We start from the raw sequence: 72,089 nt of genomic DNA, 5'->3' as shown, positions 1-72,089 counted from the left end.
CTGCACTCTAGCCCAGGCGAGAGAGCGAGACTCCATCTCAAAACAAAACAAAAAGACCTCATCATTGAATTGTAGAATGTTGCATATGCAAGGATTCTTAAGGTCAGTCATTCCAACCCCCAAATTTTTATTTTTATTTTTATTTTTATTTTTAGACAGGGTCGCCCTGTCACCTAGGCTGGAGTGCAGTGGTGCAAACTCGGCTCACTGCAAACTCTGCCTCCTGCCAACCTCCAATTTTATAGGTAGAGAAACCGAGGCCCAAGTAAGTTAAATGAGTTGCCCAGTGTTAAACAATAAGAAGTGGCACAGGCAGGGCAGGAAGCTCCCTCCACCAACAGGAACTGGTACACAGTATGTACCCCTCAGCCCATCTTGGTTTGCTGTAGCAAGCACTAGTGAGGCTCACAGAGGCATCATCTATGGAACAGGAGTTACCCTTTACCATGCTTCCTTTAAATATGGTTTCTTCATCCTCATGCTAAGCCCATTTTTCATACCTTGCTCCACTTCCTGGTTTATTGCTGCCTGGTTTGGGGCCCTGAAGTCAATGTCCCTGGTAAATAGTTCAAAGTCTCTCTCGCTGATCGCGATGCCCTTTCCCTCCCATTCAAGGTCTCGGCCCAGCCCCTCTGGGCGAGCAGTTAAGATTTTCAGTGGCTATGAGCCCCCTTCCGGACCTCTCCACTCTTTTTCAAGCCTAAACATCAGTGCTGCGTTCACATGCACATGTCACGCGAATTTTTCTACTCTTTCCACTTCCAACATAGCTTCTATTTCCAAGGAGTCAAAGGGCTTTTCAGAGTCCATAAAAGTCTATGTACACAATGGCATTTTATACTCAGCAGTCTTCCCTGGGACTTTTTCATTTTCTGCAGGTGATCCCGAGTTGAGAAATGACTTCTAAATCCTGTCTACTCTCATGGCTGATTAAAGTCCAGAAGTCCCTGTAGTCCGCCTACCAGTACTTTTGTGAAGATTTTGCATAACTACTGAAAACAGTTTAAAAGATCATGTCTGTGATCTATTAAACAAGATTTTTTTTAAGGGCGATAAAGGGTTTAAAAGGAACATATGAGACAGAAATGTCTGCGCTCTGCTTATTATACATTAGAAATTATAAGAATAACACGTTTACTACTAATTACACAAGTCATTTATCACGAAGCTCTTGCCGGAAAACGTATTTGAATTTCCCCAAATTCAAATAAAGAATTAATGGGTAAATAATTTATACTCAAGTAATTATTTGCAAGACTTTATTCAAACTAGAATTTAGTCAAAGTTAATTCAAAGGTTTTATTCCTTGCATTCTGTAATAAAGTTGTTGTTTAATTAGAATGACAACTTGCTCCTCTAGGTAGAAGGAAGGGAAAATGTAAATTTCAGAGATGATTTTCTCTGGCTGCTCAGAATAACCACCGCCAAAATGGCCCATGATTTTGAGGAAGGACAGGACCTTGGATGATTCCAGTGACATTGGAGAGAAGCATAGAATTTTCAGATGAATCAAAGTCCTGGGGCTTAGGGGGATTTCTTCAGAGGACCGACACAAAACAAAAATAGTAATGAAACCCTCAAAAAGCTCACACTCATCCACTAACACAAACTCAGTGACACCTACATCCGAAACATACACCCTCGCATGCAGACACCTTCACACACACCTCTTCCTGGCTAAAATAAGTAACAGTCCCAATCCCCACCCCTAATGACAAAACACATCCCAGATGCTGTCAAATTGCTTTCACAGAGTTTAATGAGTTGAACATCCAGAGACACACTTGTAGTTGCCACTGGTCCTGAGGCTTCTAACTTTTCCAGTGTGAAGAATTAGAGACACCTGGGCCTGGGGACTTAAATTTGTGGGGTGGTGGTGGTGGGGCGTGGGGGTGGGGTGGTTCCAAAGTCTCCAGATCCATTTTCTTTAAGAGAGAGAAATTGTCAGACTGCTTTTCACCTTCTACTTTCTCACCAGTTGGGTAGCTATTCACTCCCTAGCTCTTTGGCTGAATTGTGCTGTGTTTTATGAAACATTGCTCTCAGGTCAGGAAATTTGGGTGAGATGGATCAGATAGGCAAAGACTAACCGCATTGTACCCCCATTGACCCCTAGGTCAATGAGCATGCTGTGGCAAATGGTCCTCAGGAAATGGATCTTTGTGGAGGCAATATGGAAGAGCCTCTTGATAGTGTCCTGTCCACGAGAGATTCCTTCAGGGGTGACCCCCAAGAGTCTTAGCAGATCAGGATGTGGAAACTCCCTGGGGTCCTGTCGCCTTCCAGTTCAACTCTTGCTAGCTAGAAAACCGAGCTACCACCAAATGAACTGGATTGCTGAAGAAAAATGAAAGCATAAAGTATAGGTTCTGCTAAGGACAGGTGCACAAGATTATCTGTGTTCAAAGAACAAAATGAGGTGGTACATGATAAAATTCTCCTTCTGTGCCTCAGGCCATGCCTCTGAATATGTCTTTGGTTTAGAAATTTACAAAGAGGGCTTCACAGACTCCCATCTCTGACATTCCTATCATGTATGATTTCCCTACACAATACAAGAAAATGTAACTGGAAATTTTTAGTTAACCCTTCAGACTATTAATGATTGTGCAAACTTTGGACTCAGATGACTCACAAAGCTATTGAAGAAAGTTATGCTGCTAAAATAAACGCTATGTTATTGCACACGAGATTGACGGGATCTGCAAAAATCAAAGCTACATAGTATGTGCACTCTCGGGATGAGAATGGGGATGGAATGCAGCATGCACGGGGTAAATTGGGATGCAGCAGATTTGCCAGATCCTCCAGCCCTTCTGTGGGTCCATCAACGTAGAGGCAAGAAAAGCAGTTAGCAGAGAAAATGAGGGAGCCGGCGACGGGAAAAATGTGAAGCAAAAGAGAGCAGGTAGGTTATTTCTTAAAGAATGACTTGTTTGGATTTTTTAAACATATATACAAACATATATAATTGTATAGTATAGGATATTATACAAATTATGACTTAGATTTTTTTCATTATAGAAAATAACAAGCCTCCATGTATTCATCACTTAGCTTCAACAATGATCAAGGCCAGTCTGGTCATCGGCCATTCGAGGCCAGTCTTGGTTCATCTATTCCTCCCACTCTCCTTTACTTTATTATTTTGAAGCAAATCTCAGACTTAAAATTTCATCTGTAACTATTTCAGCATGCATCTCTAAAACACAGTGATACAGTTTAAAAACAACCATCACACCATGATCACACGTAAAAAGATTCCCTTAATGTCATCAAACATCCAGGCAGTATTCAAATTTCTCTGATTGTCCTGTACATTTTACTTTTGACGCCTGAATTAGGGTCCAATAAGGCCCATACATTTTGATGGTTGATAGGTCTTTTCAAAGCTCTTTAATCAATGTGGTGAACTTTCAAACTCTTTTTGTCCTGGATTTTTTAAAAAAACTGTTGTTGTCAAAGAAATTGGGTCATGAGAGCTATAGAGTTGCACACAGTCTGATTTTGCAGATTGCATTCTTACGGTGGTGTTTACATGTTCTGCTGTCTCCTTTCTCTCTGGTAAATTGGTGGTTAGATCCAACGGCTTGACCAGGTTAACTTCTTTGGCAAGATTATGTCATAGGTGATGGTATGGATCTCTATCAGGGGATTTCATTGCCTGCTTGCATCTCTTCTCTTGATGTGAACAGTTATTTACAATCATTGCTTATACCCGTTAATTATTTAAGGTTCACAAAATGGGCATCTTTTAATTCTATCATTCTTTGTCTTCCTCCTCCTTTTCTTCTTCCCCCTTTTTAATAAAGCTAGAATGCTTCTATAAAGAGAAATTTTCCCCTATTTGGTTACCTTGAGATTTTGGTTTTCATTTATTCATTTTGAATCATTATAAACTCATGATTTAAACATAGTTGATCTGTGTGTTTCAATCCATTGAAATTCATGGTAGTTATTACTTTGGTAATCATTTTGTGTCGTCTTTGGCTAATGGCACTTCAAGTTGACTCACGCACCCTTGCTTTTTGACGTGACAAAATGTTCCAGGCTCATCTTGTGTACTTCCTCCTGAGATTTGAAACTAGCCATTTCTCCAAAAAGCCCTGGGTCCTTTTAGTGAGAAGTAGCATTTAGAAACCATAATTTGGATGTTAGGGTTGGTCACTACTAATGGGTTAGTGACCAACCCTAACATTGCCTTTCCAAGCCTTTTCAGTGAACACAGCAAAAATTGTAGACACACACACACTCTATATAATACATAAAATTATATAACTATATAGGCATTTATAGATATTTAAGATAAAATACATTGTAAGTTTATACTGATACTTCCCATTCAAATTCAAATTCAGAGTTACAAGTTTTTATTTAACTTTATTGATCCTTTAGCTGTATCTCCTTTTCTTGATGCTAAAGTAATCTCAATTATCCATGACAAGAATCTAAATACTTATTTGATTTATCCCATACTAGACACCCAATAGTCCCAGAAAAACAGAAATCCAACCATCGGTGGTATCATTACTGAAAACAGCTTACTATTTTTTTATAGGTCTTTTTGTCCTTAAGGATGTACATCAAATTACTATGCTTTAAAATAATGTAGATGGGTCCTTCTCTGTGATCATGCCATCCACTGGATATACTGTTGGGTTCATTTATTTCATGTTGATTTTGATTTGAAGGATGGCTTTCTAAATTTTACTTTTGGTTTATACCTCTGTAAATACCTACATATGTCTGAAGTCAAATGTACAAAACAAGGTATATTCAGAGAAGTCTATCTCCTTGCCATCATGGCTATCCTATCCCTCCTCCTTCCCACTACAGGTAACTTTGAGATAAGTTATGGCTTATTCTTCAATTGGTTTCTTTTAAACAATATAGACCGCTGCCTTTTTATGTTAGATTTTATATATTTTTTTGTCATAGAATCAACAGTTTTATATCTTACAGAATTAAGTTTTCTAAACTGTTGCTGGATCATAATTGCTGAAGTACAGTTTTAAATCCTAGAACAGTTCAAATTTAAGAAGGTCATTACTGACTTGTTACAATTATTTAACATTGTAGAAAATGCTTGAAAAAATTTTTTAGGTTCTGGACCATTTTCACTCTCTGACCTTTACTTAGCTCGTCCATAGAATTTTTCAGCCACGTCAGCAAGGCTTCTACCAACTACTTGCTGAACTTTAATTCATTTCATTTTCATGAAAGGAAGGTAATCCCTTGAAATCACTTATTAGTTCTTCTAAAAAGGCACAGCCATCTGGGACTCTTTCATGTTTGTTGTGTGAGCAGCCATGTCGTGCTTTTTGCATCACTGGCTGGAGTCAATGTTGAAATCTTAATTCATGGTGTTTACAAGGGCAACAACTGTAGGAGAAGATTTATGCTTTCCAGGAGGTATGGTTGAGAGGCGGGTGGAATGTGGCAGTCGTGAGGAGGAAGATGTGCATACTCGGTGTCAATGGACGACATAGATGTCGTCCTTACATTCAATGTCCTGCTGAGCAACTGACTTCTCTACCTTGACAATTATAAAACTGGTTGGAGAGTTGCTCCATGATCTAAGACATTTTACTAAGCTGCCAATATATTGGGATAAGACCTTCTAATTATTGCCCTTTAATATTCTGGGCTTTGCAAAACAGTAACTCCAATTTTTCCATTTTTTTCAGAAACATTTTCACTACCATGACTATCTTTTTTCTTTTTTTTTTTTTTTTCTTTTGAGAGAGAGAGAGTCACTCTGTTGCCCAGTCTGGAGTGCAATGGCACCATCTTGGCTCACTGGAACCTCCATCCCTCACATTCAAGTGATTCTCCTGCCTCAGCCTCCTGAGTAGCTGGGATTACAGGTGCATACCACCATGGCTGGCTAATTTTTGTATTTTTAGTAGAGATGGGGTTTTGCCATGTTGGCCAGGCTGGTCTCGAACTCCTAATCTCAAATGATCCACCCATCTCTGCCTCCCAAAGTGCTGGGATTACAGGCATGAGCCACCATGCTCGACCCATGGCTACTTCTGATTGCCACAACAGTGTCACCAGTGGCCTCCCTCCTTTCACTCTGTCCCCTTCACCCAAATCTGTCCTGCACATAGTGACCATCAAGGAGGACTCAGACCTACCAGGTATTAAGACTTACCATAAAGTCAGTGATGAAGACAGTATCAGCACAGAGACGGACAATTACATCAATGGAACAGAACTGACAGCACAGAAACAGACTCTTGCACATTTCGATGCCTGCTTCACGACAGAGGTGGTATTGGAAATCAATGTGTAAAGATGAGCACACTGTCTCATGCACATCTTTCCATCTCAGCTGCCATTCACAGACATCACTTTTAGTAGCTACATGGTACTCAGCCATATGAACATACCCATCATGGCACCACCATTCATTTCACCAATCCCTATCCCTTAACATTTAAGTGACTCCGGTTTTGGTTTTTTTTTTTCCTATTACAAATAATGCTGCAATGGAGATTTTTGTATTTAAAAATGTTATATACATTCTTATGTCCTTGGTTAGAATTAATTCATCAGATGGAGCTAATAGGTCAAAGGGCTCAGATATTTTGGGAAAGCATGGTCCATATTTCTTTCCTGAAAGGTCTGCTACTCCCACTAACAGCCTATGAAAGAGTCAACGTGCTTCCTCTGACAACATGGAATATCGTTACTTTAAAATCTTTTTGCATTTCGGGAGTAAGGAAGGGTATCTCATAGTTGTTTTAATTTGCATTTACTTGATAACACATAAAGCTAATCATTCCTCCCCCGCAAATGATTGACCCTTTAAGGTTTTTCTTTTGTAAAATAATTTGTTTTTGTTCCTACGTGGTTACTAAACTGCTATTTCTGACACCACTCCAATCCACCAGGTATGCCACTGTGAAATTACTATCTCTAAGCAACTCTTGAGTACCTGGTTTCGCTAAGAAATTCTAAAGGTTAAATGCTAAAGGTTAAAAAATATATAAAAATACGTACAGATAAATTTAAGATAAAAGACATGCTTCTTGCTTCCTGCAAGATAAGGGCCAAAGTCTTTCACCAGAGGTGGATCTGCACCAAACTAACCTCAGTATTCTCTTCCACCATAACCCTCGTCCTTGACCAACTTGGTCTGCTCTCTGTTCCTTCTCCATGTGACATATTCCTCCCCCCATGCTTTGGCTCTCATTGCTCTCATCTCAGAATTTTCTTTTCACTTGCTCAGTTTCTTATCTCCCTTTATGCCAAGCTCAAGTGCGTTATCCCCTTAAATCTTTCCCTGGGAGAATATCACCTCTGACCTTCCGAGATACTTACTGTAGTACCTTCCCATGCTTCATGCCATCTACCTTTTTAAGATTGTTCTTTTGGGGGCACATGTTCTAAATGAAGTGTAAAACTCTCAAGGAAGAAGACAGTACATCTTGAGGTTCTTTTATGCTAGTGTTTCGTACAGTCCCAAGAACTCAGTGTGTGGATGATTCTGATGATCCCACGAAGGAGGATCTGTCAACGGCATGTTGGGGAGGGGGAGATGAGATTTCTATACCCTTATATCTGCATAATCCCAAATATTTTTATGATGTTTTTACTGAATTTTCAGGTGTTTAATGATAATACAGTCACGGAGGAGTAAAGGTGTTAAGGGCAAGTACAGGTTATAGTGAAGTCTGCTGAAGTTGGTAAGTAGCCATTATTGGGTCATTCTGGAATGCTGTGGCTTTCTGCTTCTGTTGACCCACAAGCCCCAATCTCAGCACAGGCCATCACCCCACAAGCCCCAATCTCAGCGCTGTATTGTGAGCTGGCAGACTCTGGAAAATGGAAAAGCAGCATACAAGATAAAATGGAATAAAAGCCAAGTTCCACCTCTGCTACTTACGGGTTGTGTCTCCACAGGCAGGCTACCTAACTCTCTTCACCCACATAGCAGAGACAGTAATATATTCCCCAGGATTCTTGTGAGAATGAAGTAAGACAATGTGTATAGAGTAGGCAAAGTTATCTCCACAGAGCCAGGACTCAATGCATGGAAGATATTAACATAAGCAGAAAGGAAGAGGACCCTGCTGGTCATTTCTGTCTTGGCATGAAGCAAGAGGTTGGGTCAATATGACCAAAAATAAAGTCAGGCATGTCCAAGGTAATAAGGGACAAAGAGTGGAGTCTTATTTGGGGTCCACTGCTAAAGCATTTATCCTACTCTGTAGGGCACTAATTCCTGTTCCAATTCAGGGGGTAAATTAGGATGGAAATTGCAGAGTGTATGTGCAATGCTTACTTCTGACCGAAGGGAGCCTCCAGGGCTACTGACAGTCACTGGAAACAACAACCAGAAATTCTGGAGACTAAAAACACAGTAACTGTGAAGTTCCTGGAGGAACTCTAGAGTTCTACATTAATTGATTCTGCAATGAAAACTGGCAAAGGAGGGTGAAAACACAAAGTATAGATGAAGCATAACCAAGCAAAAGAGAAAGCAAAAGTAGCAATGTGGACATCAGAATGAAATTTAAGGTTGAAGGTATACAACAGAATGGAGAATGACATTATATAACGTTAAAAAGCACAGTTGATAAAGGAGATATAATATCCATAAACCTGTATGCACCACAGAACACGACAGTTAAACATATAAGGGAAAAAAGAGCTTAAAATACAAGATTTTAATGAAAGTTAGAGTTGGAGTATCCATACACATCTCTCAGAATTAGACATATTTACAAGACAAAAATAAGAACAGAGGGAATTCAATATTTTTTAAAGAACTCGGTAGAATAGATAACTTGCTAAGGTTACATTATCTGAGAAACTAGTGAAATGCACTGACATAACAAAATAAAATCACCGGCATCAATATTGAGAAAAGTAGATAAAATTCTCACTTTTGTGTTGATATATCTGAATACCTAGAAAGCCCAAGAGACTCTAATGAAACACTAGCCAAATAAATTAGACAACTCAGTAATGATAGTAAAGATAAATACACAAAAATCAATTGCTTCACTCTCCACTAGCGTTAAGCACCCAGAAATGAGAATGGGAAAAAATGACAAGAGATTAAGAGGCTTAAAAAACTTTAAAAATACTTAGAAATTTAACATAAGAGGAACTTGGGTGGTCAGGCACAGGGGCTCACACCTGTAATCCCCAACTGTTTGGGAGGCCAAGGTGGGAGGATGACTTGAGCCTAGGAGTTTGACACCAGCCTGGGAAACCTGAGACCCCATCTCCACAAAAGGAACTTGGACCCAGAGTTATATATTCCTGGGGTCACTATATCCTCACCAGTGAGGTCTAAATTTCAACCCTGGGTTCTCTGTTCTATCTTTGCTTGCTCTCTTTCAGTCCTAGATATAGTAGCTGCTTCTTGCATTTACTATTCCTATCTTCCTTAGAGTCTTCTTTTTAACTCTTTTAGTAGTTAACCACTATTTTACTAGTTAAAATCTTACATAAATTTTCCCTGTTTAAATTACTGGTGTGGTTTCTCTCTCCAGACACTGACTGAAGCAGACCTATATGAATAAACTATAAAATCTTATTGAAAGATGCCCAAACAAGAACTAAACCAATAGATATTTTCTCAGATAGAAAGACTTACTAATGTAAGATATCTTTTCTTTCCAGAAAACACATATAAACTTAATGATATTCTAATTCAAATTCCAGTAAGATTTTCATTATTTTTGGAAATGGATAAAAATATCTTAGATTCTGATGGTAGGGTAATTTCATGAACAGCTACAAAAAGCATGAAAAATAAAAATTGTGATGAGGGATATGACTAGCTATATATAAAGCCATAGTAATCAAATCTAAGTGGTTTGGGCAGAGAGAGAGAGACAAAGAGATGAGTGGAAAAGAATGGAAAAATCCTGGGAAAGATCTTAGGATATATTCAAATTTCATCTATTACAAAGACAGAATTTCATTTCAGAGGGCAGAAAGTGGTTTATTAAAAAAAAAAAAATAGGCTGGCACCAATGACTAGTCATCTAGAGTAGAGGTTGGCAAGTTTTTTCTATAAGGAGCCAGACAGTAAGTATTTTAGACCAGGGATATCCAATCTTTTGGTTTCCCTGGGCCACATTGGAAGAAAAATTGTCTTGGGACACACATAACATACACTAACAATAACAATAGCTGATGAGCTAAAAATAAAAAATGAAAGTCCATGCATAAATCTCATGTTTAAAGAAAGTCTACCAATCTGTGATAGGCCACATTCAAAGCCATCCTTGGCTGCATGCAGCCATGGGCTGCGGGTTGGGCAAGCTTGGTGAGACTTTGGTCTAAAACATTAGTCTCTGCTGCTACTACACAACTCTGCCATTATGGTGTGAGAGCAGAGCTAGACAATACATAAATGAATGGGCATGGCTGTGTTCTAATAAAACTTTATTTACAAACACAGGCAGCTGGCCTGTGGGCCATAGTGTGTCAACCTCTGGTTCAGAGGGAAATAAAGTAGTCCCCCATTTCTGACCAAATACAGAAATAAATTCCCGATGGAACAAGAACTTAAATGTAAAATAGAAACCTTTTAGAAGAAAAATCCAGATGTGATAAGGTGTGATCGTATTAGGAAGAGTATCCATCTTATGTCAGAAAATTCAGAAGCCATAAAGGAAAAGCTAGACCTATTTGAATTTATGAAAACGTAAAACTTTTATGTGACAAAGATGTTATATACAAAGTCTGAAGATAACAGATTTGAGAAGAATGTTTGCAGTACGGATGACTGATATCTCTAATCTACAAAAGGCTCTTACCGATTGGCAAGAAAAAGACAAACAACCCAACCGAAAAATGAACAAAGGGTATGGATTTTAGTTTAAGTGCAATTGGAGCCCTTGGAGGTTTCCAGCAAGAGAATAATATGATTTATGTTTTAAAAAGTCCACTCAGGCTTCTGTGTGGGGAATGGATCGTCGGGGGCAGGAGGCAATGAGGAAACCAGGGAGGCTGGCTGGAATGTTTTTGCAGACTACCCCACTTCCCCCTAGAGAAGGCTTAATAGATGTTCAATAAATGTAGGCTGATTTTTGATGAAAACATCTATGCCGTGCCCCGCTATGGCATCTAGGCCAGGGGTCCTTGAGCTGACTCCCTGACCTTCCCTTGAGGGTGTGTGAGGTTCGGAATGTGGTAGGACTCTTTTCAACTTTCAATAGAAACAAATGTGTGTCTCTGGTTGATGAAACCCAGGAGCCTGGATGAGGGCTACGCGTGAGAAATCCTGCCATTCTCGTCCACGGCTCAGTGCGGTTGCCCCTCTTGACTCTGGTTATGGAAAGGGGAGGCAAGAAGACCTGTTGCAGTCTGAAGGAACCGGTGAATTCTTAGTCTAATGAGGCAGGACACAGGAGGAAGGGGATGAAACTGACAAGGAAGTGGGATCCTAAACTAACACAGGAGATGACAGAGCACATGCCTGGACACTCGCCACATTCCTACATGAGGAGGAGGGGGTTGGACTGAATAATCTCTTCTTTTTTTTTTTTTTTTTTTTGAGACAGAGTCTCGCTCTGTCGCCCAGGCTGGAGTGCAGTGGCGCGATCTCGGCTCACTACAAGCTCCGCCTCCCGGGTTTACGCCATTCTCCTGCCTCAGCCTCCCGAGTAGCTGGGACTACAGGCGCCCGCCATCTCGCCCGGCTAGTTTTTTGTATTTTTAGTAGAGACGGGGTTTCACCATGTAGACCAGGATGGTCTCGATCTCCTGACCTCGTGATCCTCCCGTCTCGGCCTCCCAAAGTGCTGGGATTACAGGCTTGAGCCACCGCGCCCGGCCTAATCTCTTCTCTTCTTATAAGGCTTGGGGACCCAATGACTTAACTGCAAGTCATTGGTCCGCACGTGCAGCCAACAGTTTTCAAGTGATAAATGGTCAAAACGAAGTAACGACTTGCTTCACCTCATCTAGGAAGCGGGTTTGGAAACTCCGGCCACCCCCCCAGGGCCACCCACCCAGCAGCTGGAACAGCAGCTGGAGTGACAGGCAGCACAAAGAAACGTCCCTCCCTCCCTCTGCAAGGTTTAGGAAGCCCGAGGCAAAAAGCTGAGGCTGTAGAACAGCACTGGGCCTGGAGCTGGTAACTCAGGCTCGGTGGGTGGCTCCGTGCAGAGCCTCCGCTTTTTCAAATGTAAAATAAAAACCATCCTGGACAGGAGGGATCTCTGGAGAAAAATGAAAGAACGCACACAGACGACAGCTGCCGGGGAGAGGCAGCGGAGCTGACATTTTCTGCAAAGGGAAGAGAATAGCATCGCCGCAGAGGGACCCTGAATCCAGCAACAGAGCTCTTGCGGCTTATCTTTGTGGAGTCCTCTCTGTTGCCTGAAATCCCTTGTGGAGCAAGCACAAGAAAGTGGATCCGAAGGAACTGCGGGGGTGAGGGGTGGGCAGTGTTAGCTCCCCTCCAACTCTGCACCTCACAGCTGCATCTGGGCAAATTGAGGATGCTCTGTTCTCCATGACCAAGCCTGTGTCTGGTTTCCCAGGGAGATGGGCACAATGGACCCTGCTTGCCAATGATGCTGGTCTTTAACAAAACAGCAGCGCCTCGTGCTCTGCACAAACACACATTTCTGCACATCCAGAAGAACGCATGCCTTCCGAAGAGCATCTGCCATGTGGTAGACACTCAGGAAATTCAGGATCCTGCAATCATTTTAAAGGCCTCCCAAACAGCGGGTGCTATATAAACACACTTTGAAGAAATAAATGAATGAATGAGCAGATTATTTTGGAATCATGTTCTAATAATCCATCTGGGTATGTAGACCCCCAAACAGAGGCAACAACCATGTGAATTCGATTCCTGCCATGATGTCAGATGCTCTTGGCCAGGAATTGGCAAATTGCAGCCCAAGGACCAAATCTGGCCTGCACCCTGTTTTTATAAATAAATATTTACTGGAACACTGCCACACCCCTGTGTTTACATATAGTCTATGGGCTGTTTTTGAGCTGTTAACAGTAGGCCGACTTGAGTAGTTACAACAGAGATCATATGGGCTGCAAAGTCTGAAATATTTATTATTTGGCTCTTCACAGAAAAATTTGCAGACTCTTGCTCTAGGCAACTTCCTGGATATAGAAGGTCTGAGGTCAGGTCAAGGATTTCATGTTTCTAAGCAGCTTTCACTTGAAGTTGATGCAGTTAGTCTTGGAGCCACCCTTTGCGAAGCAAGGTTTTAGGCACTCTCTTTTTCCAAAACAAACAAAAGTATGATGAACCATTAAACATTGAGTACCAATACTGTACATGGCATGAATTCGGCCCTGCAGTATCACATCACTTGAGTCAGCTGCAATCAAAGAAAGTCTTGGATATCCCTGTTTCTCACCTCATTGGCCTCACTTACTGATACGAGCCTAGCAGCATACACCAAGGAAGAGACTGGAACATTCCTGTTTAGTTCATCGATAGCCACAAATCTAGACAGACAGCTCAGTGGACATTCATTGCCTTTTGACTTCCAGCATCCATTCATCCCTCTCCCAATGGCAGCAATTTTGATATATTTCTCTCTTCCCATTTCCCTTCATGTGCTTTGGGCAGGGCTGACTCCAGCCTCAGTCCGATCAGCATCTTGCATCCCTCCTAAGTTACCCTGATTGTTTCAGGGGTGAGCATGTGTCCCAGTGTGTTCCTATGGGACCTTTGCAGAGACTTCTGTGAAAACAATGTTTTCTCTTTCCTAGAGCATCTGTAGTGAGACAACATAGAATCTGAGCTGCTGTAGGTATCTCATGACCCTAAGAAGGGACTCTAAGAAGGAAAGGAACAAGTATGGAGGGTACAGTTCCAAGCAACACGGGGAGAAGAAACTTGCTGACTTTGTCTAGGCTCCTAATCCAATGATACCCCTAGCCACAGGATGTTCCCATGGGTTTTTCAGTTATATGAGCCCATACATCCCTTTTTGCTTCTGTCATTTGGAGTTGCAATTTCTGTGCTTTGCAATTGAAAAAAAAATTCAGATAGGAAAGGTTACCAAAACTTTCCATCTGACTGTGGCTGAGCAGTTAGGGCCATGAACACTCCTGCATGAGAATCCTGCATGTTTGGACACATTTTGGCACATCTGCAGGAGGAGCATGAGTAAATGGCTGCCTGTCTTAGAGCTGAGGCACTTGCTGCCTTGACCATCACCAAGGCTGCTATTGCTTATAGACCCTGGCAGCTCCAATCTCTCCAACTGTAACCAGCTCAAGTCAAAACAAGAGAAGGGATCCTGGGAAAGGGTTCAGGAATCCTGCTACAAGTCAACTGCTAGGTTTTGAAGGGAAGGTGAGGGTTAAAGAAAGACAGAGAGAGAGACAGAGAGAGTGGCAGCTCTACAGCAAATGCAGGCTTTATGTCCAACGTAAGACCTCCAGAGGTGGAGGACCAGCCTAATGCCAGTGCCCACCACTGCTTACAGGCTGGGGTACTTATAGGTATGGGCAGGAGGGGCCTGGGCAGTATGGCTTGCTGCCCAGGATGATATTGATAAGACATGCCCATGATGAGGCAGTTTGGCCTTTGTTCCCACGGAATGTGATGTTCCTTGCACTTTCTCCCAGCAGGGTGTGATAAGGATGTTCCTGTGCCTTGTGGTCAGGTGGTTGGGCAGGATGTGTCTCACGCCCCAAACCCCCGTGGAATGTTTCACTTGACCAAGGTCTGTGAAATGGCAGGGGGTGGGGGTGGGGTTACAAAATGATGCAGTTTGGTCTAACACAAAGAACCACTAAAGAACCTACCAAAGGGTAGGTCATCTCAGGCAAAACTATACCACATAATGTTTTCTTTAGCACCATTCCATGTTCTCTTAGCGTCTTCTTGACCCTAAAGTAACCAATGCTCACTCTCGCTCTCTTTCTCCCTCTGTTTCTCTCCCTACGTCTCTCTCTCTCTCTGTTTAACTCTCTTACCAAAACAACTTTCAACTAGTAAACAGATAGGAAAGGATCTTACTAACCCACAGGAGTCAGGTTCACCTGTTTTTTCACCAGACAGATCTGGATTTGAATTTCAGGCTCACCCCTCACTACATGTGCATGTATAAATAAGCAACTTAAATGCTCTGAAGCTCACTTTGCTTATTTTTAAAATACATGCTTTGCTGAGTTATCATAGGGAGATGAGATAAGGCATATAGTGGTTAGGTGTAAGACTATCATCAAACCATAAAAATAATATTATGGACATAACATTAATATTGTTTTAGCCTCCTGGAGGTGTTTGCATTTTCATAACGAGCAATTCCTTTCTTAACCCAGCATTAGGAACTGTAATGTCAGAATTTCAGACCTGTTGCTAGGTTTATATCTGACAGATGGCTACTTAAAGAAGGTGTTCAAGAGCCCTACACAGTCCTTAGACAGTGACCCTGAGAATCAGAAACTCAGGCCATATATGTGGAAGCAAAAAAAAAAAAAAAAAAAAAGATTCCAGAGATTGGAGGGGTCACTTGGCAATAATCAGGCTATAATCACTGAATTCTGATGGGCTACCTGGAACTGGCTTAGGGTGGGATTACATATACCTCCTGCCACATCAGATTTCCTTCTATTTGGTGAGGGGTGGCATCATCCAATGAATAAATCTGTTAGTGATCTCCCTCGCATAACCTAGGAATTCTCTCAGGATGCATTTCTCCAGTAGTTTTCAGAACGGAACCAACGACAGCAAAGAGAGAAGTTCTTCTGTTCCAAGAGCAGCCATTTTGCTTTACTGACAAACTAGAGAGAGCTGCAAGGAGTCAGTACATCCCTGGCACAATCCACTCCCTCTCACAACATATTATATAAGACTGTGTGAGCCCCGCTTCCACAGTACACTAAAAACCCATGGTCCCTGCATTATTTGAGCAACTGACAAGTTTCTGAAGTTAAGATTCATGAACGCTGAGAGTGGTACCCAGTGGATTTGTGCCAGGTGAGCAGATCCTTCTCATTTCCCATTTTGGAAATTTCACATTTCATTCTGCTTTGTGAATCCCAAAACTTCATGATAATATAGATTAACATTTTGCAAAAATATACAAATAATGCTCTGCTTGAGGGAAAATCAGACATTAGGCTTCTTGTAAGAAACAAGGGGTCATGGGGTCATGTTGAAGGCTTCAGGATAACATATCTTGGAGAAGAAAAAGCTATTCAGTGGTTCACTCCCCAAGTCTGTGGGAGGGTTTTTTTTTTTTTTTTTTAAAGAAAAGGTTATTTTCGTAACTTTGAGACTACAATTAATTTCTGCAAAACTCATGGAAAAATTGTCTCTTTTCAATAATTTTTCCCCCATCTTTTTCCCCAAGAGTCTTTAAATTTGACAAAATTTTTCTTTTCAATTAAAATAAAAAAATTGAACAGATGTGCCTCAAGAGGGCTGGTGGCACTTTTAAGAACTGGTAATAATTTATTTAGAACCATGTATAGTAATATAATATATCTTTACACACAAGTTGCACAGTAACACCCACTGCTTTTGGTGTGGTACTTACTGTTCCTTGTTGGAATACCCAGGAAACTTCCACATGTCAGAGATCATGTATGACAGTCCTATCTTCTGCGCAAAAGGTCATCTCCCAGCAGAAGAATAGCTCGCCTAGTTAAAGGGATACCAATTTTTAAACGCTCTGCCAAGCTGAAGATGGAGTGAATAAGTGAGAGAGGGAGATGTCAGATTTCAAATGCAGGGCACGCTCATTGTGCCCTCGGATGCTGAGCTGGGAGGAGGGGGAGAGAAACCTCTATTTAGAGATGATTGGAAAAAATCAGTGCTACACAGTGCACTTGAGAAGCAATGCAGGAGGCTGTTCTTGCCCTCTCCTTGAATATGACAAAATGGCCGCCATGGAAACAGGAAGCAGCAGCAAATGGCTGCCACACATCTTCTTAGATGCTTAAGGAAGTGTCTACGTGTGTCCAGGCCTGTGTGGGGTATTCCTAGGGTAGCAGGCTTTTAAAGTCAGGGTGAAGAAAAGGGAGGCATTTAGAAGGAATGGACAATTGACAAGGAAAGTGGTCAGACAGCACCAAAGGGTAACGATCTGGGAAAACCCAAGGCTCCAAGAAAGTACGTTGACCCCAAGAAACAGAATTTACAGTATTTTAGCCACCCTGAAACTATATAACCATGCCAGCTCAAGTAATCAAAAATATCCTAGTCCCTGCAAATGCTCACTAGCCACTTTTTAAATATCCCATTTAAAATGACCCCTTCACGACCCCGGGTAAGTTGGCAGGGGATTGGAGGCTCCACGGAGGGCTATCCCTAAGCCAACCTGCCAGGCAGGCAGTCAAGTTTCTGCCCTTCCCAACCTCCCGCTGCTAGCTCCCTTCCTCCTGAGAGCTGAAGACTTCCTAATGTTCCTGGTTGCATCAGACACCAATCTGGCCCAGCTTCCCTATTGGGAGGCCTCTGTGACAACCAGCCAATCTGATGCACCAATCTGAGTAACTATGTTTTCCCTCCTTCAGGACATGGTTACATTTAGTTCAGTTTTTTCCTTCCCAAGGCAGATGCCCGAAGCAAAGAGAGTGAAGCAGTCAGAATTTCAGACACTGTGAACAACTCCCCTTGGGGTACCTCTAGGGCTGGCGTCTTTACATTACAATGATGGAGAACTGGCCCTCACAGACTACGGCCACCACGTCTTAGAGGTTTTGTTTCTCTGTGGGCGTCCATGTGCTCTGTTTCTTTCTCTCCTCACCACTCTCCAAACCACACTCACACAAATATACATCCCCATATGCAAAGACGCGCGTATGTACATTGTACATCAGTGTGACACTCACACGCACGTGGGGTATTAGCATGGCCTTTCCCCCCTCCCCACCGAGTCCCTCTTGTGTTTCCCAGCACCCAGCATCCTCCAAAGCGGGCAGTGGCACACTACGGCTCATAAGCTAAATCCAGTCACTGCCCGCTTTGTCGATAAAGTTTTGCTGGAACGCACGCCTGCTGATTCGTTTGTGTATCATCTGGCTGCTTTTGCCCTAGAACAGGGTTGAGGAGTCACAAAAAAAGACCCACGTGCTCTGAAATATTTGCTCACTGGCCCATTAAGAAAAAGTTTGCTGCCCCCCTAGTCTAAAGCAGCATCTTATATCTAGAAAATCTATTTCTTAAAAATTGTCAAAAGGTCTTTCTCTTATCTTAAAAGTGATTCATAAACCTGTACCTCTTAGAGTCATGAAGCCTTGTAATCAGAAGGTGCATTTTAGATGATTAGTCCTACTTATGGCCTAGTGCCTGATTCTCTGATAGGATACCTGTGGACGTCTCTTTTCTCTTGATGGTTCCAGTAAAAGGCAGCACACAGCTGTTCACAGGGAAGCTGTGACATTTCCCAAGAGCTCTGTTGGAAACCTCTTTTTTATCTGCAGTGAAAATCTGATTTCCTATCATTTCCACCCACTGGTTCCCATTCTACCCTTTGGGGCCAGTCAGGAAAAGGAGGACAATCATCTTTGAAAAATCGGCCAGGCATGGTGGCTCGCGCCTGTAATCCCAACACTTTTGGGAGGCAGAGGCAGGCGGATCACCTGAGGTCAGGAGTTCGAGACCAGCCTGGCCAACATGGTGAAACCCCGTCTCTACTGAAAATACAAAAATTAGCCCGGCATGGTGGCGCATGCCTGTAGTCCCAGCTACTCAAGAGGCTAAGGCAGGAGAATCACTTGAACTTGGGAGGTGAAGGTTGCAGTAAGCCGTGACTGCACCACTGCACTCCAGCCTGGGTGACAGAGCGAGACTACATCTCAAATAAATAAATAAATAATAAAAAATAAAGCAGCGAGTATCTGGAGGTAACTGACATGCCTCACTTTTATGTTTTGCTTCTCCAGGTTAAAAAATAACCCCGGTCCCTTGACCTGTTCCTGGGGTGGTATGGTCTCAAGGCCCCACCACCTCTGTAGTTTCTCTTGGTGGCCAATATCCCTCTTAAACTTAGAAAGCCATGAGTACCATGAAGACATCACGTGCTTTCTCAAGATGAGCATTCATTCCTGGTCACCATGGTGCTGAGAGTTCACCAACGAAGTGTGAGAAGCCTCTGGAGGGCAGGAGCAGAGGCTTGCTGTTCTCTTTCTGAAGCAGCGGCACAGGGTAGCACTATCATCTAATCGGGTCCTAAGAGACCCTCTGAAGCTGGATATGCCAAGCCTTTGCATTGGTGGCTGGAGGCCTAGCAGGGATTCCACTGGAAAGCTGGTGCTAGAGAATGGTATATTCTGAATTAACCACTCAACAAATCATAAAGCAGGATTGTCAGACTCATTATGGGAAAAGCTGCCCTGAAAATAATGCCTTAAGGACATGTTGTTGCTGCTGGGGATACAACTGGTATTAGTGGCTTAAGGGGCTCAGGAAATTTCCATGAGACCGTAACAAAGGAACAGCCAGCATTTGGTGGGAACAATGGAGGATGGACCCTTTTTTTTTCATCGATGAAAGGAGATCTTTCTTATTATTTGAAAATTTGCTACTCCAAACACCCACTTCTCCCCCTGGTGTACCAAGTCAGAGTTACTGAGGAGGAGGTTTAAAAAAATAAAATCATTAAACAACCCCCCCCACCGCAAAAGAGGGCTCAATGAGGTCTCATTCCGTGGTAATGAGCTCCAATTTAACGCCATCATTATTTCTGACATTAAAGGCCCGAGAATAGTGTCACATGCCCAGAAGCTATTTTTTTTCTTTTTTAAACCAGCTAATCCCAGAAATAAGAAACTGCCATGAGGGACAGTGAGTCAGGGCCTATAAAAGTGCTTTAGGAGAGGACTGCGGCAACAGACTGACCTGAACGTGGGAGGCACAGCCTGCACAAGGCCCTTAGTCACCTGGGGCGGACAGGGCCCAGCTTGTGCACTGACTGCCCAGTAATTAACAGCCTAGCTTTTGGCCGCATGCAGCAGCTCATGCCTGTAATTCCAGTACTTTGGGAGGCCAAGGCGTGCAGATGAATTCGAGACTAGCCTGGCCAACATGGTGAAACCCTGTGTCTACTAAAAATTAGCCAGCCATGGTGACAGGCACCTGTAATCTCAGCGACTCAGGAGGCTCAGGCAGGAGAATTGCTTGAACCCAGGAGGCAGAGGTTGCAGTGAGCCAAGATCACACTACTGCACTCCAGGCTGGGTGACAAAGTAAAACTCTGTCTCAAAAAAAAAAAAAGTCTAGGTTTGGTGTTGGATTCTAAGTTTGAGGCTTAGCTGCACTGCTTGTGTCAAAACCTTACGACTTTAGGGAATTTTACTTAAGTTCCTCATGCCTTGGTTTGGCTCATCTGTGAAATGGGTCCCATAATAGTACCTACTACCAGGTGGAGACAAAATGAAATAGGAAGCAGGAAACAGACTCTAACATATCAAAGAGAAGAAAGGAATCTACAGGATGATGGACAGGGAGGGACATCTGGAAGCAACAACTGGGCGCTGGGCTTAGAAATCAACCAGTGCCAAGAGGGGCAGATCAGAAGGCTCTACAATAACTTTTATAAGATGAAATTGGTAGAATACCCAATATATTTGGATACCTTGAGAGACAATGCACACAACTGGGGGAGACTTCAGGTATATGTCAATGACAGAAGACTAAGAAAAGCAAAAACAGAACCACTGAAAACAGAGTTCTTCAGGAAAGGAGAGTAAACGGAATACACTACATGGCTCAGGTAGGCTAAATATTGATCTGATAAAAATGACAATACCACAATATTGGCAAGATGGGAATTTTACGACGGTTTTTTGAAGGGGAATTTAAAAGAGAGCTGGGCCCTCAGTTTTCACAGTGGGAAGTCAGTAGATAATTCCTAGAAATAAAAATCAAGAAATAGCAACAAGGCCAGGTACAGTGGCTCACAACTGTAATCCCAGCACTTTGGGAGGCTGAGGCGGGCGGATCACTTGAGGCCAGGAGTTCGACACCAGCCTGGTCAACATGGTAAAACCCCATCTCTACTCAAAAACACACAAAAAATGAACTGGGTGTGGTGGCATGAGCCTACAGTCCCAGCTACTCAGGAGGCTGAGGCACAGGACACTGGAGGTGGAGGTTGCAGTAAGTCGAGATCACACCACTGTACTCCAGCCTGGGTGATAGAATGAGACTCTGTCTCAAAAACAAAACAAAACAAAACAAAAAAACCATTTTATGGAGCGATATGGAGGTAAAGTTCTAAGGAATCAGTTTAAAGCATTAAAAGAGTTTATCCATAAGGGAGTAGGAGCTAAATGGGGGATTTTGGTGTATTTCTGCAACAACGCTGGAAGGACTGTATCAATCTGCAAACTGTGTATATAAGTAACTTTGATAAAAGTAAAACTAAATAAAATTCCTATTGAAATAGGTCCCATCAATTGATTTCACCACCAGTTCCTCTGGATTTATCAGGATTAAGACCAGATTTAGCAGTTTCTCTGCTGGCTCTCTCAACCTTCTAACAGATGAAATGTTGAATAAGGCAGGTCAAGAGTGTTTCCAGAAGCGTATCTTTGGTTTTTTTTTTTTGAGACAGAGTCTCACTCTGTTGCCTTGCCTAGGCTAGAGTGTAGTGGCATGATCTCAGCTCAATGCAACCTCCACTTCCTAGGTTCAAGAGATTCTCCTGCCTCAGCCTCCTGAGTAGCTGGGGCTATAGGCACCTGCCATGATCCCCAGCTAATTTTTGTATTTTTAGTAGAGAGGGGGTTTCACCACATTGGCTAGGCTGGTCTTGAACTCCTGACCTCAGGTGATCTGCTCGCCTCAGTCTCCCAAAGTGCTGGAGTTACAGGTGTGAGCCACCATGCCTGACCAGGAAAGAAGTTTCATTGGCTCACATGTCAGCATGACTGGCTGGGCTCAAGCAATCCTTCCACCTCAGCCTCCCCAAATGTTGGGATTACAGATGGGAGGCATTGTACCTGGTCCTTCCCTCCAATTTAAGCTGAACATTTCTTTGATCAAGTCAGTATGTCGCTTGTCAGTACATTCTTGTCAGTCTCAGTGCGCTGACGATTGGGCCCATGACATCCCCCGTGATCACTGACAGTATTTTACCATTCCTGAAACTGCAGTTCCTGGTCCTCCCCCTTCCTCCATACAAACGTCACATTTAGTACTCTCAATCTAGACAGCTGTTCATATGCTAGTTCCTTTGAGATCAAAATTATGAACTCAAATTTGAAGCAGAGATGAGCACATACCAAAGGTATTTGGTGCTGTTCACGACTTTAAAGTCGCTGGCAAGAAAATCGAGTTGCTACTGGTCGTATGCATTCCCGCTCACATGAATCTTCCTTCTGATACTGTGTGCTGTTTCCCAGCTCTGATCACATTGAATAAACTATGAAAGTTGGGACCTAATCTCCAAAACGAAAGGACGATGATTCTTGCAGGAAAACACATTCTCTTGAGAGTCACCATAGCATCCAGTGGGTGAAAACACTGTTTCAAAAGGAAAAGTGCCAGAAAATACTGAATTGTTCAATTAAGAACATTGATTCTTTAGTGGTTTTCTACCTGTATGCCAACACTACAGATATCCTATTATGATATATATATGATATACACACACACACACACACACACACACACACACACACACACACATATATATATACACACACATATTTTTCTTTTTGAGACAGAGTCTTGCTGTGTTGTCCAGGCTGGAGTGCAGTGGTACGATCTTGACTCACTGCAACTTCCATATCCTGGGTTCAACTGATTTTCGTGCCTCAACCTCCCAAGTAGCTAAGATTACAGGCACCCCCCACCACATCCAGCTAATTTTTTGTATTTTCAGTAGAGATGGGGTTTCACCATGTTGGCCAGGCTGCACTTGAACTCCTGGCCACAAGTGATCCACCCACCTTGGCCTCCCAAATTGCTGAGATTATGGGTGTGAGCAACTGCATCCAGCTCTATTTAATATTTTAAAATAATATTTTACATGAACAGAGATGAAAGGACCCAGATATACTTGTCATGGTACAGAAAACCCTGTTGAAATCATAAAAACTGGTATGGTAAATAACTTTCTAGATTTTATATTAATTGAGGCTTTGACATGGTCCCAAAGTAAATTGAACTCTGTACCCCGTAGATAACATTTTCAGTGTACTATGTGCCAGACACTGACCTAAGCATCTTATATTCATCGTATTATGTCACATTCTTATTAACCCATTTGATAGATAAGGAAACCAAGGCCCAGAAGGGTAAAGACATTTGCCTTGGGATTGAAAGTTCACGTTAGTAAAGCCAGGACTACAAAGTGCCTGTAATCCCAGCACTTTGGGAGCCCGAGGCAGGTAGATCACCACTGTCAGGAGTTTGAGACCAGCCTGGCCAACACGGTGAAACCCTTTCTCTACTAAAAATAGAAAAATTAGCCAGGTGTGGAGACGCTTGCTTGTAGTCCCAGCTACTCAGAAAGCTGAGGTAGGAGAATCGCTTGAACCTGGGAGGTGGAGTTTTCAGTGAGCCAAGATCACACCACTGCACTCCAGCTTGGGTAACAAAGCGAGGGTCCATCTCCAAAAACCCCCCAAAAAACCAACCATCTGGCCCCCATGCCCACAGGGTCACCCTGCACTGTGCTCTGCTCGTTTTTTCTTAAAGAAATTCTAAACTAATTGCCCATCATCCTATCCACAGCATCTAGACTTGTGGCTGGCACATAGTAGGCTGTTGTCTCCTAACTATTAGCAAATGGTTTTTCTGAAATTATTACGACCCTATATGGCTACATAAAAAGACACCAATTGTTTTTCTTTCATAAGTGATTTTGTGCCTAATACTTTAGAAAGGCCTATAGACTTGAACCTTACCACAGGTGCTTGGAACAGGGGCCCTGCTATGTAAAACTCCCCAGGGATGCTATAGAAGTCCCAGGAATAGACCCTAATTACTTACCTTAAGTGCAGATATATAAGACATCTACCAATTTGTTTCACTACACACCAGTTGTCCCACAGGACTTTGTTAAGTATGCTTATATGTACATCTTAGAGTTACACTTTTAACAAGGTTTAGAAGAAAACAATGCTTACTATACACTTCTTGGGTTTTCTTTTCCCTTTGTTATTTCATAATCATCACCCTACCTGGAATAAATAGGCCAGGGCCTTAGAGGAATGTAGGAATTCTGTTGAAGTTATGGGAAAGCGGCCGAAGGGCCTAAATGGAAGACGGGGAGTTAGAAAATGGAAAGACACAATATTCCCTGTTAGCCTCCCAGCGGGCATCTTTCTCCACGCCTTTCTAGTTTGTATGATGGGAAGAAGCTTATGTGGAGGAGGGAATGGAGAATTAGGTCACACCCATGATAACTGAAGATTGGCTTATTTATGAATGTCTTGCACAGTGCAAGTGTACCATGTAGGCTCAAACTGGAGAAGGCTGTATTTTACCTTCCTAACCTCCTTTTGCAGCTTTAACGAAAGTTTTCAAAGGTGAATTGACATGTTTAATTGTTAACTAGAAGACTCATTTATTTATTTATTTTTTCATTCATTCATTCAACACATACTAAGTGTATTAATCTGTTTCCATGCTGCTATGAAGAACTGCTGAGACTGGGTAATTTATAAAGGAAAGAGATTTAACTGACTCACAGTTCTACATGGCTGGAAAGGAAACTTACAATCATGGCAGACAGCAAAGGGGACGCAAGTACGTCTTACATGGCAGCAGGAGAGAGAGAGAGAAAGAAGGGGGCAGTGTGGCAGACTTACCAAACCACCAGATCTCGTGAGAACTCCCTCACTATCACGAGAACAGCATGGGGAAACCACCGCCATGATCCAATCACCTCCCACCATGTCCCTCCCTCGACCCATAGGGATTACAATTAAAGATGAGAGTTGGGTGGGGACACAGGGCCAAACCATATCACTAAGCACCAGGGTATCCTCCTGAGTACACAGATGGCCTACATTTCCCAACCTCCTTTGTGGTGAGGTATGGCCATGCGGATGAGTTCTTTCCAGTGCAGATGAGCCTAAGCGATGCCAGCTACTTCTCTGCCCAGACCTTAACACTGATCCTGTAGGTGGTGGCAATGCCCCCTGCAGTGTGGAACCAGCATAAGAAAATGAACCTAAGTGGCTCTCTTATGAGCAAGAAATTCACTTATTTGCTCATCCAGCTGCTCTATTTGGGGGCATCTTTGTCAGCAGCCTTTGTACTTACATGGATGTCTAATAGCAGTCTATGCACTCATGGCCTTCATAATCTAGACAGACAGTAAATACCAAAGATAATCAGGGAGGCCTCTCTGAGGAGGTGACATTTATGATGACACCGGAACAGTAAGGATTATCAGTCATGCAAAGATCTGGGCACTCAGGCAGACATAAAATCACATGCAAAGGCAGAAATTAACTTGTGTCTGAGGAATAGAAGAGTGATGTGGCTGCAATGCAGTGATGGGGTCAGAGTGTCACTGGGTGAGGTTGAGAGGAGGCAGACGAAGAGTAAGTGGAGGCAGTTCTAAGTGTGACATGAAGCCACTAGAGTGTCTTAAAGTGGGTATAGGCATGTGTGTGGAGATAGAGAGAGGGGGAGAAGGAAAGAGATAGCATTTGATTTGCATGTTGAAGATCAACTTTGGCGATGGCATAGAAAACAGATTGCAAGGATCAAGAATAGAAATGAGAAAAGCGAAGACAGAATTGCAGTGGTTCAGTGAGCAACGACGGTGGCTTGGACCAGGCTATTAGTAGTGGGGATGTGGGAAAAGGCTGGATTCAGGGATGTGTTTGAAGAGAAAGTCAATGGGTCTGGCTGACAGATTGGAAGTGGAGGGTGAAAAACAGTTCTTATCTTGAGCATGTGGGTAGTGGTGGTATTTATCAAGCTGGGCAAGACTTTGGAGGTCTTGAAAATGGGGGGACATCAAGAGACCTGTTTTGTGTGTTTTTGTTTTTTTTGTTTTTTTGGAGATGGAGTCTTCCCTCTGCCACCCAGGCTGGAGTGCAATGGCGCAATCTTGGCTCACCGCAACCTCCGCCTCCCAGTTCAAGTGATGCTCCTGCCTCAGCCTCCTGAGTAGCTGGGATTATAGGTGTTGGCCACCATGCCTGGCTAATTTTTATATGTTTAGTCAAGACAGATTTCACCATGTTGGCCAGGCTGGTCTCAGACTCCTGACCTCAGGTGATCCAACCGCCTTGGCCTCCCATAGTGCTGGGATTACAGGTGTGAGCCACTGCACCTGGCCAGGAGGCCTGTTTTAAAAGTGCTAAGCTTAAGATGCTTGTTAGAGGTTGACATGGAGAGTCTGGGGTTCAGGAGAGATTATTGAAGAGTCTTTGGCAAATCGATAGAATTTAAAGCCATAGACCTAGATGTGTGCTCTTAGGGAAAGGGAAATGGGAGAAAAAGAGGAGAAGACCCGGGAAAAAGTGTCTAGCAGACATTTAGGCATCTTCTCACCAGTGTCTAGGATAAACAACACATCAGCATTTCTAGGGAAGCAGGGAAGAGCCTGCACTGTTGGTAATTGCAATTGGTACCATGAGAATTTCTTTCTGTGAGTGCTGGTGGTGGCCTGCATTGGCTCATGAGAGCTGTTTGTTAAATTTTCAGGAGTCGTGTGAGCCAGTTATTAAATACAGCTATTATTGTGGAAGTCAGGTGGAGCATTTATAACACAGAAATCAGCAAATTATCCATAGGACGATCTTTACAAATTTTTGAGAGCCTATTTATTAGCACACCACTGGTGTCCCCCATACTTTGTGTCCAGACTTATCAAAGAAATGGCATGGGATGCCCAGATGCCATCTGACTCACTTCTTACATAAGCTGACCCATAAGCACACCATTTGTAGTACATGATGGCACGATCCCATTGGCTGGGAACTCCTATAACACTGAGAACTCCATCCAGCGTTGCTCTCTTGCCAGCACAAGTACACGGTAAGCAGCAGTGGGTTTTTTTTTTTTTTTTTTTTTTTTATATATATATATATATTTTTTGGGATAGAGTCTCACTCTGTTGCCCAGGCTGGAATGCAGTGGCACAATCTTAGCTCACTGCAACCTCTGCCTCCTGGGTTCAAGCAATTTTCCTGCCTAAGCCTCCCAAGTAGCTGGAATTACAGGCCTGCATCACCATGCCCCGCTAATTTTTTTTTTTTTTTTTTTTTTGGATTTTTAGTAGAATCGGGGTTTCGCCACATTGGCAAGGCCAGTCTCAAACTCCTGACCTCAGGTGATCCACTCATCTTGGCCTCCCAAAGTGCTAGGATTACAGGTGTGAGCCACTGTGCCCAGCTGGCAGTGGATCTTAAGCAGCCCTAGAAAAATGTTAAAGGGAAGGGTTGGGAACCTGAGTATCTGGATTTTTGTGGAATTCTTAGAAAGGTAGAATATTCTCTTTACTAAACAATAGTCACAAACAATCTGGGAACTTGGCGAGTTCCTTTCCTCTGAGGCATGGGTGGAAACACTGAGGTAAATACTTTGCCCTGTGAAAGAAAGCAGAAGGGACTCCAGTTTTTTGGATATTCATCTCTCCGACCCTGTGGACACACAGCACCCCATGATAGCAAGTTTGTTTTTAATAATCCTTCTTTCTTTTTCCTCCACTCAGTCTTGGCATTGTCTCTACCACACCTATTTCATTGACTCTAAGATGAGTTTTCATGAAGGTGCAAATGGGTTGATTAGTTTATTCAGGAGTATCGACATGCTGCGGTGCACTGGAGCATGCAGCCAATCTCCCGACACGCTTGAGTGGGCCGTGGTTACCTCCACAGCCTCCAACAGGAATCGAGTGCTGCTTTGTCTCTGTGCTGGGGGACTGGAGAGATGTGTCATTCCAGTGTCACCCTAATTATGATTTTCAGAAAATGTAGCTGTCTGGATACAACAGGACCATCACAAGTGTGTGCAAAGAGTGTGTGTGGTGTGTGTGTGTATGTGTGTAGACAGCGGAGGGTACACCCTCAGAGGCTGGGCTTGAGAAGGAATGAAATGGAGTTATTGCATTACTGCCTGTGCAAAGCTGAGGCTGCACACACAATAACAGACATACACACATAGGCGTTCACACGCGTGTGTACAAAACCCACGAGCTTTCCTGAGCGAGACTTTTCTTTACAGATGAATTTAGTGAATCAGAGAAAGTCAAATCTGTAAGAAAAAAAAAAAATCACTAAGGTTATCAAATCCAAAGCTTTGTTGTTTTTTCAGATGAGGAAACTGAGGCCCAGAGAGGGTAAGTGATTGCCCTGAAGCCACACAGCTAACCAGAGAAGAGAAGATACAAGTTCCTGCCTTCCTTATTTCCAATTCTCACAAGCAAGTTTCCGCATGAACAAGGTGGCAGGTCTGAGCAAAATGCTAAAACCGTGGCCCCGTTTTGTTTGTGCATGTGTGTGTGTACATGAGCTGTTGGTGTGTGACGGGAGTTTGCGGGGATATTCTCTCCCTGTTTCATGTTTTCATTTCTCCCACAAGACGGGAATGAAAAGGAAGGAAGAGCTGAACCATTCCCTCAGGCAAGCAGATCTGTGGCAAACAAAGAGTCCACAGCTTGGTCTCCATGGGGTCAGTCTGACTTCCTTCTCTCAGAAGCATCCCGGGCTACATTTTCATCTTCGCTATCTTCCAATCTTGCATAATCTATAATAATGTGATTCTGAATGCATTTTAGCAAATGCAAGATGGAATGGGACTCCCCCGCCGGCTGCTCCCGAACATCTGATCTATGAAACCCGTAAGGAGCTGCACCGAAAAGTTCACTGACAGAAAAAAAAACAGACAGTTGCCTGTGTCCCCAGTTAGGGGTGAGGTTCTTCTGAGTTGGTGGCTCTTGGTCATCTTTGTTTTCCTTATAAAACGGATAATGCTGAGGAGTTGGAGGTTCACCTTTGCTCTTGTGTTTCGTTGCTGCAAAAGGCATTTATTACCTTTCGTTCTTCTGCAGAGGGGACACTGTCTCTCCCAGTCACCAGGCCTGCTTGGTGTTTGGCTTCTCTACCTGCCCCAGAAGCCATCCCCGTCACCTCCAAGTAATTCTGGGTCACTTTCATGGCCAGGCTTGTCTGGCTCCGGTACAGGAAGGCCCTCATGAAAGGAAGAGGAGTGGAACTGGGATTTTTTTTTCTTTCTTTGAATTTTGTGTAAAATTCCATCCCCAGCCACCTAATGAGGAAACATCCATCATCTGTCTTTCCCTGAGAATGTCGGTGGCCATCTCGAGCCGGTTTGTGGTCCCGCTCATCTGTATGCAGGCAGGGCTTGTGAAATTGCTTTCCCCTCAGAAAAATATATTCATTTCCACCTTCCTCAGATGGCCCTCACAAATGAAAGTGCTTTGTCATTTTTAATGCCCGGTGTTCCCTTTCTCCCCGCACTGCCTCCAGTCACGATCCAGCTGATAAAGCCCACAGGTAATTTAAAAAAAAAAAAAAAACCACACACACCTCGAAAGCCCAGAGGACTGTCAGATTCCACCGGTGTCCCCTTGTGGGTTTTCCTTGTACACAGAGCAAAAATGACTGCAAGGGGAGGTTCTTTCTGTTCCCTGGGAATCTCCTTGGGCCTTGTGCAGCATTTGGATGGACACACAGCAACAGGGGATGTGCTGAGTTCTAGGTAACAGACGCTTGCCTTAAAATGAAGGCATGAAGCCCAGCCCTGTCCCCTTGGCTGGCTGGCTCTGAGCATCCTGAGAATTAGGATGTACAGAGGTACATGTGCTTTGTAAAAACTAGAAAATGCACTAAAAATTCAGTTATTATTATTTCTAAAATGTCTCCAGCCTACAATTTGTCATAGACACCTATCATTCTGCTTAGATAATTGGGTAATTGTTCCTCATGCCGGAGGGAACAAACGTCTGTCTTTGAAATGTGCATGGAGGCTTACACACAGAGAGCCCTGTTACAACAAGGGTCTGACTCCACAGAGACCTGTAAATGCCAAAAGACTAACAATAACGTCCTCCGAAAAACAACTGCATCCAGCTTTTCATAGGCAAGTTAGTAGGATCACCTGATTCCAGCATTTTAAAAGAGTCACACTCTTTATGGAAATGGAGCCAAAATACTAGTCCAGGAAAGGAACATGATACATTTATTGGCCAAAACTTATTTCAAAGCAGAATCTTTGCAAAATATGATCGTTTCCCACATATCTGCATTTCAAGACTGGGTTACCTTTGTTTCTTGTCATCGTTATTTACATACATATTAGTGTTAACTTTTTCTGCATTTTCTTGATCACACCAACCACTCAGTTAAGGATCTGTAAACAAAGACAGAATTGAGCCAAAATGATCTAACTTCCAAAGGGACTGCTTGTTTCCTCAGGTAAACTTGAATGTCTTCATTGATGATGGAGAACCTTGTTTCTCAAATAACCTGGCATGAAGGGCAACTTGGTTGTTGTTTTTGTTGCTAATATCCAATTCCCCATGGCCTGATACTTTTGTAAAATACATACAAGTTGAATTACTAGAAAAATAAAATGCCGCTTGAATGTTGCAGTCATGTCAGATGGCTATAAAAGTCTTTCAACTCCTACTCCGAATTTCTGTACTTAACTTGTTGAGAATCCCTATCAAATGGTTCACAGACCAGGAACGACCTGTGGACCCGCTTTGAGTAGCACTGAGGTTGAGAAAACTGTCCTGCCATCTTACCCATGGTGGCTCATGTTCCAGCTGTGAAACTGCTCACTACTTAACTTACAAGAATTTGTCAATCCAATGTTTTAATACCTTTTTAAAAGCAGGGACAGGCCTGTATACAAAGCCTCCAAGCTAAGTAATCAATTGATAACGAGAGGGAGGGCTGTTAATGTCAATATGAGTTACACAAGGCATTGTCCAAGAATAAATCAGGAAGTTACCCTAAGGTATGGCAGAGGGAGGGGAGGGCTTGGGGGTTACTGTCGTCCATATGGAAAATAAAAACAAAAAATTACAGAAAAGTAATTCTTAACCTGTATTCCGTAAGACAGTAGATTAAGAGGTAACAGAGCTAACACCAGGCTGGACTAAAGAACTGGATGCAGAGAACATACACAAGAGTGTAAACAGGCACACACATGTGTGTGCATGTGTATGTATGTGTATGCATGTGTGGGTACACGGTCCACCTGGCGGGCTGGCTGATTGGAACTGAGTAAGGAAGGGTGGAAAAAAGGTTGAAGGAGCATTTTCAGAAAGGGGGTCCAATTTATATCCGTTGCAGTAATTGGTTTGTTTGTGTAGAGCAGGAAGAAGGGGCAGTGGGGGACGTGATGGAGTGAAACACGGAGGGCTGTGACTCCCCTGCTTGATGAGTTGGAGAGAAATTGTTAGTAACCAAGACTGGTCCCGCAGGGGTTCATTAAGTGACTGGTCCTCCACCATATCCTGTCATTTCCAACCTGGATGCATCAGCATTAGCCAGCTTTGCGGTATGCAATTGTGCATCTGTAAGGGTGTGTGAAGGCGCAGGAGTGTCTGCGGGCTGGGTCTGTGTGCACATTTGTACCTTTTCTTGTGCGTACAGTTAAGTTTTCCGTGGGAATTAGAATCATGAAGGCCACATGCAATTTTTTTTTTTTTTTTAAAGGCAAAAAGCAAAAGGTGCTTTCTTACTGGAAACACAAATTTGCTTTGACACTGAAAAAGTACCGTGGAGTAGAACAATAGGGAAACCAAGAAAGGGTCTGAACTGGGCGGGCTGGAGGGAGCTGAGCACTGAAAGGCTGGCCGGTGGCGAACACATCCAAATGGTAACTTCTTAAATCAGCCCTGAAAGGGACAGCGAGCAGTGTTTGTCTCTGGATTGTGAGGCCTGTCAGCCCCTGGGAGGCAGGGGCCCAGAAACTGGAGTTCAGGCCAAGAGCCAGGAAGGAAGGCTCGGCAAATTTGCCAAACGTGCAGACTGCCCACAATGTCTGGGCGCTGGTGGCATTTGGAGTCACGGTTGCTCTGCCTTTGGATCTTGGGATTATTTTTTTTCTAGGCAAAAATGGAAGAAACATGCTTGTGGGGAGTTTTAAGGGTATGAGTCCCCTTGGGAACCCCATAAATTCAGATCTTAGAGAAGCACTAAGAGAAAAACCAAAAATGCTTTTTGCACCAGTGGGAACTCGCTGCCTGTCTGGGTTAGCCAAGAATCCAGCTTCAGGGGCTGGGGGAAAGCTAATGCCATCTAAAGGAGGCCAGCCCCTCCCACCTCCTCAACTCACTCAGCTCAGTCCTGGACAAGGCTGGCCTGTAGCCTCTGGACAGAGGATCCCCCTTAAGGCACAGAAGAGGGCTGGACTTCAACCTCTATTCTGTGGTTTGTAATGGTTTCCTGGAATGAACAATCAAAATGTAAAACCGGCAAGACATGAAAGTGACCATCTTTGAGTGCTTTTTCTACTTCCTAAAACTGGGATGCACTTTATCTGCACAGAGAAAAACTCGTAGGACCTCCTAGGATGCATCTTGGCTCCAAGTTCGCGCCGTGTTATTAGGAAATTGCAAGTGGAAGCAGCCACAAACAGACCATTAAATCACATCACCTGCAGGTTTGCAAATATATGAAGATGGGCAGCGCTAATTGCCGTTATTGTTGTTGGTATCATTATTGTTAATAGATGCCATCCATTGATACTTCACATCTTACACATGCCTCATTTTCATCTTCATTATAAGCATATAATAGAGAAAGGCAAGTACTATTATTATCCCCATTTTACACATAAGGACACCAAGTCTCTGAGTTCAGGATGTCCCCGTGAGCCCAGACCACCTGAGTCCACAGCCATGCTCTTAGCAGCTTGTTTTGCTGCCCCTCCAAGTCCTGTTACCATTTCCGAAGTGTTTCCCAGGTGGAAGGCCCATTCGAAGCACTTTACATATATTATCTAATTATCTCATTTGGTCCTCAGAGCCACAAATCAAGGTAAGCAGACTGCCCAACCTCCAAGCACTTATGAGCTTGTTGTTCCCACAGAGTCACATCATCCTTAGACCATTTGCAATGGTCCAAGGTGGCAGAGAAATCACTTCTGGGCACAAATGTGGTCATTACCAATGGCCGTGATGAGACCTGGGGCTGTTGCTCTTCAAGGCTGATATGAGCCTCTAGATAACTCAGGAAGGAAACTTTTAATCCTCATCATTACCACCATCCGTGTTGTTCTCAGCATCAGCGACCAAAGCCAGAAAGGAAATAAAGAAGGACTTTGAGAGTCATCTGTGTTTTGCAATGAACCAAAGGCAAATGGGGCTTTCCTGAATTTTTTAAATTTCGGGGCCAGAATGGAAATTATTCTGTTTTTTTTCCCACATCTACCAAGAAGGACTAAGGCTTAGCTGTACTGCTTTCTACGATCCTGGCTGATTTTTCTTTTTCAATAGAATAACATAAAAAAAGAAGGCCAGGGTGCTCTCCAAACAGAACCCAGATCTAATGAGGGGATTTTGGAGTTGTTTATATAGCATGTCTCTTTATCTGTATAAAGCAAAGAACATCTCCAGGTATTTTCAGTGGATTGATCTCATCAAGACACAGATTTATTAAAAAGAAACACAGATAGAGGGAAACAGGCCACTGTAATTTATACATTAGTTTTTTTTTTTTTTTTTTTAAGAAATAAAAACTAACTCCAAGTATTTTAGTCATTGCAACGGGGCCCTGCACATCATGTATGTGATGTAATGACAGCTTCAGACTAGGGATGCTTTTGATGCATTATTAACCATAAAAAAGACATTAAATACCAGGCTTGAATGCCATGGGGATGCATATTTCACTAGGAATTATTTTTCAATGTATGCTTAAAGTTTATTTTGGTAAACAGATGACTGGAGGCTGTCAGAGCCAGAGTAAGATTTATGTTCATTTGGAATCTTCTTGAAAGAAGCGGAAATGCCTGGGACTTGTGGAACACCCACAGCAAAATGTAAATCTTTTCTTGGCCCCAGGGAAGGTTGGAGAGTGCCACACAAACAATTCCTCCTAGGGATGTGTGGTTTCTAAGCAGCATCAGCGTAGATGCCCGTAGGGGCACACGCCAAGGGGAGGGGTAGAGGGAACACACATTCCATTGTCTCTAGGAGGAGGGAGCAGAGCAAAAACATCTGGACTGGGAAGCCGGCCTCAGGATGCCCCATCAGATGCCTGTGCTTCAGCTACAAAGAACGCCCCGAACTAATTCCTCCATTTCACAGGCACCCCCATGTTGGCACCAGGAGCTGTTTCCTTCTGTGCTGACACATTTCTAAAGCATTTCTGGTTGTGGACGTAGAACTTATTGACCATGTAGGTTTTCCTATCCTTTGTAAATGATGGAGGCATCACTACATCCACCTGCAAAGTCCTTCCTTGGAGCTTCTACAGCCCCAGGAGCTATCACAGAGTTATAGTTGAGGCAGGACCAATGGGTACCTTTCTGAAGACAACTTCAGATGATCACAGTGTCCACCTTTAGGGCCTGCTTCTGCCTTTTTTCTATTTGACACTTAATAAGTCTCATCCTAAAGACATACCCATTTTGGCAGATACGGATAACTTCATGTAGCTGCTCCAGGCTCAACAATTCATATGGAATGCGATAAATTCTGTTTAACATTTGTTACGTAGATACTTAGCTACAGATTCAGAGCCAAATAGGCACACCTAACCCATGTGCATCTGTAAAATACTCTCCTGCCCAAATCCTGACTGTACCTGGAACACTCTCGAGTGCTCAGAAGGTGTTACTACAATTTTAGGGCCGAAGGATGGTCTATTTCAGGTCAATGATCTGTGATTTGCACTAATGGGATATTAGTGGCATGAAGATGTCTGCAAAAGAACAGAGAGAAGGACTTGGGAATGTATTTTCTTTTTGCAGTCTTATCATCTTGAGCTTTGGCTGGGGCTGGTTTATACTATCTGGCGACATTCCCGTTTCTAAGTATGGCACCAAATTAGCCTATGCATTCATGTTTCAGTTCCTTAGAGTAACAATTAATTGAGTCAGTGTTTTGGTGATGCCCTCCTCCAAGGATGGCTGATTCTGTAGCAGCAGTTCTCGGCAGAAAGGGTGATTTTGTCCTGCAGGGCGTATGTGGCAATGTTTAAATATATTTTTGGTTGTTACAACTTGGGAGTGCTAGAGATATTCAGTAGGTAGAGGCCAAGGATGCTGCTAAACATCCTGTAGTGCACAGGACCTCCCTACCTCCAACCACCAAGGAGAACGATCCAGCCTCAAATGTCAGTCGTGCAGAGGTTAGAAGCCTTGTTCTAAGGGACCGTAAATGTGGCTGCTATGCTTTGTGACTAAAAGCAGCTGGAATGACAGTTCAGCTGTGTACAATCCAAAACCGATTGCACTGGAAAATGAGGGAGGGGCCCGAATGCTGGTTTTCCACTGGGTGGAAACCCTTGGGTCCTGTGTTCCATGGCCTGTGGTATGATGTCATCAATGCTCTGAGACCCACACAGCTTGGTAGAGGACACATCAGTAGTCCAAGAAGGTGTCACTGTGCTCATTCCATGGTTCAAGAAATGGAGGTACAGTCCAGGTCAATGACTTGCAAGAGACCACAGCGTGAGGGAGTGGCAGGGTCAGGAAAAGACCATGGACCCTTCCACCTTTAGTCTCCCATCTCCTAGTCTGGTGTTAGAACCAGGAGATCACACTGAACACTTGCTCCCTCCCTTCCTCTCCTGCATATAGAGATATAGCAAAATGCAGGTTAAGTTGACTTTAATCTTTAATTCATACACAAGGATGTGCAGCACAGAGTGAAACAGAGAGTAAACTCCAGAGGCAGCAAGTTCTGTAGGTTTGGCCAGATCTTCCTTTTCAAAGACAGACAGCCTGGGGAATCATGTGAATGGCCTTCCATTGCCCTCTTAGATTCCTTTTATGGCAAAATGCTGGCTTTTATCAATTCCTACCCCAACCTCTGATTCCCACAGGCTGGGAAAAGCAAACAGCAATTGGGGGAAGTGTGCCCACCTTCTCTTGTGATGGAAACAGGAGACTTGGACCCCTGGGGAGGCCAAGAAGGACGGGAGTGAAAAGGGGTGAGCTGCAGGAGTGGATGGGGGTGGGTGAGGAGGCAGATCTGATTGTAGATGCCTGTGAGTCTTTTTTTTTTTTTTTTTTTTTTTGTTTTTTTTCTTTTTTTTTTTTTTTTTTTTTTTGCTTGGGTGGAGGGATTTGGCCTGGGACCTAAACAGATGGTTGTTCATTCTGACCTCCCAATAGGCATTTCTGCATTAAATGATATCAGAGTGGACACAGGAGAAAGAAAAGTCTATTGTTGTATCCACCATAAAAATAGACGTGTGGAGGAAATGATCTTGGCGCAGAATCGACTAGAGAGGGTGAACTTGGGCAGAAGAAATCCACTCGGACAAGCCAGAGTCCCTGACAAGGTCTTGAGGTCTCAAGCCAATGGGGTGACATAAAAAGGGATTTGGAAGGCCAATAACTGTAACCAGCAGCAGATGCAGCTGCTACTGGTTCCTCATTGACACATCTGTCCTTCCTTTTCATCCCCAGGGCAGTCCAGCCAAGAAATAAAGGCAACTCGGGATCCCAACAGCTGGAAGTGCTGTGGTTCCATATGTGTCAATTGTCTGGAACCCTCTGACCTGGGAATACTTACTCCTTTGGGAATGAGAGGAACATGAGCAGAGTGGGGCTTTGGAAATGCAGTTCCCAGCTAGCCGAACTTGGGGCCCTCCAGGCTTGAAGTCAGGACAGCGGTGGCCTGGACATTTCCAGGGAGTGGCCCAGAGGGTTGGGTCATTGGCCAGATGCTGCTGTGTGCCGGGGTCCGAGCCCCTGCTCAGACAGGAGACAGGCATGGCCTTCCATGGGACTCAGGTGTTGTGGTCCTCTCCCATTCTGGCGAGGCAACCAAAGTTGTCCTCATCTGCCAGACCTGCTCCAACTTTATAGACATCAACACCAGAGATTACCCCACCACCCCCCCAAAAAAGCTGGCTTTCTCACCATTCATTTCAGGATGGCCTTGTGCAAGGGACTCCCACTGTTAAACATGTCTTTCTCTGCATTCAATACGGGGATTCATGCATTTGGTCAAGGCCAGCCACAGTAAAGTAGAAGTGTTAACTTATCTGCTACATGAGCATTCACCCAAATGAACAGCCTACTTGCTACCAAGCCAACTATTAACACCTTTTGGTTTATAGTGCCAAGATACAGCATTGCAGGCAGTAAGCCAGCAGGACATGTCCTGACCTTTAAAACCTTAGGGTTCCCTGGAGACCCCAGTGATATATCTCAGCAAGGAGAAGACATATCCTGGCTGAGTCATCCACCCTGGATATGGCCACAGACAAGAAAAAAATGATTTCATTTGGTCTGGGGACAGCCATGCCTCAGATACATGGTAAAAAATCTTGACTCCTGGAACATGCTTGCACCTCTCGTTTTAAGAACTGTCTTCGTGGCCCAGTTATAATGGCTTTTATTCAAAAGACAGGCAGTAACAAATGCTGACAAGGATGTAGAGAGAAGGGAAGCATCGTATACTACTGGTGGGAATGTAAATTATCACAACCACTATCGAGAACAGTTTGGAGGTTCCTCAAAACACTAAAAATAGAGTTACCATATGATCCAGCAATCCCACTGCTGGGTATAATCCCCAAAGAAGAGAAATCAGTGTATCAAAGAAATACCTGCACTTTCGTGTTTATTGCAGCACTGTTCTCAACAGCCAAGATTTGGAAGTGACCTAAGGGTCCATGATGAATGGATAAAGAAAATGTGGTACATGACACACTGGAGTACTATTCAATCATAAAAAGAATGAGATCCTATAATTTGCAACAACATAGATGGAACTGGAGGACATTATGTTAAGCAAAATAAACCAGGAACAGAAAGACAAACTTCACATGTTCTCACCTACTTGTGGGAGCTAAAAATGAACAGCAATTGAACTCATGGAGACAGAGAGAGAAAGAGAGTAGGATGATGGTTACCAGAGGCTGGGAAGGGTAGTGGGCTGGGGGGTGGGCAGGTGGGAAGTGGGGATGGTTAATGGCTACAAAATTTAACCATAAAAAGAATGAGATCCTATAATTTGCAACAACATAGATGGAACTGGAGGACATTATGTTAAGTGAAATAAGCCAGGAACAGACAAACTTCACATGTGGGAGCTGAAAATGAACAATTGAACTCATGGAGACAGAGAGAGAAAGAGAGTAGGATGATGGTTACCAGAGGCTGGGAAGGGTGGGCAGGTGGGAAGTAGGGATGGTTAATGGCTACAAAAAGGTAGTTAGATAGAATAAATAAGATCTAGTGTTTGACAGCACCGTAAGGTGACTAAAGTCAACAATAATTTATTGTACATTTAAAAATAACTGCAAGAGGCCAGCATGGTGACTCACACCTGTAATCTGAGTACTTCAGGAGGCCCAGGTGGGTGGATCACTTGAGGTCAGGAGTTTGAGACCAGGCTGACCAACATGGTGAAATCCCATCTCTACTAAAAATACAAAAATTAGCTGGACATGGTAGCAGCTGTCTGTAATGCCAGCTACTCGGAAGGCTGAGGCAGGAGAATCGCTTGAACCCAGGAGGCAGAGGCCACAGTGAGCCGAGATCGTGCCATTGCACTCCAGCCTGGGCAACAGAGAGAGACTCTGTCTCAGAACAAAACAAAACAAAGCAAACAAAACTACAAGAGTATGGCTGAATTGTTTGTAATACAAAGAAAGGCCAAATGCATGAGATGATGGGTACCCCATTTACCCTGATGTGGTTATTATGCATTGTATGCCTGTAGAAAAGTATCTTATGTACCCCCCAAAAATATATATACCTACTATGTACCTACAATTTAAAAAAAATGTCTTCAGTTTGTAGCCACAGCCCAGATGAGTGCTGTCCCATCTCCTGCTGCTGGACCAGTGTAATCTGAAAGGATAATATCCAGTAGATGGAGGAAGGACCCAACAAGAGAGGCTGCATCCTCTGATGATACTAATGGTATTCCTAAGAACGAAGAATCACAGTGTTTACTGTCTACCGAGTATAAAACGTGCGTGCTACACACACAAGTACGATTCCATCTCCTTCCCAGAACAACCCATGGGTGATGGGAAACTAAAGCACACAGACTCGAAGTAACTTGCCCAGGTTCCCAGTGGCAGGCGCAGAACTACAGCTCAGCATCGAATAATCAAAATGCCAGGCTGTAAATATCCAGTTGTCATCCCACCGACATAGCACAGAGCTCTGATACATAAGATGGATGTGGGTTGCTCTCCTAGAGCTGCCGCTGGCATTGAGCACTTCTGAATATGTCACGGATGGCCACCAACTGGACAACTTTCATGCTGCTGGAATTTTAAAGACAGGGCCCTGTAATAGAGAATCCGAAGAAACTAGGCATAACCACATGCTAGAGTTGACTTCAGAAACGCTGATGTGAATTTCCGTCTTTAGAATCTCAGTCCTTGGCCAAAACTGTCCTCAATTTTTTGACTTCTTGTACAGTGGGATTTAAAGAGGTTGGCAATTAAATTTAATAGGAGATTGGTGCATTATTGTTAAAATTTCATCAGAAATTGGCACCTGCCCTTTGAAATACGTACGTAAACTATTCCCTGAAGTATGATTTTTCAAGAGTGTTGTTGAACAAAAAATCTTTATCTGTGGGAATACCTTTCTGAAATTTTAATGGCCATCAAATGGGAATATATGATTCTCTCCACAAAAATTCCATTTATACTTCTTTATTTTTTTTTCAGGACCACATTAAGTGAAATATGACCATATACAGCAAAGATGTCATGGGTAGGATCCAAAAGTGTATCTGTATGCCTGTGAGGGGTTTGGGGTGTGTGTGTCAGTCTACCTTGTTTTAAAATTTTAAATTCAACTATCAGCATATAAAATTTAGGAGACAGTACATAAAAATTAAGATCGATGGCTTCTCTTGAAAACATGGAATATTTTGAACCCTGGGTGCACATGTGACTGAAGCTTAGTTCAAGCTGGTCCTTTATATGCGACATGTACCCTGCAGGTTACCACCACGCTCAGCATCCATACTCCTGTCCTGTTTCATGAATTTTCATGGCCTGCCTGCCCCCTTAGACATTTGAGTTTGTGATCTCCAGTCTACATGATAGCAGGCGCCTCCATGGGTTGAAATAATCTTTCTTGGTTTCTTTGTTGATGTATTTAGTTTCTACTGGGGCTAAAACTTAAGGAAGAGCAATTAAAAACCTCTAAGAGAGGCATAGATAGGTAGTCTTCCAAAGATGTTCCAATAAAAATAAATATCAGCCAGGATCTGTGGCTCATGTCTATAATCCCAGCACTTGGGAGAGCAAGGCAGGTGGATCACTTGAGCCCAGGAGTTTGAGATCAGCCTGGGTAACATGACAAAACCCAGTCTCTACAAAAAATGCAAAAATTAGCCAGGCACAGTGGCGCACACCCATAGTCCCAGCTACTTCAGGAGGCTAAGAAGGGAGGATCATCTGAGCCTGGGAGGTCAAGGCTACAGTGAGTCATGATCACGCCACTGCACTCCACACTGGCAACAGAGTGAGAGACTGTTTCAAAAAAAAAACAAGTAAATGTCAGAGAATGTGTTTGTCCCCTGAAGTCCCTGCACTAGTGCACTGTACCCATTCCACCTGAATTGCCATGGCAGACTGGACGGACTCCCTTGCTCAGTTTGTCATGGCCATGTTATTTGTGCTTACCTCATTCTTACTTACAGTAGACGACTCCCTCCCCTCCCCTTCCTTTCCCCCTATCATCCACCTTATCCTCTTCCATCCCGGCCTCGTACTTTGCCTCAGGGCAAGGTCTGTAGTGTTAAGACTGCCGATGGCCTGAGAGAAGAGGCCGATGAACCCCTGGGGCTGCTATTAGTATCGGACTTTAGACACATTACAAGTTAAATAGGCTTTTGTGGGCTGGTGGGAGACACAACCACCACGTGTGATGCTGTTTCTAGAGAAGTATTTCACCCAGGTTCGGAACAACAGACTTAAAATGAACTTCTGCAACATCGTAGCCTATTAGTACATTTGACTCTTCCAAATTCTAGAAGATAATTGGGCTTTCTTATTTGCAACGTGTTTTCTTACGGCAAGATCTATGTCTGTCTCTCTGTGCTATGCTATTGAAGAGCAATAATACGGATGCATTTATGGATCTTAACAGGACTGCTCAGCTCACCAACTATTAGCTGAGGGCCCACTGTGTGCAAAGTACTGGGAAAAAAGTAGAGAATGCTGCCTTGCAGGAGTTCACAATACAGTGTACGTGTTGGTCAGGAAGGTGGAAACGGGGCAAACAGATGGATTACTGGCGATTATGAGTGATATCAGAGAAGGCCACAGAGATTCAGAAAATAGCAGGACTAGAGACATTCTTATGAAGAAGATGGTTTAGAACGAAAGTGAAAAAATAGGTAATAGTTCAAGAGGCCCTTGCCATCAATGACGTGGGATTCCCCAGGCATTCGAGACAGAAAACAGAGCAAAGAACAGCACAGGAGTGAGAAAGTTCAAAGGAAACTTGGGAAACAGAGGGGAGGTTGGTTTGGGTGAAATGTGACCTGTACATAAGGGAGTGAAGGAGGATGAGGCTGGAAGAACGAGATGGGATTGTGTTGGAGAGGGCTCTGGGCACCCTGTGGAAAGACTGCCATGTAAATGACCCCGAGATATAGCAGGTCTGGGTGTGGACAGATTTGAGGGCCGTTAGACCAGATGTGAAAACAGCACTTAGAAGCTCCTGCAATCAGCAAAAGGTAATGAGTAGCTCTATGCTGGGGGCTGGAGTAGAGGAGAGAGGCAATCAAAGTGAGAACACTGTGGTTTTGGAGAAATCTCAAGAACTCTCCAGATCGTGGTGCTGATGATGTCATTTATCTAACAATGTTACTCTGATATAGTCACTAAACCATCCATCATCTATCCATCCACTGAACAAGTATTTGTGTACCTAGGGGCATTGTTCACATTATGCATTTGATTTGGAAATTTTTCTACACGTATGTAATGAGTTCAAGGTCAAAGACTGGAGAAACCAAATGTTCTAGGATGACTTACCCAAGTAAAAATGATCTGCATATTATAAACAATGTTTCTCAAATTGTGATCATTGGATTATTAGAATGAAGGATACTTTAAGAAAACAAAGAATCAATATTCAAAGTGCTTATGCCTCCCTCAGTAAATCCCAACGGCCATGCAAATGATCAAAGGCCCTGACAAGTCCTGCAGTTAAAAACAAAAGTAAACAAAAAACTGTTTAACCTTTCGGAGTTCACACTTTGACCACAGGACTCCGTTACTGAATAGTATCTACTAACCTTCCAAGAAACACATTATGAAAAAATATTGTTACAATGCAGTATATGAATTTAAGGCATAGACCTTCGAGTGTAGATACTCCTTTTAGGTTACCTCTAGCTCCAACCATTATCTGAAAGGTAAATGAAAGGGACCATAATTCAGGGTCTAACCCACACAGAGATAATTTCTACCTTTAACCATTTATTGATGCATCACGGATTATTGATTACCTACTATGTGCCAGGCACTATATATGGAATTCACAGTACAGCAGTCACTGAGAGATGGACGTACCTGTCTGTAAAGAACCAAACTCACAGTTTAATCAATAACACAATCTTCACTACAAGTTGTGACAAACTGGCCACTCGTTCTCCTACCCTCACTTTCCCTGTGATTCTCCAACTTATATTAACCAAAGCAGTTTTATGACAGTGATATTTCAAAAGTTCTCTATTTAAAAAGGGTCATTAAGAGGTAGGATCCCACTGGGGGAAGTGGGAGGCCAAGATGAGAGAAGTGCTTGAGCCCAGAAGTTTGAGACCAGCCTGGGCAACATAGGGAGACACCCATCTCTACAAAAATTTAAAAAGATCCACTAGGCATGGGGGCACGTGCCTGTGGTCCCAGCTGCTTAGGAGGCTGAGGTGGGAAGAACTTGAGCCTGGGAGGTCGAGGCTGCAGTGAGCTGTGACTGTGCCACCGCACTTTAGCCTGGGTGACAGAGTGAGATCCCGTCTCAAACAAAACAAAACAAAACCAGAGGCTGGATCCCAAACCAGTACATTCCTCTATTAGCCAGCAGATGTGAGAACAGACTAGCTAGGAAAGGAGTTTCACAAGAACTGGCTTAAATAACCCCAGCTGGGGACAAATTTTAATTTTCCTCATCTCTGGATTCTTGTCTGTCTTTGACAAAGACCGCTATCCATGATCAACTCCTGGGTGTTCAGGCCAGTCCAGCACTCACAGTTCACCCCTGGGAGCCAAACTTCCCTCCCCTTTTTAGTTCCAAATGTTTCTCTCTCAGCTTTTTTTTTTTTTTTTTTTTTTTGAGACGGAGTCTAGCTCTGTGGCCCAGGCTGGAGTGCAGTGGCCGGATCTCAGCTCACTGCAAGCTCTGCCTCCCGGGTTTACGCCATTCTCCTGCCTCAGCCTCCCGAGTAGCTGGGACTACAGGCGCCCGCCACCTCGCCCGGCTAGTTTTTTGTATTTTTCTTTTAGTAGAGACGGGGTTTCACCACGTTAGCCAGGATGGTCTCGATCTCCTGACCTCGTGATCCGCCCGTCTCGGCCTCCCAAAGTGCTGGGATTACAGGCTTGAGCCACCGCGCCCGGCCTCAGTTTTTTTTAAAATAATGACTGATGTTCTAAAATCAGCTAGCAAGATAGGCAAAATAATCAGTAATTTCTAATTGTATATTTAAAATATCAATAGAAATTGGCTCTGAGCTGCGAACCAGAAGAAACAGACTTGGCTTATAAGACATTAAGAAAATTTTTAGTCTGAGGTCTGCATGTTTTGTGAGCTTTATAAAGAGGATAAAAGTGAAACTTCAGCTTTTAAGCCACACTGTTAAAAACTATATTTACATCCAGTATAATTCTGCAATCATTAAGCCTTAAATGGGTATTAAGCCTGATTCAAAGTAATGAAACAGATGTTGGAAACGCACACTATGGATTCTTCAATCTGGGGAGAAAAGGGCTGATTCGTATGTTTCAAGGGCCAGGCAAAGATAAAAGACCTCATCCCAAATGGAGCTGCTTCCTCCTCAAACCTTAGCATTCCCTCCAACGTATTTCTCCGTGTGGAAAGTATTATTAATGTCAGTATCCCTAGTGCTTGTAAAAGATTCATAGACCATTTCCTCCCCTTCCTGAATTCCCCTGTCTGTCCTGTCGCCGCCCCATGTTCGTTCATCTCACTGTTGGGCGGTTTGGTGACGCCAGCTGCAGATTCCATCACAACCCAGCTGCCTGTCATAGGATCACAGCATTTTAGAGCTGAAAGGGGCTTAGAGATGGCGTTTTCAGAAGAGAAAATGGGGTTGGGCACGGTGGCTCATGCCTGTAATCCCAGCACTTTGGGAGGCCAAGGTGGGTGGATCACCTGAGGTCAGGAGTTCAAGACCAGCCTGGCCGACATGGTGAAACTCGATCTCCACTAAAAATACAAAAATTAGTTGTGCGAGGTGATGGGCACCTGTAATCCCAGCTACTCAGGAGGCTAAGGCAGGAAAATTGCTTGAACCTGGGAGGTGGAGGTTGCAGTGAACTGAGAGATCGTGCCATTGCACCCTAGCCCGGGCAACAAGAGCACGCATCTGTCTCAAAAAAAAAAAAAAAAAAAAAGAAAAGAAGAGAAAACAGAAGCTCGCAGGACAGTGACTTGTTCAAAGTCACACGGTGAGCGTAGATTGGGATCACTGTAGGCACTTTTATTACTTTGCTTTTCTCCTCTTCTTTTCCACTTCTGAAAATATTTACAGAATCCTTTATAGGGACCACGGTGGGAGATTAGGAGAAATTCTACAAGGTGAAAATAAAAATGTTGTGTACAGTCAGCCCAAAGGTTGTGGGAGGCTGATGAATAAACATAGATGGAATGAGAGGACTAGAAAACCAGTATTGGGCTCATTCATTAAGAAAATTTATTTCTTAACTTTAGGGAGAACATGGAAAAGTCCCTGTGAGGATACCACCATCATAAATGTCGTAGGCAAGACCAGTGCTGCCAAGGGTACTCAATGTAGCAGACGAAAGTTTGGGAAGTAGGATATTATCATCATCTCAACGTATCTCCCAAAACATACATAACAGTTACAAAGGGAAAAGCAGTAACTTTACGGCATGCAAAACTGGCAGACACCACCTTACCAAAGCGACTATCAGTTATAAGCCACACTGACATCACGCACCCCCCATGTAACACCCTGAGAAGGGCATGTCACCTCTGGTATTCCTGCCCAAAACACAAGCATGTCTTCAATCAAATCATGAGACGCTTCAGACACATTCTATCCAGCCATGGAACAATACTTTTCAAAAGTGTCCAGGTATGAAAAACAAGGGAAGACCGAGAGCCTGTCATAGATTAAGGGAGAGGAAGGAAGCACAGCTAAGAGCTGTCCTGCATTTAGGATTGTGGATAGGATCCAAGAAATAGGGGGTGAGTGAAAACACTGGTGAAATCCAAATACAATCTGTACTTGGTATTAGTATTGTGCCCATTAATTAAGAAAAGCAATTTCTTTTTTTCTTTTTTTTTTGGAGACAGGGTCTTGCTATGTTGCCCAGTTTGTCTTCAAACTCCTTGTCTCAAGTGATCCTCCTGCCTCAGCCTCCTGAGTACCTGAGATTACAAGCATGCACCACAATGCCCAGCTGATTTCTTAATTTTGATAGTTGCACCACAGTTATCTAGGATTGTTACCATTGGGGAAGTTGGGTGAGGAATACGCAGAAACTCTCTGAAAAATGTTTGCCACCTTTGTTGTCTAAAATAATTTCAAAATAATTTTTTAAAAAGGAAAAAGAGGTGTGGTGGCTCACGCCTGTAATCCCAGTACTTTTGGAGGACAAGGCAGGTGGATCACGAGGTCAGGAGACGGAGACCATCCTGGCTAACATGGTGAAACCCTGTCTCTACTAAAAATAAAAAAAAAAAAAAAAAAAAAAAAAAAAAAAAAAAAAAAAAAAAAAAAAAAAAAAAAAAAAAAAGAAAAGGCTGTGGGATGCAAGGAAAGACAGTAGGTCATGGGATGGAGCTATAAATCACAGCAGCTGACCATTCCTTCTAGAACCTTCTAAATCCTAAAAGATGGACAGAGGCCACAGGGAATTCGCCATTTCCCTTTTGGGTTAATCTGAACTTGCACATTATTATAGCCATTACATCCACAAGTTAGATCAACTTCTGAGAATAAACCCCAGGGCGTGAAAGGGATTAAGGAAGAGTCCGATTTCCTCATCAGTTGCAGCTGGTAGACGGTGGTACCAGGACTGCTGTTGAGTGACTTCAGGGCAGCCACCCTACAGACTCAACTCCCAGAAGCTACCTGGACCAATTACCTGGAATGGGAAGTCCCACTGTCACGGGAAAGGATGAGAAGTGGGTACCCAGGGAAGGAGTGGTTGGGGGAACAGGACATCTTTGTTCAGGCTGTGTTTGTTCTACATGGTGTGTATATATTTCTGACAATGAAATGTGTTCTTGGAAATGTCCCCTTCATTTATAGATGTATCACTGCAGAGTGTGTGTGAGAAAAAGAAAGAGACATGTCAGAATCCCACAGAAAACAGCTTAGCCCTTCATTCCATTATATATACAAAGCATTGTGTACGTTAGTGATACATTTGCAGAAGGGGTGGGAATGTGGCTTTGTTGGTATTTCCAAATGTAAAACAGGTCTCCCATTTCCTCTGTTTGGTTGTCGCTGCTTCCTTACAGCACGAAAATACCGGCATTGGAGGCACTGTTGCCAGAAACTTGCTTGGCAAAACATTTACATTCCTTTGTACATAAAAAAAATCACTTCTTCCAAAGGGTACTTTTCCACGTCCTCCCTGATTTCTGTGGTAATGACCACATTTGGCTCCAAACCTGGGTATGTGGCAGAGAAAGCCACCTCCAGATTCTAGATCCTGAAATCTTGTGGAAGATTAACATGGACGTCAAACTGACGTTACCAATTTAAGGGATTTAAACGCTCAGCTCTAGAGTAAACAAAATCCAGTGGCAAGGTTTTGGACAACTTCAGTGACGTTTGACAACACAACCCAGATGTTGGGGAGTGCAAACCTTGGAAACATAGGCTTTCCATTGTGTTCTGTACGAGCAAGCTGTTGAGTGGGACAGACCGGCTAGTGAAGGAAAGCAGCACTGATAATTATTGAGTGACTTTTATGGGGCAGATAGTATGCTAAATGCTCCATGGACACTGTCTCACTCACCATGTGCAGTGAGGTAGGTATTATTTATTGATATGGACATGAGGCTCAGAAATCTACAATTTGCCTCACTTGGCAAGTGACAACATCAGTATTTAACTCATGTGAGTATGACTTTAAAACCTTTGCTATTTCCAGAAGTCAACACTGACTGTATGTAACATTCCTTTGCTTAAAGCCTCCCAATTTCTCTCATTGCCACTAGATCAGTGAACGTCTCAGCTCAGGCTTTGATGCCTTGGTGGTCACCCCTGCTGCCACACAGAACTAAAAGCTATTTACCTAAGGCTGGGGCTCTCTTAAAAATGTGGTTCCCTCGGTCTTCCCACCTCTGCCAGCATTTACTATATGCCATATGATTTTTTTTTTTTTGAGATGGGGTCTCGCTATGTTGCCCAAGCTGGACTTGAACTGCTGAGCTCAAGCCATCCTCCCACCTGCCTCAGCCTCCCAAATAACTGGGATCATAGGTGTGCCCCTCTGTGCTCAGCTTTGGCTATGTGATTTCCTCATTCACAAGTCTGCTTGGAACTCCTTGTCCGTGAGGTTGTTGATACTTTTTGAATCCAACGATACTGTGTGCTTAGTGGTTAATACCTGCTTCTTGCCAAATGAATGAATGAGAATTAACAGACATATATAAATTTTTTTTTTTTTTTTTTTTTTCTGGAGACAGGGTCTCTACCCAGGCTGCAGTCCAGAGGCATGATCACAGCTCACTGAAGTCTCAACCTCCCGAGCTCAAGTAATCCTCCTACCTCAGTCTCCCAAGTACCTGGGACTAAAGGCACTCCTGGCTAATTTTTTGTACTGTATATAGGGACAGGGCTTCGCTATGTTGTCTAGGCTTGTTTCAAACTCCTGGGCTCAAGCCATCTGCCTGCCTCAACCTCCTAAAGTGCTGACATTACAGGCATGAGCCACTATGCCCAAGCAGGAAATGTTTCAAATACTTGAGGCAATAAATATTTTCAAATTTTATATAAGATTCTATGTAAGTGCTATGAATGTTACAACTCACTGTGAATAATTTACCAAAGCTGAATTCCTCACAATTCATATTAGATAGTATTCAATGGTTTTATCTCAGTGGTTCTGAACCAGGGTTATTTTGACACCCCCACCCAGGGGACATCTGGCAGTGTCTTGAGACATCTGGATTATCACCACCGCAGGGAAGGCGGTGTCACTGGCATTATCGGGTAGATGCCAGGGATGCTGCTAAGCATCCTGCAATGCTCTAGAAACTCCCTCCAATGCCAGTCCTCCCAAACAATGCCCATATTGCCGAGATTGAATACCCCTGCTTTGTTTGATTTAATGGCATGGCATATACTTGAAGGCCATCAAACCACAGTTCATTTGTTTTTTTTTTGTTTTAATTCAGATTTTTGATTAACCAAGCTGGCTGGCATTGCCTCAGTTTGCCTAAATTACCAAGGACCGCTGGAATTTTCCCGGGAATATGTTTCGGGAAAGGTCAGAAACACTTCGGTCATCTTCACGCTTCCACTCAGTAGCAATGATTTTGCACGTTCATTGACTATCAACTGGTTGTCTACGACTCAAATTACATAATGAATCCAGCACATAAATTATTTACCCAGATTTAATTCCAGCAACTGTTATCTTTGTGTTTTTTCCCCCTCTGCCAGCTAGTCTGGCTCATTTCATTGGAATTTTGGTCATGCCCATTCTCCTTCTGTACTAAATTATCTCCATAACGTGGTAGAAACAGAACAAGCTTGTGTGTGATATGCTTAACTGTTAATTTACCTAATTAAACTAATTCAATTAAATCATTTACATCTTTTTGGTAACGTGTCAGTTGATACCACGGCAGAAGTGGGATGTTTCAGAAGATGATTGTTCAGCAAATGAATGGGAAAAAAAAAAAAAGGAAAACAAAATGAGACAACCATCCAAATCTCTTGGCTTGAAACATTAAATGATACTGAAAAAATGCAGCTTTCACGGGGTACTGTGATTAGATATTTGTCGTGAATCAATTTTCTCTAGAAACTGGTATTTTAACAGAGTGATCACAATGTATTGTATAAAATATTTTAAACACTATTTGTGCATTCACATATTTGGTATGTTGAAGTAATGTGTACTTGTTCCCACATTAAGGTGTGATTTGTGAAATGTTTTGTGATGCTAGCAAGATGTGAACTGAGCAGATTCTTTTGAATGAATTTGCAAAATAATTTTGCTAAATTACATAAATATCTTTAGGACACATCCATATTTCATTTACAGTCATCCTTGAAACATCCATGCCATAGTGATAAATGTACAAAATGTACAACATTTTATGCCAGTAAATATCAACAGAGAAAAAGACAAGAAATTCTAGGCAGGAGAACCTAAATAGTCATCTCTGTGGATCTGCATCACCTTCCTGTATCATTTGACTGATACAGAACCTGCACTTGTGGCGGAACCTAGGTTTGTTGATGGATGGGCCACCCTAGTTTCATCTCTCCAGGGCTTCTGTCTGGGTGAGGATGGAAGGATCTGGTTCTTTCTTCAGGAGCACACATGCTCAGGGCAAAACTTGAGGCAAAGCCCTATCTTGACCTATAATGAGGGAATAAAGCCCTAGATTTCATAGAACTTCAGAAAAGCCTGCATGAAACCCATCTAGATTCCTCCATCTGAGCAACCTCCTAATGTTTCCTGGTAAGGCCTATAAGATTCCAGGACAAATCACAACATGCAATAAGACTTGGCACCTGCTTGGAGCTTCCTCATCAGAACGGTACATTTCCTCTACCACGCTTCAGGGGCAAACAGGCAGCATAGTTTATCTTCTGGATGTTCTTACTTTCTACCTATTTTTACTTAAATCTAAGCATCTTTTTCTTTTCTTCTCCCATTTAAGAAGCCCAAGAAGATAATTCGTGGAAATCAAACAGGATGTTTTCAGAACATTTTTTTTTTTCTATTTGGGAGGCCACCTCTGCAGATACTTTCCTCTGCTCAACCCTTGGATGGGATCATTTGTCTTTACAAATCAATGGCTCCAGCACATCCTAAACTTCCCGACAACAGAGCTTTGGAGGTTGGCAATCAAATGTCTGAAACTAACCTTCCTCCCACCACTCATGCTAAACTTATTCTCTTAGTAAATACCAATTCCCTGAAGTCAGGGACCGCCCCGACTATCCATTTCACAGCCCAAGCACAGTGACTGGCACACAGAAAACACATAAATTATTGATTTCATAGTTAACAGAGAATAAAAAGAATTTTTCCCAAATCAAAGTCATTTTTCTGCCCAAAGCAACTTTTCCTTCCAACTTCCCAGCGGTCAGTGGCCTCATGACTTCCTGGCATCCAGATTTATGTCCAGATTTAAAGCCCAATGGGCCAGATTTCCAAAGGCATTCACATTTCCTCTCCAATACTCATGTGCCCTCCTTCCTCTGCCTCTTTGCTGTATTCCTTCCTCTGGATAATGTGCAGTCATCCTCCCAACTCCCTCTACCATCTCTGTCATTCCCAATCTCCAGTGACTATTGTGGATTTGAAGGAAACTGTGAAACAGACAATCCTCCTGGGTTAGTTTGCTTGGGTTTCCATAACAAAGGCTACTTTGTTCATTTTCTCTGTGAGGAAGCCTCCCAGGCTCTGGGAGGGTAGACATCCGAGATCTGGGTGTTGGCAGGGTTGGTTTTGCGTGAGGCCTCTCTCCTTGGCTGTCTTCTCATTGTGGCTTCAAATGGTCTTCCCTCTGAGTCCTAATCTCCCCTTCTTTCTTACAAGAATCCCAGTCACACTGGATTAGGGCTCACCATTTTAACTTAATTACCTCTTCAAAGACTCTATCCCCAAATCCAGTCCCATTCTGAGATACTGAGGGTTAGGACTTCAACATAGGATTTTTTGCAGGGGCTGGGGTGGGACAAAATTCATCCCATAACACCACCCTTTGTTATTCAAGAGCTGTTAGGGGAAAAAAAATCAGAATTCCTTCAATTTTGCTGAGTATTGGATAGACATAGTTTTATAGCTAGAAGACTAACATTTCCTCTTTTGCTATCAGAGAGTGTTGTAGTCTTGGCTGTGGCTGACAATGGTAACTACTGCCTCAACTTCCAGTTCCCCTTCATCCTTTTTCGACTTACCCAAGTCTTATCCTGCACAGTCCACCACACTGGGTGCTGGTAATACTGAGCAGACTGTGATCTCCTCCGTTTGTCAGTGATACATTTAGGTCTGGTCATATGTCCCAATGGAAGGAAGGCCTGCTGAAGGATTCTGGGGAAAAGTTTGCTGTTAAGAGGTTTAGAAACTGGCTGGGCACAGTGGCTCATGCTTGTAATCCCAGCACCTTGGGAGGCCGAGGCAGGTAGATCACCTGAGGTCAGGAGTTCCAGACCAGCCTGGCCAATATGGCAAAATCCTGTCTCTACAAAGAATACAAAAATTAGCCAGGCGTGGTGGTGCACACCTGTAATCCCAGCTACTTGTGGGGGCTGAGGCAGGAGAATCGCTTGAACCTGGAGGTGGAGGTTGCAGTGAGCTGAGATCACACCACTGCACTCTAGCCTGGGAGACAGAGTGAGACTCCATCTCAAAAAAAAAAAAAAAAAAAAAAAAGGTGAGAGAGATCTAGAAATTGATGCTTCCTTTGTACCTTTGTATCTCTGGACCATATTGGGTCTCTGTGAGATGTTAATTTCTGTGCCAATATTACCATTCAAAGGGGACCTGAAGGAAGGGCCAGCTAACATATCAAGAGGAGCATTATCTGGAAGAAATGGAAAAATTTCTTGATGACACCAATGAGCCACTGAATCCGCCCATCTGAGAGCCCATGCTACCACTCCATTTGTTGTTTGGTGAGACAAAACTGTTTCATATTATTTAAGCCACTTTGAAACAGATTTTTACTACTTTCACCCCAAAAGCATACTAACAAATAGAAAGGCTTCAGACCACTTATTAGTAGTCACCCACCAGTCATGCTTCCCGACTCAGTTGTCCCATTTGTAAAACAGAGGTAATGACACTCTGTGGCATCACTGTGTAACTTGAGTGACATCTCTCATGCAAGGTGCCCAACTCAGTGCCTCATAAGGAGGAAGTGTCTGATACACAGAGGCCATTTCTAGCTTTTGCTCTTCCAGGGGCTTCTGGTAGCTTGAACGTGGCCCTCCTTGCACCTCCTGCATATGCAACTTTGCAGAGCAGCTCAACAATTTGGGCTACTGATTGTTTTGTTCACAGCACTTTGGGAGGCCCAGGTGGGAGGTTCACTTGAGTCCAGGAGTTTGAGACTGGCCTGGGCAACATAGCGAGACCGTCTCTATAAAAAATGAAAAATTAGCGGGGCATGGCGGTGCATGCTTACAGTCTCAGCTACTTGGGAGGCTGAGATGGGAAGAGCACTGTAGTCCAGGAGGTTGAGGTTGCAGTGAGCCATGATTGCACCACTGCACTTGAGTCTTGGAGACAGAGTGACACCCTGTCTCAAAAAAAAAAAAAACAGAACTAGTATGAACTACTGACTTAAAAGTAATCACCATCTTTCACCATCTTTTTTTTTTTTTTTTTTTTTTTTTAAAGCAAAAAGAGTTCGTTATTCTATAGAAATCTCCCTTTCCTGAAATTGTTCACTGGGCTGGACTTACTTATCTGGAGCTTTCTAAAGCAGGACATGTCCATGAGGGAGTCTCATAACTGGGCCAAAGACCAGCAGCGGGAGTGCGGACGCGGGAGTGCGGACGCGGGAGTGCGTCCTGCCTGTCCGCACCCTCTCTTCTGCTGTGTTTCTGTCACTGCCCTTGTCCCGCCTCCTGCCCTCTCTGCCCTGACCAGTGCATAGCACCTGATACAGTGCTTTCCAATGGAATGATCAGCAAGTTCTTCTTGAGCAAATGCTTGGCAGTAGGAACCACTGTAGCAGGAGGATGGAGAGGGAGAAGCTGGGGAAGTATATTCCTGGGAAGTACTTTGTAGACATCTATCTCTTTAGTTATCTCTCTCCCCAGTCTTGTGCCTTGGGATGTGTGCTGATGCTGGGGCCACTTGCAGGTGCCCAGACAGCCCGGCCCTTACAGAATGATTACAGAAATACATACATAGGTACCTTACACACCTATCAATTTATGAATTGCTTAATCTATGCCAAGCATAATACCCCAGGTTTTATAATCTCATATAACCGTCACAATTCTAAGGGCATGCAACCTATTTTATAGATGAAAACACTAAGGATCCAAGCGCTAAAGTGACTTGTCCAAGGCCTTATGGCTGGTGTGTCGAAAAAGCGAAAAGTGAAACCAGAGCCTAGGTGTTTATATCCAGGAGTTAATGGGTTTCATGGCTGTTCTGTAGTCAGGGCACTGCAGGAGGACTCAAGGCGATGGCAGGTGGGTCAGTCTGATGGACCCCTCTCGTGTGTGATGGAACAAAACAAGCTCTAGGGGAGGAGGTATAATCACCCGGCCATGGGCAAATCACAGAGATCCTGGCACTGTTTATCCATCTGAAAAATTAGCACACAGATATCAGCCATATCCTTCTCTCGAGAGCATTGCAAAAATCAGATGGGTCAAATCTATCAAACCACTACCAGATTAAGGGACGATATCTTGTTCACTCTTGGAACACAGTAGGTGCCCAATACATGAGAAACCCATGAAAGCAAAACAAAGTCTACTTTCTTACCATAAAAAAAAAAAAAAAAATGCTTCTGCTTCTTATCTATCAACCGTGATCCTCTTTTTTTCACTTTTTCTTCCCTTTGTGTCCCCCTTCTTCCTTCCAGCCAACCAATAGCACTCACCCTTGGGCTCCGGCCCTGTACAGCCTGGTTGTGATGGCCAGAGCTCACTGGTGACAAATGGGCTCTCTGTGCCTGTGACCTGGTGGGGCCAATTAATCACTGGGAGGTGCTCTTTCTGCATTATATACGGCCAAGAGCACCCCTTGGAGTCAGGGAGGACAAAGCTTTAGGAGGGCTTGTTTGTTTGTTTGCAAACTAGAGAGACAAAAAGGAGGTGGCAGGGGTAGGGGGAGGTTTGAGAAAGAAAAAGAAAAGGTCAAAAACTAAAATAGAGCAAGAAAGGTGATAAATGGCCTGGGCTAAAAGGTGGCTATCCTGTCTGGCCTCAGGAAATCACATTCATGGGGATTAGTACAGAACTGGTCAGAATTATGAAAACCATTGTAATAATGACAGAGTTTGAATGCAGTTCTGTAGCCAGAGTACCCAAGAATGTATTCAAATTTATAATCATAGGGTGTGTGTCTGCATGTGTGTGTGCGTGTGTGTGTGTGTGTGTGAGAGAGAGAGAGAGAAAGAGACAGCCATTCATGTGTACGTGCACTGATCAAGAACTATGTGTATGTGGGAGGTTTGCAGGAAAAAAATATGACGGCTGCATGAGCTGCATATAAACCAACATGCTATTGAGAGATACACATTATATCTGTTTTTAATCACAGCATGTAAATGTGGGGAAAGCAGTCACCGGATACTCAAAAGATATACCTTGAAGATTCTGTTTGCATCCTCAGAAAGTGCCAGAATCTGCTGTAAGCAAAATCTCGGAGCAATCCAAGTCAGCACCTTTTCCTTCCCTGAGTTCTGCCCACATGCATAAAGATGTCAGCGTGTTGATTATTCTGATTAGACTTTTAGTGTAATTTACAGGGTCCAGTCATTGTGCCTGGGTGTCTGGCCTGCGCTTGCTACCCTGACGATGCCATTTTTAAAATGTCAGCTCGGCCATGATTCATGGCTGATGCTGGTGACATTGCTGCTGACCTGAGTTAGGCAGCAATATTTAATTAAAGCAAAAGAGAGAAGAAGAACAAGCCAAAGGAAAGTAGAGGGCAAAACCTAAAAAGAACTAAGTTTTGTTGCTGGAAAGATCAGCATCTCCAAACAAGGAAGAGGCACTGCAAATGCAATATAGTGTCACTTATTCAGGGCTCTGTGTCTACCTGTCATTTGTGAGTGGTAAGGTCATCCATAATGAGTGAGACAGTTGCTTGCATCCCATTCACCATCATTATGGGGCTCTCATTCCCTCTCTCTGTTGGGATTCGCTGGGAGGTGGAGCTGTCACTGCCTCTGGCTTCTGTCCTCACTGTGTATTGTTGGCCTGCCTGCCACCCAGCTCGCTAACGGCAGCAGTACCTGGGCACCAGCTACCTGCTCCCACCCGGATAGCCTCTTTCCAGCTTGCAAAAAGCCACGCTCATTTCCAAGCTCCTAGCTCCAGGATGCTATGCAAGACCTGGGGTGAAATGAGTCCTGTGCCCTGCATGTTGGTGGTACAAATCCAGCCCTACCAGCAGCAACAGTAGCCACTGACTAGCATTAAGATAGGTACTTGACTGGGCAAAGTGGCTCACGCCTGTAATCCTGGCACTTTGGGAGGTCGTGGTGGGCGGATCACGAAGTCAGGAGTTCAAGACCAGCCTGGCCAATATGGTGAAACCCCATCTCTACTAAAAAATACAAAAATTAGCTGGGCATGGTGGCGCACGCCTGGAGTCCCAGCTACTTGGGAGGCTGAGGCAGGAGCATCACTGGAACCTGGGAGGTGGAGGTTGCAGTGAGCTGAGATTGTGCCACTACACTCCCGCTTGGGCGACAAAGCGAGACTCTCTCGGAAAAAAAAGAAAAGAAAAGAAAAGAAACAGGTACTCCCCCAGGCCTCGTGAATTTATTTAAGTGGGAGAAAAAATTACCCCTTAAAACACACACACACGCATGCACAAACATAGACACACACATATTATTTGGGAGGTCTACTAAGCCGGGTCCCTTTGCCAGGAGTGAAAGGACAGAATTTCTCGTTAATGGGAAGGCCACAGTGAGCTGAGGTTTGAGAACTAGAGCCAGCCTTTGTCCAGGCCTGCGGGAGCCAGGCTATTGTCTTCCAGGTTCCCCTTCCCCAGTGACCCCAGGGTCGGGGGCACACATGCCGGCCTTGAACTCTCCGTCTGTCTCTCCCACCATATTAATTACTATTCCCTTTGGTCAGGCTAAGAAAACAGCCTCGACTGCATTAGGACTAATTAAGAAGAGTGAGCTTCCCATTCTGGCAGCCTGCATCGGTGCCTGCAAGGCACGGGCCAGGAAGGAGCCCTGACAATCTTATTACCACAGAAGAAAACACTGTGTTCGAGGGAGTGCGGGAGTCCCCGCACTCCCTCGAACCCCCAACAGTGAGTTCACCTCTTCCATTACGAATGCATCTGCCCCCAGCCACCAGTGAGGATAGCCTGGGTCAGCCAGGCATGCAGGGCCGAGGAATAGCCACGTTGCCTTAAACCAAGGGGAGTTAGCAGAGCAAATGCAGGGTCATGTCCATTTCTAACTCCATCTGTTGCCTCCCTCCTCCCTCCTCACCATCAATAAATTAATAGACAGAGAGATAGAATAAATATGGAACACTACATGTCATTATCCCTTAAACCTACCATGCTCCCCATTGAAATTCACATGTGTACAACCTGCTCAGGAGTAGAATCCAATCCTCTGGATTCCAGAGGCTCTGAGGCCCTTCTACAAGGATCTGAAGACAGTAGTTACGGGAACTGTCTTCTCCATTGCGTTCTCCCTGTCAGCCTCACCATGTTAAATATTCAATGAATACTGCGCGGGCCTCCAACAGACTCCAGTCACTGCCTGCTCCCACCTGTCTTTCATGAGGCCACCAGAGTCACATTCTAAAGGACATCCGGGTATGCCACTGGCCTGGTGTACACAACTCCCTGTGGATCCCTCCATGTCTAGAGGAAAACCCTTAGCATGATTTACAGGCTCTTTACACCCATGGCAGGGCCTTCCTTCTTTTTCATCTTTTGTCAATTTTATAGACCATATCTAGCAACTCTCCCAATCACCCTACTCTGGAGACAACAGCACAGAAGTTCTATGGTTCAAGAGAACAAAGTAGGTAAAGTAAGTTATAGGAGAGTGAAGCCAATAGAGTCCAGTGTCCCCCCACACCCAAGGGGACGGCTGCTACTCACCTTCCATCAAATGTCATTTGGAAATAAAGACCTTCAGTATTTTTTTTTTTTTTTTTTTTTAATGAGTTGGAGTCTCGCTTTCTGCCCAGGCTGGAGTGAAATGGTATAATCTCGACTCACTGCAACCTCCGCCTCCAGGGTTCAGGCAATTCTCCGGCCTTAGTCTCCTGAGTAGCTGGGATTACAGATGCCTGCCACCATGACCAGCTAATTTTTGGATTTTTAGTAGAGATGGGGTTTCACCATGTTGGCCAGACTGGTCTCGAACTCCTGGCCTCTCAAAGTGCTGGGATTACAGGCATGAGCCACGGCACCTGGCCAAGACCTTCAGATTTTTTTTTAAGCCAATTTTTAAAAATATAAAACTGCCAGATTTTAAGCGTTGAGAACTAATTAAAATTTGAAGATGGAAAAAACATGTCGACCCACAGGCCCCCAGTGGGAGCTCTGCTCTCTCGTCTGGTTGTCTGTAGCAGGCTGCTCACAGCTCCCTGGGAAAACCAAGCGTCCTCACTCCTCCACAGCTGGCTTGGGGCTGTGCCTTCCCTGACTTGTGTAATTCATGAGAGCCTTCTCTTCCACTCTTTTTTGTTTGTTTGAGACAGGGCCTTGCTCTGCCACCCAGGCTAGAGTGCAGTAGTGTGATCTCTGCTCACTGCAGCCTTGACCTGCTGGGCTCAAGCAATCCTCCCGCCTCAGCCTCCCAAGTAGCTGGGATGCAGCATGCACCACCACACTTGGCTAATTTTTTAATTTTTTGTTTTAGACACAGGGTCTTGCTATGTTGCCCAGGCTGGTCTCCAACTCCTGGCCTCAAGTGATCCTCCCTCTTCAGCCTCTCAAAGCGCTGGGATTACAGGCACGGGTCACCCTGCTGGCCCTCCTCCACTCAACTCAGTACAACCTGCCATTCACACTGCCTTGACCTGGGGTTGCCAGATACCCTAGAATGCCCAGTGTCATCTGAATTTCAGTTAACAATGAATCCATTTAATTAAAGTATGCCCTAAATATTGCATCAGACATACTTAGACGAAAAATGATGCATTGTTTATCTAAAATTTAAATGTAAGTGGGTGTCCTTTATTTCCTCTGCTAAATCCGGCAAACCTACCTCAGCTACACCACATCCACCTTGCATTCTTTCCGGACACTGTTCTAGGTGCTGGGGATACAGCAGGAATAAAACAAATCAAAAGAAAATCCCTTTGCACATGGTGCTTCTGCGCCGCAGGCAGAGGAGAGGAAGTTTCCTCTTCTATTCCAACATCATTTTGGCTCAAGGGTTTATAACAGGAGTAAGGACGAGTATCGTTGGGTTAGAGCCCTGGCTCTACCACCTGTCAGTTGTGCTGCTGAGCCTGTGGGCCATTAACGAGCCCATCACTGAAATGGGGCAACAGTGCCTTTGCTGCAGGTCATGAACCAGAGAGGTGACACATACATACTTAGGACAATGTCTGGCATGAAGTAGTGGCCGGTGCATTGAACCAGGTAACACATGGCACTGTTTCTTAATTGTTTCCATTTCTGTGCCCCCCTTACCCCCAAAAGTCCCTCAAAGGAAGGGATGTTGCACTAATTACCTTGTGCTTCCAGTACTCAAAACGTTGTTGGCACATAGTGGGAACAAAATGGGTCAGCTAGTGGGTCACAATGGTGGCTGCTCTAGAACATAAGGTGTGGATTTTCACTGTCTCGATAGAAGCAAACAGAAATGGAAATTTGAAGTAAGTTTTGTGATAAAGAAGGACAAACATCTAATGACAGAGAAAGAGTGGATTTCTTTTTAGCCTGAATTATGCAATTTGTCTATTGGCCCTAAACGGATATTAACAGAAAATTCACCTTGCTTTTCCTTTATAGATGCTAAGGTAGTCTGTTTCTAGGGATACTCTTAAAAATAAAGCACTCTGATTTTTACTGGAATCTGGTTTGTTTGTTTTTGTTTTTGTTTTTAAGTATCAGCCAGGCACGGTGCTCACACCTGTAATCCCAGCACTTTGGGAGGCTAAGGCAGGCAGATCACCTGAGGTCGGGAGTTCAAGACCAGCCTGACCAATATGGTGAAACCCCATCTTTACTAAAAATACAAAAATTAGCCAGGCTGTGGTGGCATGCATCTGTGATCTCAGCTACTCAGGAAGCTGAGGTGGGAGAATCACGTGAACCCGGGAGGTGTACACTGCAGTGAGCCAAGATCTCACCACTGTACTCCAACCTGGGTGACAGAGGGAGAACCTGTCTCAAAAAAGAAAAGAAAAGAAAAGAAAAAGTCTCCCGATTATAAAAGTACATATATATTCCATAAATGTGTCATTATTTATAAATTTAATTAGATTGTTAAACACACAGTCCCAGTTCTTATCATTTAGAATAATGATGTAATGAATTATCTTTTATGTACAATTCCATGATTTATTTCCTTGGGAGAGAAAACTCGAGAAATTTGGTCAAAGGGATGCACTTTGATTACAATACTGGAAATGTATTAAGTACCTGGACCCCAGGAATCCTCAAACCAAATGTAAGGAGGCAGGTGATGACCTTCATGGGACAAGCTGGGGTCTCCCATTAGTGTCATTGGAGGTGAGTCTCTGTGTCTGCAGAGGCAACTAGACCTTGGGATTCTAGTTTCATCCCCAAGATTCTCTTCCATTTGGCAAGGGGAATGTTTGGGTTTGAGTTTATGAAGGCAGCGTGTTGCTTTCTTATACCAAGAAGTTCTTCAGAACTGGTGAGTTCTGAGTTCCGAGGTTACCCTGAGCACACGTGAAGTTCCGTCTTTAAAATCAAAATGTGTCTCCCCCTACATATGCACGAAGATTTCTGTCTAAGTACAAGACATAGAGTTTTGTGGTCTTCAAACTTTCTATAATCTCAGAGCCCTTTTTTCAAAAGAAATTTGATATTAGGGATAGCAAATGCATGGTTTCTAGGCCATTATTCTCCCATCCTCTACCTACTGACTACAATGCTCTCTCTCATACATTTGAGACTTGGCCTTGGGGTCTTCCGCACAGCAATCTAGGCAGCCCCTATCAGGTGGCTGGAGTTAGCATAACTCCATTCGGTAGACTGGATATTGAAACAGACAATATAAAGCCAATCAACTGGGGCTAGACTCTTTGACAAAGGGGTGAGGAGTCCAGAGCCCAACCCATTTCCTTTCCCTCTGAAAAGACTCTTGAGAATCCTATGTGATCCACTGATCTAGTCGATCTGTTCTGATCCCTTCAAATCCCAGCACTTCAAGATTCATGCATTCTGTTATTCACATATGAAGAGAATGTTTCCCTTATGCAAGAGCTCTTATTTGTCACCTCATGCCTCTTTGCCATGTAATTCCTGTCCACTGGATCGAGGTGTAAGTAGAAGCCATTAAGATACAGAATGACCCGCTGCTGCACCCACAGCAATGTCAGCAACAGGGCCTGAGCAGCAGAAACTGTTCGTGATCCCAAGAGCATCTTAGAATCGTTCAGTGGTTTTTTGTTTTGGTTTGTTTTTTCTACCTTGGGCTGCAAGAGGCTACATAAGGCTCCGGATAGACAGGTTTTATTGAAGTCACTTTCAAGCTCCCACGCCTCCCCACAGCTGACCTGACAGAGACAGTTAAGAATCATCTAATTAAAAACACAGATCATTGCAGTACCAACTAGACTCATATTGAGATAATCACTCTACTAGCTCCCAGTGAGGTCCTGCTGAGACTAACACCTGGCCAAGACACAGGGCGGGAGAGGCTGGGGCCTCCCCACTGTCCTAAGAGCCCTGCTGTGTCCCTGGGTTTCTCTCTGGCTGGGTGGATAGAAGGGACAGGCAGGACCATTTATTCAGCTCAAGGTCCTCCATGGAGCAGGGCATCTAGGCAGGTCAGGGCCCGCTGCCATGGAGCCGTCACTGAGTATTACCATCACTCCAGACAGCGGCATGTCCCCTGCAAAAAGAGATTTGAAACTCCACAAGCTCAGCCCTCCACCCGCTTGTTCTCCCAGACTTAGAAAAATAGAAAAAACACATGTTCCCATTAGTCACTTGCTTGAGGGCTGCTGTGGGGTATACGCACGCACCCTGTACACTGGAACCAAATTTGAATATAATTTGCATCTTGCAAGTAGACAATGGATACCACATCAAAAACACACACGGTCCCCACTCCTCTCTTCCTCAGCAAGGCACCCAACGAGGCAGACCAGATGACATATCCTGGGAACAAGGACTATCGTTTATAAGTTTTCAAATCCACTTGATAAGGCCCCTCCTGGCAACCGAGGCCCACCCCAGCTGGAGAGGCATTCTGAGAGGCTTTTAATTAAACTTTTGCTTGCCAAGAGCGGTTTGCATACACACAGGGGGACCACACTCCTAGGGGAGCCATGAAGCCTGCCACTTCCTTTGCCTCTGTGTGTCCTTAACTCTCTGAGGTTACAAGGCAGAAGCCCAGCCTGTGCTGGCAATGATGCTTCTGGAAGGGCCTGGGGAGTGAGCCTGCAGCGGGAGACTGAGTTGAGCCCACTCTGTGGCTGCACGGTGCCTACTGGGTGAGCCGTGGCTTCCTGGCCACCTGTGTAACTCCCAGGGCAGTGGCCAGAGTAAAAGCCGGAGAGGACATGGCTGCACTGGGGTTATGTCATGACACAGCCAGAGGGAGAAAGACTGGAAGAGCCTTCAGACCCTACAGGTGGCTTAGTTATTGGTCTGCATGTCCCTTCTGGGAGGGGGCGAGCTGGAAGAGAAGGAGGCATCCTTTGTGGCTCTGACCTCCCTTGACCTGACCTTTGTAACTCTATCAGGACTAGTGGTCAGTAGTTATCAACTGTCAATAAACCGCCCAAACACACTGTAATTCAGAATGCAGGGAGGCCCATCTATTTGCGGATCGATCTTGGACTCAAAAGTTGACAAAATGCAGGGTCCCTTGTCTTCTTATCATAATATTGAAAATATGTGCTGCGACAAATTGAATGATCTACACCTCCCATGCCCCACTCCTGGGGCCCTTAGTAAATACAAGAGGATTGATTGAGATGAAAGGTGAACGGGAGGTCTGTGGTGTTCCTCTAAGGAAACCAAAGCCCCTGAAACAGGGGCTGAGGACTAATTAGTCCATCTCATTAAGTTTATCTACTAAGGTCCTATGGAAACAGGTTAGGGCTACCCTGCCCCAATTATCTGCATAATTTAAAAACAATCTGCATCTGCTTGAGTAACTGAGGCAAAAACAGACTTTGGAGACTTTAATGATCTATTTTAATAGAAATTTCAAGTTCCTGGCTTCTCTTCCTACCCTTTTCCACTTGACTTTGTGCTATGTGGACTCATCTATGGATGGTGTGTTTTTTGTTTTTTGTTTGTTTGTTTGTTGTTGTTGTTGTTGTTCTGCAGAAAACAATAATGTGTTTTTGGAGGTGGTCAGATAACCTAATTGGGTTTGATCTCGAGATGTGGAACAGGGGGCTGGGAGTGCTGGGCTGGCCTTCTGTTCTCCAGTTGCTGGGACAATGGCAGAGGTGAGGAAGGTCAGTGACTTCAACAGTCCTCTGGGTGGGTCTGCCTGAGGTGCCCACTCAAACTGGGAAAACAAGCAGCTTGGCTGATGCTTTCCAGTCAGGGGCGGCATGGCTATTTACACAAAGCATTGCAGGTAAGAGTCACACCTGCCTAGTAGAGTCGTGGGGTGGATTAAATGAATGAATACCTCTGAAATGCATCAATAGTGCTTGGCAGGAAGTAAACAGGACTCAATGTATGTTCGCTGTTATTAGTGATATTATGAAGTTATTAGGATCGTGGAATCAGCTTCATTACTGTTTGAACTAGACGGCTGGCTGGCTGGCATTGTGTTCAGCTTTCAGGGGCACCCAGGCAGTTTTCCCAGGTCACACCTGCATGATGGATTGGCACAAAGGAAGTCAAGTAGGTTTCTCAGGCTTGGGACTCCCGATATTTTGAACCAATTCATTCTTTTTTGAGACAGAGTTTCACTCTTGTCGCCCAGGCTGGAGTACAGTGATGCGATCTCAGCTCATTGCAACCTCCACCTCCCAGGTTCAAGCGATTGTCCTGCCTCAGCCACCTGAGTAGCTGGGACTATAGGCACCCGCCACCAGGCCCGGCTAATTTTTGGTATTTTTAGTAAAGACGGGGTTTCGCCATGTTGGGCAGGCTGGTCTCAAACTCCTGACCTCAGGTGATCTGCCCACCTTGGCCTCCCAAAGTGCTGGGATTACAGGCATGCGCCACTGTGCCCGCCCCAATTCATTCTTTGTGGTGGAGCTGTACTCAGTAGCAACTTGTGTCCTTAGATGCCATTAGCACTTCTCTCCCCTCATTTGTGACAAACAAAATTACCCCCCAGGCACTGTCAAACGTCCCCTGAAGGACAAAATTGCCCGGGTTGAGAAGCTCTGGGATAAAGCCGTGGTCGTGAGTCATAGTTCCCATTGCGTATCTCACCTGCTATCCTAGAACCAAGGCCTCCACTCAAGCTCTCCCCTGTTCTGGGTTGGGGCTCACAGGTACTCACCAATGAGTCACCCTCAGGACCTTAGGAATCTGCCATTTGTGGTCACGGGTATCTGCTGCTGAACCCTGGGTGGCCTCTGCAGACCTCAAGAGCATCCTCCCAGCACCAGTGTCTGCACCAGAGCCCTGTTACCTGCTGAGGCTCCCTGAAAGGGTGGCGAGTGCTCCCATGGCCCAGTGCACTGGGGATGGCTGCTGTACTAGTTTGTTTCACACTGCTGACAAAGACACACCTGAGACTGGGTAATTTATAAAGAAAAAGAGGTGGCCAGGCACGGTGGCTCACTCCTGTAATCCCAACACGTTGGGAGGGCGAGGTGGGCGAATCACCTAAGGTTGGGAGTTTGAGACCAGCCTGACCAACACAGAGAAACCCTGTCTCTAGTAAAAATACAAAGTTAGCTGAGCATGGTGGCACATGCCTGTAATCCCAGCTACTCGGGAGGCTGAGGCAGGAGAATCGCTTGAGCCCGGGGGTGGAGGCTGCGGTGAGCCAAGATCATGCCATTGCACTTCAGCCTGGGCAACAAGAGTGAAACTCCTTCTCAACAAAATAGAGATTTAAGGGACTCACAGTTCCACGTGGCTGGGGAGGCCTCACAATCATGGCAGAAGTCACGTCTCACATGGCGGCAGACAAGAGAGAATGAGAATCAAGTGAAAGGGGTTTCCCCTTATAAAACCATCAGCTCTCGTGAGACATATTCACTACCACGAAAACAGTATAAGAGAAACCACCCCCACGATTCAGTTATCTCCCACCACGTCCCTCCCACAACACGTGGGAATTATGGGAGCTACAATTCAAGTTGAGATTTAGGTGTGGACACAGCCAAACCGTAGCAGCTCCCCACCCACTGCCGCTGCCACCAGGGTTAACAAGAAGCTGTGACTTCTGCTACCACCAGCTCACTTTCCCTTGCTTTGGCTGCGCTGTTCTTTGTGACTTTGATGCAAGGAAGCCAGGTGACATCCTGGCTGAAGTCAGGGGAGGGTGGTGTGGGAAATGGCTCCCCACTGTTTGTTTCCATGCTCTGCTAGCTGGACACCAAAGCGATCCTGTCTTCTCCCTGGATGAGGCACAGAGCTTCCCAGGACCCGCCAGTGACACAGACTCCCCTAAATTCTAAATCACACCTTTCTTCCCTCCAGGGATGCCTTGAACTGATTCAAGCTGGTCTTGCTTCTCTTAGATTCAAATTTCTTCAGTTGTATGGCTAGACAGGCTCTGGGGAGGCCTGGGGCTCAGCAGTCTGTCTGACACCCCAGTCTGGAAGCTCTGATGCGTAGGAAGCACACGACTTCTTACAAATAGTAGAAACTTAATTTTGGAGTAATATTAGGTTGGTCCAAAAGTAATTGAGGTTTATGCCATTGAAAATAATGGCAAAGGCCGGGCGCGGTGGCTCAAGCCTGTAATCCCAGCACTTTGGGAGGCCGAGACGGGCGGATCACGAGGTCAGGAGATCGAGACCATCCTGGCTAACGTGGTGAAACCCCGTCTCTACTAAAAAATACAAAAAACTAGCGGGGCGACGTGGCGGACGCCTGTAGTCCCAGCTACTCGGGAGGCTGAGGCAGGAGAATGGCGTAAACCCGGGAGGCGGAGCTTGCAGTGAGCTGAGATCCGGCCACTGCACTCCAGCCTGGGCGGCAGAGCGAGACTCCGTCTCAAAAAAAAAAAAAAAAAAAGAAAATGATGGCAAAAACCTCATTTACTTTTGCACCAACCTAATACCTTATTTTGCAGATGAAAAAACTTAAGGCCAGAGAGATTAAATGACTGGTTCAAGGTCACACAACTAACTAGTAACAAAGGCAAGGACAAATGCTCAGTTCCCTTTCTGGTGTCTATCTTTAACTAGCAAACTACAAAAAGTATTATACCAATTAACTATTTTTAGGAAAGGGATTTTGTATAACATGCCTTTTTATCTGACGTTAGCATAAGGGGTTTCATATGTCATTGTGGTGGGAAACTGAAGTGTATCCCTTCATGCCCCAAAGCGTTATTTTTATTTTAAATATTTTTGATGAAATATTCCTAAGATACATTAAATAAGACTCCCCCAAATATTTTTCCTCATCAGTATTAGTGTGTGCATTTTGTGTTACATCCTTTTGTTCCTATAGAAGACATTTCCCCCCGTTATTTTTGACATTTAAATTTTGTTCCAAATAGTCAAAATTAATATGTATAATTTCTACATAAATGACATAATAATTATTATTGGTATTTTCACCAACAAGTCTATGTTTACTAGTATGTGGAAGCTAAAACTGTTTCCAAGTGGGAAAGTTAATCAAAATAAAGTCAAATCTTACTATTTCCCAGGTCTGACCTATTTGCAAAGTTTCCCCATTAAGCATGAATGCATTTTAATTTTTCAAAATATTTGCAAACCAAAGTGGTCCTTGCAAATTCTTCTATAGTCTTTCTTATCATCATGCTACTTTCTGAAACCACTGGATACCAAATATAATAAGGACATCAATGTTCAACTTTTTACTTGGCTCCTTTTTCTTGAGTTGGGTGTTCTAATAGAGTTTGATTTGAATGTCAGGTGCTTCTGGGATTGCTCTAAACATAAAAAAAAATGGCAAATGTGGGTCCATCAATTTTATGTCCAAGGCAGAAGAATGTCAAAAGTGTATTTGCCTAATTCTGTGGTTCCAGTTTATCACTCTCTCCCATGCCTGCAACTCGTAGCTCCAGAGAATTTCAGCTCAAGAAAAAGTACAGAATAAGGCTTGATGACATTATCACAAAGTCAGATTAACAGCAAATGGAGAAAACAAAAATGGGCTCTTCCTGGTAAAGATGTTGCTCTGCAGAAGGGTGGATGCTGATAATGAAGTCACTGGGATAAGTCCATCAATCACTATGAACTCATAATGGCTCAAATACAATCTTGGGCGTTTGAACCAAAGTAACAAAAATCAGAAAAAGAGAACATGTGAAGCAAGTTACAAAATGTACATAACTAGATAAAAGAAATAATCATCCAAATGTAGTTTAAACTGTAATGCATTAATACTTTTCCATGTTGACAGGGAAAAACAATAAACGTCATGCAGTTATATTACATATCTGTGCATTGCCTGTGGATTGTACAAAGTTCAAGAATGAAGCAAAATTCTTGATACAGTGATGAAGTGGAGGAATAATCACATTAATGAAAACCCTTAATTATTATTACTAGATTTGTGTTAAATTAGAATTTTAGAACCTCTAAGCTCTTTCCATATTTTCAGGATCCTCTTAAAAATTTGAGAATAAAATGTGTGGTAATTGCCCCAACAATTTCCTTTATGGAAACTTCCTATCTAGAGAGTGATGGTGTTTTCCACTGGAGAGAAAATCAGACTCACAAAACACAAGAGAACTGACAGCCGGAACCAGAGACAAAGGTGACAGAGGCTCAAAGCAGTGAAGCCAGCAGCTCCCATTGCACTGAGAGTGCAAACCTGTGAGTGATAGAATACCAAAAAGGAAAGGATGGAGATTTGGACAAGAGCAGCTTATCTGTCTCAGACCATCACAGGATACAATCTTGGGGGTTTTTGCCTTCCTCCCCAAACCAAAGCAAACTAATAGAATCTAGCTTTCTCTTTCCTGCAAAACTCTCTGAGGGTCCAGTGTCAGCAATAGAGGCGGGGTGAGAAATCTATCAGCTGTGTTACTTGCTAGAAAGTTAGAAGAGTCAGCCAGCAGAAGGGCGATGCTGACCGGGCTCCTTAGTTGAACACGCTGCTGAATGATGAAATGCAGTTTGGAATATTAAAAGAGCCACCTGGGAGATGGACTAGTGGCTCTGTTTTTTCATGCCAGCTTTGTTCATCTGATTTTGCTACCTTTGAGCTCAGAGTGCTATTGCAACTGACCTTCATCTTGAGATGAAGTGCGCGTTTAGGAATCACGGGCATGGAATCCTCCAGCCCAGTTTATTTGGACCTCTACTTGTGCCAAAGAGCAACTAAAGGCAAAATGCATACTATGCATGAGGGAAATCACTGAGCTACTTCCCAATGCTATACTGTTTCAGTCCCTGTGTGATGTATGAAAAGCAGACTACAATTATATAATTAGACTGAATGTACATTTTTCTCATTAGTGTTTATTTTTGTTGCCAGTCAGGTTGCCTCCTGGAAAATGGAGGCTGTTAGTCTGCGTGGCTCACCCCTCCTTCCCCCTTTCAAGATGTTTTGCTGATCTCCTTTGATTTCTTTTTAGCAGCCTGCGGATTCTTCTCTTCAAGGGTGCTCCTTGGAGTTTGAGGGGCTCAGAGGTGTGTGGATTGCTGAAATTGGACTTACATGGCATATTTGCCTTGAAAGCCTGAGGCTTGTATAAAGAGGCCCCCAGTAGCTGACTGTCAGTAGGGCAGGAAGGGGAGAGGGACCAAAAAAAAAAAAAAGAGGAGGAGGACCAAGGCTTCAAAAGAGGTTACGGTGTAGGCATGGGGTTGAGATGGAGGAACATACATGGTTGTTAGCATTCAAGTGCGTTGTTCATAAGTACATGGAAACTAAGTGAGGGTTCATCGATGGGAGCAGTACACAATTCGGAGGAATAAACATAGAGTGTTTACTGAACTGCCAAACTGCCTGGCAGCACCCCATCTGACCATCTGATGACTTTCCCAGAAGCACAAATCAGAAAGTCAGTAAGACACCGCCAGTTTCCAAATTCTATCTCATTGCACATAAACTGAAAGTCTCAATGATCAATACCACATTACTGAACTACAATCAGAATTCAGTGGAGCTACACCCAGACATCAATACCGCGATACTGAACTACAATCAGAATTCAGTGGAGCAACACCCAGACATCAATAGCGCATTACTGAACTACAATCAGAATTCACCGGAGCAACACCCAGACATCAATACTGTGTTACTGAACTACAATCAGAATGCAGTGGAGCAACACCCAGACATCAATACTGCGATACTGAACTATAATCAGAATGCAGTGGAAAAACACCCAGATATCAATACCACATTACTCAACTACAATCAGAATTCAGTGGAGCAACACCCAGACATCAATACTGCGTTACTGAACTACAATCAGAATTCAGTGGAAAAACAGCCAGACATCAATACCATGTTACTGAACTACAATCAGAATTCACTGGAGCAACACCCAGACATCAATACTGCGTTACTGAACTACAATCAGAATGCAGTGGAGCAACACCCAGACATCAATACTGCAATACTGAACTATAATCAGAATGCAGTGGAAAAACACCCAGATATCAATACCACATTACTGAACTACAATCAGATTTCAGTGGAGCAACACCCAGACATCAATACTGCATTACTGAACTACAATCGGAATGTAGTGGAGCAGCACCCAGACATCAATACCGCGATACTGAACTATAATCAGAATGCAGTGGAAAAACACCCAGATATCAATACCGTGTTACTGAACTACAATCAGAATTCAGTGGCGCAACACCCAGATATCAATACTGCGTTACTGAACTACAATCAGAATTCAGTGGAGCAACACCCAGATAAACCAGTGTGTCCCAGAGGCATTTGAGTCCATGGGTGAACTCCAAAAATTTTACATGGGATGAAGTGACCAGACCATCAATTTGGGAGACAGAAAACGAACACAAGACAGAAAAACTGTAGTCAACATACTTTTTTTTTAAAAATAGACCCATTTGGCACCAATTAACCATTCCCATTTCTCCATGCCTGCTGTGGAAAGTCTCCAGAAGCTCCGAGTTTGTGTTAATTTCATCAACTTCATTTCTGACAGATTGAGAGTTGGATTTCTAAGTCAGAAATAGCTATTATTGATTCATAGTGGTGCCTGCTTCTACCTACCTTACTAATGGTTCCAACGAGATCTATGTGGCTAATTCCCATTCACCAGTCACTATTTTGGAAGTAGATGAACATTTTCAGGACCTAAGGGAACCATCGTGGCCAGCCTTTCAAATAGCTTTGAAAAAATCCATCAGTCTCTCAAAATCTGTTTAGCTGAACAAATTCCCGCAGCTCCCATGTGTATAAACACCACCACTCTGTTTTTCCTATCATCTGCCCCTTCCTCTTTATTGCTCTCATATTAGTAGATTAAAAGATCAGAAGTGCCAGCTTTTAGCAAATAGATTCATCTTTAGTCACAAACAGATTTCCATGAGAATGAACACAAAGTTATTACGGAAGAGAGATAAGCACATTATTTGTATTTTAAGCTTGCTGTCTGATTTCTGTTTGGCATGCCCTGATTTCTTTTAAGCACTGGGAACACGTTCATTTTCCAGGTTTATATAGGGGATGTTACATATCTAGAGTGCCATTTAGAGGATTACTAATTTACTAAATGGTACCCCAGTGCCCTGAAAGAGTTAATTCTCTTCCAAGAGATAAGCAATTTATTTTCTATTTAGCAGCAGGATAAGGCCCACTGCTTACAAATGGACTATGAGCCCCTTAGAGTGAGGGAGAGAGAGATGCTATATAAATTCAGGGTCTAATAATTATAATTATTGTAATATAATGTCAATCCACGGTGTTATTTTTATACATTCCCCCTCCTAACCTTTGTCTAAAAGACCAGATCATCATCCTGAACTCCGTCATTTTTGTGTGTGTCTTTGGAAAACCAGATGCCAAGAGATGTGCTGTGTCCTTCAGTGAAAGAGCCCATCCAGCCAACCAATCAACAGATGTTCCCTAAACCCCATAACTAAACAGCAAGCACAGCCCAAAACCTGCCTCCCCAGAGCTTCCAATTTAGTTGGGGCAATAATGATTCACAAGCAAACTCCAAACCAGAGGTAACGACTCATGCCAATAGGAAGTTCACGCAAGTCCAGCTCAGAGGAGAGAGAAATCAGCTACCCTAGAAAGCAGCCACTGCCAACCACCCTGAGCTGGGAGTCAGTGACAACATGTATCTTCTCCGTGGTTCAAATTCCAGCTCTGTCATTTCCTAGCTGAGTAATTTCCATTAAGTTACTTACCCTTCTGAGTCTCAGTGTCTTGAAAAGCCATTGACTTGAAATGTGGGGAAGATTCAGCAAAGTCAAATCTGCAAAAATACTTTGTAAACTGAAATGTGCTACAGAAGCACAAATGCAAAAGGCCTCCCTGAAACACGCACTTTTTGTGAAAAATGAAAATGGTGGAATTCAACATCGTGTGCAGATGGAAACTTTCTCAACAGTGTCTTAGAATTCACTCTTAACAGGACTCTAGGTCTCTCGCCTTCTCCAGAGAGACCTGGGTCAGGCAGGCAGGCAATGACGGCTCTCAGTACCAAAACCTGAAGAAGGGAGGCTGGGTGTGTTTACAGATGACTAGAATCAAAGAAATGTTAGGGAGCTGAGACAAGTTTCTCCCGAGAGAAGGCAAAGGAAAGGAAGAGTGTGGAAGGGAAGGGACATGCATGTTAGTTTGCAGGGCTGCTATAGCTACAGGGCTACAGGCTGGGTGGATTAAACCCATTCATGCCTGAGGTTGCAATTTTTTTGAATTTCTGCAATCAGACCTTAACAATGACCTTGAGTAGTAGGATATAAATAACTCCCATATGCTTAGCATTCCAATAATGGAACACTAGGCATAAATGGGTTAAAGAACCAGAGAAATTTACTTTATCATAATCTGGAGGCTAGAAGTCTGAGATCAAGGTGTTGGCAGGGTTGGTCTCTTCTGAGGCCTCTCTCCTTCATATATAGATGACCCTTTTCTCCTTGCATCTTTTTATTGTCTTTCCTTTGTCCATATTAGTATCCAATTTCCTTTTTTTTTTTTTGAGACAACTCTGCTGCCCAGGCTGGAACGCTATTGCAAGATCATAAAAAAAATAATGTCAACAGTATCTTTAGTATAACTTTTTTGTGTGCATAGATAACCATGTAAGTAAAAAAAAAAAAAACTCATGAGATGATACAGGTGATTATAATAGAAAAGTAGAAAAGCAACTCGTGTTTCAGTATTGAATTCTGGATAGAATTTCCAGTATATGGTAATCTTAAAAGAGACCTGTTTCTTCAGGTGAGTAGCTGACCCACCTCAGGGCCATGCCCACTCTTCTCTTTCCCCATCGCCTTAATTTTTTGCCAAAGGCCCAGATTTGAATAAAGGGGAGCACCATGAGCGCAGGATCCAGGCATAAGGGCTGCAGTCTGTTGAGCTTCGGCAATGGATGTTTGGGAAGTTCCTGGGCTCAAAGAATTTGAGGCTGCAGTGAGCTCCCACCCCAGCCTCCTGAGCAGCTGGAACTACAGATACGTGCCACCTCACCTAGCTAAATT

General features: G+C 43.8%; 1 long non-coding RNA gene across 1 annotated transcript; it reads left to right on the top strand.

The window, feature by feature from the left end:
- Window positions 1–15,497: 15,497 nt before the first annotated feature.
- On the top strand, window positions 15,498–49,384 carry LOC105525801. Its single transcript, XR_001003978.1, has 3 exons — window positions 15,498–15,946; window positions 48,080–48,217; window positions 48,647–49,384. It is a non-coding gene; the product is annotated as an uncharacterized LOC105525801 (long non-coding RNA).
- Window positions 49,385–72,089: the final 22,705 nt, after the last annotated feature.

Source organism: Colobus angolensis, unplaced genomic scaffold (genome assembly GCF_000951035.1).
Source record: "Colobus angolensis palliatus isolate OR3802 unplaced genomic scaffold, Cang.pa_1.0 Scaffold116, whole genome shotgun sequence".
In the NCBI taxonomy this organism is placed as follows: domain Eukaryota; kingdom Metazoa; phylum Chordata; class Mammalia; order Primates; family Cercopithecidae; genus Colobus; species Colobus angolensis.
This window is presented reverse-complemented; position numbering and strand designations above follow the sequence as displayed.